General features: G+C 33.8%; 1 pseudogene; it reads left to right on the top strand.

Moving 5' to 3' along the window:
- Nucleotides 1–13,764: 13,764 nt before the first annotated feature.
- On the top strand, nucleotides 13,765–61,259 carry LOC139890143 (uncharacterized; annotated as a pseudogene).
- The last annotated feature ends 10,830 nt before the right edge of the window (nucleotides 61,260–72,089 follow it).

Raw genomic sequence — 72,089 nt, 5'->3', positions numbered from 1 at the left:
GAATATTTGTATGTGATATATTATTATAATCAGTTTTTCATATGGAATTTTAGTAGTTGAATTGTATATTAGCTACTAAGTATGAACTTAACGGGTAGGTAGTACCCGAATTTAAACTTATAAAACGCTAATATGAAGAAAAAGCTTTTATAAATGAGTTCATATGGAATTGTAGTAGTTGAATTGTATATTAGCTACTAAGTATGAACTTAACGGGTAGGTAGTACCCGAATTTAAACTTATAAAACGCTAATATGAAGAAAAAGCTTTTATAAATGAGTTCATATTATGCTACGAGATACTATTGTGTACTCTTAATATTCTGTATGATTAACTTGTTTCATTTGACTATTTTGAAGGAAATGGCACCGATTACTCGACACACCTTGAATATGAGCGAAGAGGAATTTTATGCCTTTCTTGCTTCAAACATAGCCGCAGTACAGGCCGCGCTACATACCAACAATAACTCTGAATCTAGCAATACAGCTAACGGCGCAAGAAATCGTGTAGGATGCTCCTACAAAGAATTCACTGCCTGCAAACCTTCAGAATTTGATGGGACCGAAGGACCAATCGGATTGAAACGGTGGACCGAGAAAGTTGAATCGGTGTTTGCCATAAGTAAGTGTACTGAAGGAGAAAAAGTGAAGTACGCTACGCATACCTTCACAGGTATTGCGTTAACATGGTGGAATACCTATCTAGAGCAAGTGGGACAAGATGCTGCTTACGCGCTACTGTGGTCAGCATTCAAGCACTTGATGAACGAGAAGTACCGTCCCAGAACTGAGGTCAATAAGCTCAAGTCAGAACTTAGAGGGTTACGAACACAGGGATTCGATATTACTTCGTACGAAAGACGATTCACAGAATTGTGCCTATTGTGTCCGAGAGCGTTCGAAGATGAGGAAGAGAAGATCGACGCGTTTGTGAAAGGGTTACCGGAGAGAATCCAAGAAGATATAAGTTCATACGAGCCTGCCTCCATACAAAAGACATGTAGAATGGCTCACAAACTAGTGAATCAGATTGAGGGAAGAATTAAAGAACAGGCGGCTGAAGAGGCCAACGTGAAGCTAGTCAAAAGAAAGTGGGAGGAAAACGGTGATAAGAGTCACCAATACAACAACAACTATCCCAACAATCACAACATCAATCGCAACTACAACAAACGGCACAACAACAACAACTACAACAATCATCCCAACAACAATAACAACCGTAACAACAACAACAATCAGAAGCAGCTATGCCAAAGGTGTGAAAAGTATCACTCGGGGTTCTGCACCAAATTTTGCAACAAGTGTAAAAGAAATGGTCATAGCGCGATGAAGTGTGAGGTCTACGGACCAGGGGTTAACAGAACGAAAGGAACAAATGGTGTCGAAACGAGTAATGGCGGAGCAAGTAGTGTCGGAGCAAGTTATGCCAATGTAGTTTGTTATAAATGTGGAAAACCGGGCCACATTATTAGAAATTACCCGAACCAGGAGAACACGAATGGACAAGGCCGCGGAAGAGTTTTCAATATTAATGCGACAGAGGCACAGGAAGATTCGGAACTTGTTACGGGTACGTTTCTTATTGACAATAAATCTGCTTACATTTTATTTGATTCCGGTACGGATAGAAGCTATATGAGTAGAGATTTTTGTGCTACATTAAGTTGTCTATTGACGCCGTTGGATAGTAAATTTTTACTCGAATTAGCAAACGGTAAATTAATTTCAGCAGATTATATATGCCGGAATCGAGAAATTAAACTGGGTAGAGTTAGGGAGTTTTGATGTAATAGTTGGCATGGACTGGCTGAAGGAGATGAAAGCAGAGATCGTATGTTACAAAAATGCAATTCGCATTGTACGAGAAGAAGGAGAACCCTTAATGGTGTACGGAGAAAAGGGCAACTCGAAGCTACATCTTATTAGTAATTTGAAGGCACAAAAACTAATAAGAAAATGTTGCTATGTTGTTCTAGTACACGTCGAGAAAGTACAAACTAAAGAAAAGAGCATCAATGATGTTCCCGTCGCAAAAGAATTTCCCGATGTATTTCCGAAAGAATTACCGGGACTACCTCCACATCGATCTGTTGAATTTCAAATAGATCTTATACCAGGAGCTGCACCAATAGCTCGTGCTCCTTACAGACTCGCACCCAGTGAGATGAAAGAACTGCAAAGCCAACTGCAAGAACTATTAGAATGTGGTTTCATTCGACCAAGCACGTCACCATGGGGAGCTCCTGTTTTGTTTGTCAAGAAGAAGGATGGTACATTTAGGTTGTGTATTGACTACAGAGAGTTGAATAAACTTACCATCAAAAACCGTTATCCACTGCCTAGAATTGATGACTTATTTGATCAACTACAAGGCTCGTCGGTTTATTCGAAAATCGATTTACGTTCTGGATATCATCAAATGCGAGTAAAGGAGGATGATATTCCAAAAACTGCTTTTAGGACGCGTTATGGTCATTACGAGTTTATGATTATGCCGTTTGGATTGACTAATGCACCAGCTGTGTTCATGGACCTTATGAACCGAGTATGTGGGCCATATCTTGACAAGTTTGTCATTGTTTTCATCGATGACATACTTATTTACTCAAAGAATGATCAAGAGCACGAAGAACATTTGAGAAAAGTGCTAGAAGTATTGAGGAAAGAAAAACTGTACGCTAAGTTTTCAAAGTGTGCATTTTGGTTGGAAGACGTTCAATTCCTCGGTCACATAGTGAACAAAGAAGGTATCCAGGTGGACCCAGCAAAGATCGAAACCGTTGAAAAGTGGGAAACCCCAAAAACTCCGAAGCATATACGTCAATTTTTAGGATTGGATGGTTACTACAGAAGATTCATCCAAGATTTCTCCAAAATAGCAAAACCCTTGACTGCATTAACGCATAAAGGGAAGAAATTTGAATGGAAGGATGAACAAGAGAAGGCGTTTCAGTTATTGAAGAAAAAGCTAACTACGGCACCTATATTGTCATTTCTTGAAGGGAATGATGATTTTGTGATTTATTGTGACGCATCAAAGCAAGGTCTCGGTTGTGTATTAATGCAACGAACGAAGGTGATTGCTTATGCGTCAAGACAATTGAAGATGCACGGGCAAAATTATACGACTCACGATTTGGAATTGGGTGCTGTTGTTTTTGCATTAAAGACTTGGAGGCATTATTTATATGGGGTCAAAAGTATTATATATACCGACCACAAAAGTCTCCAACATATATTTAATCAGAAGCAACTGAATATGAGACAACGCAGGTGGATTGAACTGTTGAATGATTATGATTTTGAGATTCGATACCACCCGGGGAAGGCGAACGTGGTAGCTGACGCTTTGAGTAGAAAGGACAGAGAACCTATACGGGTAAAAGCTATGAATATAATTATTCGTACTAACCTTACTACTCAAATAAAGGAGGCGCAACAGGGGGTTGTAAAAGAAGGAAAATTGAAGAATGAGATACCCAAAGGATCAGAGAAACATCTTAATATTCGGGAAGACGGAACCCGATATAGGGCTGATAGAATTTGGGTACCAAAGTTTGGAGATGTGAGAGAAATGGTACTTAAGGAAGCACATAAAACCAGATATTCAATACATCCCGGAGCGGGGAAGATGTATAAAGATCTCAAGAAACACTTTTGGTGGCCGGGTATGAAAGCCGATATTGCTAAATATGTAGGAGAATATTTGACGTGTTCTAAGGTCAAAGCTGAACATCAGAAACCATCAGGTCTACTACAACAACCTGAAATCTCGGAATGGAAATGGGAAAACATTACCATGGATTTCATTACTAAATTGCCAAGGACTGCAAGTGGTTATGATACTATTTGGGTAATAGTTGATCGTCTCACCAAGTCAGCACACTTCATGCCAATGAGAGAAGATGACAAAATAGAGAAGTTGGCGCGATTGTATTTGAAGGAGGTTGTCTCCAGACATGGAATACCCGTCTCTATTATCTCTGATTGGGATGGTAGATTTGTTTCAAGGTTCTGGCAGACGTTGCAACAAGCATTGGGGACTTGTCAAGACATGAGTACTGCCTATCATCCACAAACTAATGGGCGGAGTGAAAGGACGATACAAACGCTTGAAGACATGCTACAAGCATGTGTTATTGATTTTGGAAACAGTTGGGATTGACACCTACCGTTAGCAGAATTTTCCTACAACAACAGTTATCATTCTAGTTGTAACGACCCTGTCCTTATCCACCTGGACGAAGTCATCTACATTTGGTCCCATTGCGATGACCGACTCCAAGTAATGTCCTTAAATTGAGCAAATGCACAGCGAAAGACTTAATTCGTACATGAGAATAACCATGATTTAAAGTGTCAACCAAAAGGTTGGTGAGTTCATAGGTTTATCATAACAATCATTTCAATATGTTAATAGACCACAAGATTTCATAATCATAAACATAATACACTCGCAAGTGTATGTAAAGCATTCTAAGTGGTTGAGCACTTGGTAACCATACTTAACATTTAATCAACGTCGCATATTCCCTTTATTATGAAATCTCACTACACCGTACCAAGTGTAGTCACCAAAACGAAGTACTGTGCAACCGTTGAATACTGGTCGTCCAGTCTGGTTGGGGTTGTCAGGCCCGATAGATCTATCAACAGGATTCGCGTTTACAATACCCATGTAAATAGTAGTTACCAAGCTACAGGAAAATATGCCAGTGGTACAACTCAACGTAGAATATATTTTTAAGTACTTGTGTCTATTTTGTAAACATTTATAAAAGCAGCGCATGTATTCTCAGCCCAAAAATATATATTGCAAAAGCAATTAAGAAGAGAGCAAATGAAACTCACCATACTGTATTTTGTAGTAAAAATACATATGACATCATTTAACAAGTGTAGGGTTGACCTCGGATTCACGAACCTATATCATTTATATATATTAAAACATGTAATAATATCCAAGCAGTTTTATTTATTAATATTAATATACTTTTTATCTTGAAAATTTATATGTGATAGTAATAACTAGATTAATTAAAACTATTTTATATAATAACACTTTATTTAAAAATTAGTATGTAATATTAATTTAGTTATGATATATGGAATGAATATATATCTTTTTATATAAATAATATTTATTTGCACTAATAATAATAATAATGATGATAATAATAATGATAATAATAATAATAATAATAATAATAATAATAATAATAATAATAATAATAATAATAATAATAATAATAATAATAACATTAATAATAAGTTAATAATAATAATAAATAAATATATAGATAACTACCTCAAAGAATTAGCCTTTTAAAAAAAAATGCCCAAGTCCGGGTTTGAACCCGCGACTTCCCGCTAACCCAATTAACACCTTTAAACCAATGAACCAACGATTTATTTTTATATTAACCCGCATGATTAACTAGTTCATCTTCATCAAACACTCATAACTTCTTCATCATTATCGTGATCTAATATCATCCTCATTATAATATCACAATCATCTCTATTTCTATGATAACATAGGCATCATCGTGGCACCATCCTCATCATCAACATGCCATCATCAACATCATAATCATCATTACATAATCATTCGTATCATCATCTTCTTACTTCCTTCGTTCACATCTTCGTAAAGAGAAAAAAAAATGAACTGCAGTAATATAACTTACGCGTAACATTTTTATCATATGTATCATGCACAACATCGTACTCCTTATAATACTTCGGCCCAACAGCCATTATAATCAAGCCCAACGTTTCAAGTCCCTTAGCCCATTTAAAGCCCGATAGTAATAAAAACATATAGTTAACTCAAGTTGCATTAATTAGCAAATAAACAGAAAACACGGTTGTCTTCTAGCTCCTTTATCTTCGACAGTCCCCACTAACATCAACAAAAGTGGTTCAAACATCTTGTAAATCAACCTATCATCATCACACTTTATCTTTATTTTCTATCAAAACGTCATTCATCAATCCAATTAAGTTTCACGTATCATAATCATAATCATACGTGTAATACATAATCTTCTAAGATCATCATCATTTTATGGTCATCCTAATAATCATATTATCATCATCATTTATCGTAAATCTCATATGATCATATTACCATCATCTTCATCAAAATCACAGGGCAGTATCAATGGAAATGATTAGCAAAGGTGAGTCTGGGTTTTCGGTGGCCCAAGAGGAATAACACGGCGGTCCACTAGTGCAAATGAATTTGTTTGGCCCAACATACAAAATAAAACTCTCGGCCCAACCAACCTTTTCTGTAAAATTCGATTCCCTTTACTAACCAAGTGGGGTTTCGATAGAAAAAAAAATAGAAAAGGCAAGTTGCAGCCGCAACTTTTACAGCTCACACACCATTATCATCTTATCATTATCATAGAATCACGATCATCATTAATCTTCGTTTATTCATCATCATTATCATCATGACAACAGGAACAGTAATATTGCAGATGGGTTTCGGTGTTTTAATGGAGGTGAAGTGGTGGTTTATGATGACGGGACAGAAGCAACAGCAGCAGGTGCAAGTTTTCGATGGTGAAGGTGATTGTTTGCAGCGGTGATAACCAGAAAACAGGAAAAAAAATGCAGCAACTGTAGCATAAACAAGTTGCAGGTGATGGGTTGTTGGTTGGGTTTTTGGGGTCTGTTCGAGTATCATCAAAGGAGCAGAAGTAGCAGTATTAGGGGTGTTGGTGATGAGGTAGGTTTCAGTTGTGGATGGATGTGGTCACGAACAACAACATGATGATGGTGACTCGTGGTGATCTTGTGGTGGTTGATTAGAAGTGGGTGGTGGTGACGGGTTATTGCAGGTGACGGATTAAGGTGGACGAGGGTTTTAAGGTGTTGATGGTGGATGATGGTCTCGGTTTATACAAAAGAGAGTGAGGGAGATAGATGAATATGCACGATATATCTCATTTGTATATATATAAGAGATGAATAAATAGGAAATAAATCATAATTCATTTAGTACCAATTATACACAGTAAGATAGATAATGGGTTGCTTAACATGGTTGGTTATCGTATACATATGTGTCCATCACATATAGAATATGATATATTGATAAAATGGTAAACATAATAGACAAATCGATTCACAAGTATGGAATAATATCAATCAGAGACAAATGAATCGGGTCTCACACATACAGAGAAAAAAAGATTTAGATGTTGGTGATTAATAAAGTAATAACATAAAACAAGAAAGGGACTGTGCATGGATAATATCATATATGTATATGTATATCCATGTGAAAATAAAAAAAATATATCAATGAAGCCCCAGTCTTACTAACAATAACAATTGCATGAGTACTATAAAGTTAAATACAAGTGGGTGTCGGGTTGTTTTCAATCTAATCTCTATATGTAGTATATTATATAATAGGCAAATTGATAACAAAATATCATCAAGTAATTAAACGTGCAATTATTTAAATTAATAAGATATAATTAGCAGCCTAACTTTTGTCTTGTTTTAATCGACATCCAATTTACGGAATAATATCTCATGCTCTATTGCTAATCAGTTTAGGATAAAATCTCCGGATAAATCCCAAAATTTTAATTTAAATATCTTTATTTATTTTTGTCATTATGAGATAAATTTGGTCATTAATTGATTAAATAAAAATTATCTCAACTGTCAGCGTTTGATCCTGGGTAAAATAATAAAAGTGGTAAAATTTAACAAGTAGCTCCTAAATACATCTTTAATAAGCTTATAATTTATATCACTCATTTTCGGATCACCGTTTATATATAAGTTTGAATTTAATTTACTTAATATCAATCGGAACATCAAACGAGTATTACAATCATTTAATATTTATTTTTAATATACCATATATATATATATATATATATATATATATATATATATATATATATATATATATATATATATATATATATATATATATATATATATATATACACACACACATATCTATCAATAATTAAGTGTTCGTGAATCGTCGAAAATGGTCGAAGGTTAAATGAATCCATGTAAACAGTTCGAAATTTTTGAGACTTAACCTAACAGACATTGCTTATCGTATCGGAAACATATAAAGATTAAGTTTAAATTTGGACGGAAATCTCCGGGTCGTCACAGTACCTACCCTTAAAGAAATTTCGTCCCGAAATTTGAATGTGGTCGTCATGGCTAACAATAAAAATGTTTTCATGACGAATATGAGTTGATAAATAGTGTTTTATCATTATAGACAAAACGATTCGATTACTTGAAGCGTACGAATGAAGCTATCACAAAATAGTGAAATGAAGTGATTAGAGGTTCGTCTTAACTTCTGACGTAGTCACGGTTGATTTTCAGAATTCAAGGAATTTAAAGAAATCTTCTAATCAGAATTAAAATGTAATCGCACGATTTATTAGCAAACTATCAGAATTACGGAAGAACCGAAATATCAAGGAAATATTTCCGTGATATGCTTAGAGATTAAGTAGAATGAAAGAGTCATGTAACATGGCACATGATGAGGGTAAGATTTGTGAATCATCATCACGTTACATTAGAAATTTAGCATGACTTACTGTAATATAACCACGTTGGCCTGAAGTCATTATATTATACTAACTCATGCTTCAATTCCCTACATTTCTCCAAAAACATTCATAATTTAAACTTATATTTTACAGAAGTTTCCAATATAATGGAATACAGATAGCACGAAGAGATAGATAATTTCAGACAAGAATATTTATGAAAATATCCTCAGAAATATCGAAGATATTTTATGATGATATTTTGGAATTTCTAAGTTCGAAGGTTGATGAAGAAAAAAAAAATTCTGCAAGATTTTAATATGATTTCGAAACAAGTTATTCTCTAAAGATTTCATCGGATCCAGAATCCCCTGGATTCTTTGAATATAGGGTTTGGTCCTTGTATTTGTCCTTGGTCTCTTTCATGGTTATCTCAATCCGTTTTTCAGTACCAAAATTTTAATCGAGCGTTCCCAACACTTCATTCTTATTGTCAAGCTTTTGACCATTAAGACCATCTATAGCATCCGCTGCTTCGTCAGCATTTTCAAAGTTAACGGATTTGAATCATTGGTTATCAAATTGAGGTGTTTTCAAGAGAATTGTGTTTTTAGATGATTAAACGCTGATGGTAATATGGTGGAATATAAAAGGTTCTCCAATAGCAATAAAAGAGCACGCATATATATCAACGTTATAATAAGGTTGTTTCGAATGAAAAGTCGAAGTTGTCTTGTTGGAGCTGTGACAAAATTGGCTATTTTAAAAAAGAACTGCAAAGTTATTTTGGGTAATAATAACACTAAAGGAATTAGTACGGCTATGTATTAAACGTTTACTCAGGTTTCGAGAGTTTTTCAGGTGCATAACTATATGCATCAATCTTTTCTGCTGTAGACGAAGTGCGGTTGGTTCATCCTATTGATTAAAGTATTTTCAAGAATCATGAAAGGTTTGAACACGGATTGGAATCGTCAAGATTCAAATGAGGTTTAAGATGATGTCAAGTGGCAACTTGAAGAATTATTTAGTTTCATATGTTATAATCAGTATTTTAATTCATTTTAATTGTCCACTGTTATTAGTCCATAGTCGATAGTCCGCAGTAACAGTCCAATAATTCATATATAGTTTAATATTTAATATTCAAATTAATTAATACGTTTCGTGACCCGTATACGTCTCAGACTCGATCACAACTCAAACTATATATATTATTGTAGAATCAACCTCAACCCTGTATAGCTAACTCCCGCATTACTGCATATAGAGTGTCTATGGTTATTCCAAATAATATATATAGATGCGTCGATATGATATGTCAAAACCTTGTATACGTGTCCCGATATTTAAAGTGCGTAAAAATAAATAACAAAAATTAAATGACGATAAATAAAGTGCGTAAAGTAAATAACAGAAATTAAATGATGATAAATAAAATTGCGAGAATGTAAATTGCAATAAATAAATTGCGATAAATAAAATGTAATCAGTTAGCTAGGAACAATTAGCTAGGAACAGTTAGCGTGGATTCTTAACAAAATTTCTCATAGTTAATTTGTTTGTTTCTAATAAATTTTATTTTGTCAAATGTTTTCTTCATTATGCTACTTGTTGGATTCTGATAAATCAAAATCCCAATATGAAATTGGATGAATATGGTTATTCTGCGGTGAATGGATTTATATATCGGTGGATGTAAGTAGGATAGTAAACGACTGTTGAATCAGCTTCGAAGAATGTACAGTGTAACTTATTAATGTGAAATCTAAATATTCCTCGGGTATTACCTACCCGTTAAAATATTTTCATCATTAACAGTTTGTACTAAAGAATTTTTAATTACAATATTTATGAAAATATATATACATATATATATTCTTCAGATATAATCATGGATTTAATGAGTTAATGTGATATTAATCTCATTTGATTTACCGTTAGAACAAGAATATATAATCTCTGAAACATTAGTGATTACATAATCGCCATGTTCCGTGAAGATAAATGATATAGAACGATTCGTAGAACGAAAATTAATCGATGTAGAACAAGGTGTAAAATGAAGATTATGCTCGAGGTACAGAATGAGATGTTGAGGCATGGATTGTTGATGGTACTGATGCTGTTATTGATGGTACTACCGGTGCCGGTGATGTTGCTGAAGCTGGTACATTTTGCACCATATTTTTCCAAGGCTACAACTCGGGCTCGAAGCTCGTTAAATTATTACTCCAGAATGATTGTCGGTAGGAGCGAGCGAATGAATAAAGTTTTAGAGTTTTTGATATCATAATATCATTGCGTGGTATCCTAGAAATGAGTGTGAAAATGGTGTTTCGGACAGGTTCGTCGGTAAGTACTTAAGGTTCTTCACCAAGAGGTGAATTTGGTTGATGGAAAGAATCGCCTTCTTCTTGTCTCCATTGGTTAAGTCAACTACAAACCCATCAGATGAATTGGGGATGGCTGATTGATTGGTTCATTCTGGTGACGCTGCTATCGGAGCTTAGGTGAACATCCATATCAGAATAGCTGTCGGAATCCGAGGAATTCGAACTGGTTAAGGGATTCATCTAGTACGATCAGATGAATGATTTTCGATAAGAAATAGATTATAGGATGTAGATTAGTACCCTGCAATACATAATTTACATATGCATATATAATACTAAAATCCCATAAGTTACGGAGGAATCTACGGAAGCTGTCAGGTAAAGTCTACAGTAGCAGATACGCTAAGATATGAATTTTTGTCTATACACTATTCATGCAGTCAATGCAGTAAAACGTGTCTAGACTAAGAATGATAAGCAGGTAATTTCCGACAAGAAATGATAAGCAAAACTTTTGACATGCAGACACTGTCGAAGTCCAGACCCACTAATGCATCTAAACAACTATCAGTTAGACACACTAATGCAAGAACTGGTTCGCTAAGACCACCGCTCTGATACCACCTGTAACGACCCTGTCCTTATCCACCTGGACGAAGTCATCTACATTTGGTCCCATTGCGATGACCGACTCCAGGTAATGTCCTTAAATTGAGCAAATGCACAGCGGAAGACTTAATTCGTACCTGAGAATAACCATGATTTAAAGTGTCAACCAAAAGGTTGGTGAGTTCATAGGTTTATCATAACAATCATTTCAATATGTTAATAGACCACAAGATTTCATAATCATAAACATAATACACTCGCAAGTGTATGTAAAGCATTCTAAGTGGTTGAGCACTTGGTAACCATACTTAACATTTAATCAACGTCGCATATTCCCTTTATTATGAAATCTCACTACACCGTACCAAGTGTAGTCACCAAAACGAAGTACTGTGCAACCGTTGAATACTGGTCGTCCAGTCCGGTTGGGGTTGTCAGGCCCGATAGATCTATCAACAGGATTCGCGTTTACAATACCCATGTAAATAGTAGTTACCAAGCTACAGGGAAATATGCCAGTGGTACAACTCAATGTAGAATATATTTTTAAGTACTTGTGTCTATTTTGTAAACATTTATAAAAGCAGCGCATGTATTCTCAGCCCAAAAATATATATTGCAAAAGCAATTAAGAAGAGAGCAAATGAAACTCACCATACTGTATTTTGTAGTAAAAATACATATGACATCATTTAACAAGTGTAGGGTTGACCTCGGATTCACGAACCTATATCATTTATATATATATTAAAACATGTAATAATATCCAAGCAGTTTTATTTATTAATATTAATATACTTTTTATCTTGAAAATTTATATGTGATAGTAATAACTAGATTAATTAAAACTATTTTATATAATAACACTTTATTTAAAAATTAGTATGTAATATTAATTTAGTTATGATATATGGAATGAATATATATCTTTTTATATAGATAATATTTATTTGCACTAATAATAATAATAATGATGATAATAATAATGATAATAATAATAATAATAATAATAATAATAATAATAATAATAATAATAATAATAATAATAACAACATTAATAATAAGTTAATAATAATAATAAATAAATATATAGATAACTACCTCAAAGAATTAGCCTTTTAAAAAAAATGCCCAAGTCCGGGTTTGAACCCGCGACTTCCCGCTAACCCAATTAACACCTTTAAACCAATGAACCAACGTTTTATTTTTATATTAACCCGCATGATTAACTAGTTCATCTTCATCAAACACTCATAACTTCTTCATCATTATCGTGATCTAATATCATCCTCATTATAATATCACAATCATCTCTATTTCTATGATAACATAGGCATCATCGTGGCACCATCCTCATCATCAACATGCCATCATCAACATCATAATCATCATTACATAATCATTCGTATCATCATCTTCTTACTTCCTTCATTCACATCTTCGTAAAGAGAAAAAAAAATGAACTGCAGTAATATAACTTACGCGTAACATTTTTATCATATGTATCATGCACAACATCGTACTCCTTATAATACTTCGGCCCAACAGCCATTATAATCAAGCCCAACGTTTCAAGTCCCTTAGCCCATTTAAAGCCCGATAGTAATAAAAACATATAGTTAACTCAAGTTGCATTAATTAGCAATTAAACAGAAAACACGGTTGTCTTCTAGCTCCTTTATCTTCGACAGTCCCCACTAACATCAACAAAAGTGGTTCAAACATCTTGTAAATCAACCTATCATCATCACACTTTATCTTTATTTTCTATCAAAACGTCATTCATCAATCCAATTAAGTTTCACGTATCATAATCATAATCATACGTGTAATACATAATCTTCTAAGATCATCATCATTTTATGGTCATCCTAATAATCATATTATCATCATTATTTATCGTAAATCTCATATGATCATATTACCATCATCTTCATCAAAATCACAGGACAGTATCAATGGAAATGATTAGCAAAGGTGAGTCTGGGTTTTCGATGGCCCAAGAGGAATAACACGGCGGTCCACTAGTGCAAATGAATTTGTTTGGCCCAACATACAAAATAAAACTCTCGGCCCAACCAACCTTTTCTGTAAAATTCGATTCCCTTTACTAACCAAGTGGGGTTTCGATAGAAAAAAAAATATAAAAGGAAAGTTGCAGCCGCAACTTTTACAGCTCACACACCATTATCATCTTATCATTATCATAGAATCACGATCATCATCAATCTTCGTTTATTCATCATCATTATCATCATGACAACAGGAACAGTAATATTGCAGATGGGTTTCGGTGTTTTAATGGAGGTGAAGTGGTGGTTTATGATGATGGGACAGAAGCAACAGCAGCAGGTGCAAGTTTTCGATGGTGAAGGTGATTGTTTGCAGCGGTGATAACCAGAAAACAGGAAAAAAAAAAATGCAGCAACTGTAGCATAAACAAGTTGCAGGTGATGGGTTGTTGATTGGGTTTTTGGGGTCTGTTCGAGTATCATCAAAGGAGCAGAAGTAGCAGTATTAGGGGTGTTGGTGATGAGGTAGGTTTCAGTTGTGGATGGATGTGGTCACGAACAACAACATGATGATGGTGACTCGTGGTGATCTTGTGGTGGTTGATTAGAAGTGGGTGGTGGTAACGGGTTATTGCAGGTGACGGATTAAGGTGGACGAGTTTTTTAAGGTGTTGATGGTGGATGATGGTCTCAGTTTATACAAAAGAGAGTGAGGGAGATAGATGAATATGCACGATATATCTCATTTGTATATATATAAGAGATGAATAAATAGGAAATAAATCATAATTCATTTAGTACCAATTATACACAGTAAGATAGATAATGGGTTGCTTAACATGGTTGGTTATCGTATACATATGTGTCCATCACATATAGAATATGATATATTGATAAAATGGTAAACATAATAGACAAATCGATAGATCACAAGTATGGAATAATATCAATCAGAGACAAATGAATCGGGTCTCACACATACAGAGAAAAAAAGATTTAGATGTTGGTGATTAATAAAGTAATAACATAAAACAAGAAAGGGACTGTGCATGGATAATATCATATATGTATATGTATATCCATGTGAAAATAAAAAAAAATATATCAATGAAGCCCCAGTCTTACTAACAATAACAATTGCATGAGTACTATAAAGTTAAATACAAGTGGGTGTCGGGTTGTTTTCAATCTAATCTCTATATGTAGTATATTATATAATAGGCAAATTGATAACAAAATATCATCAAGTAATTAAACGTGCAATTATTTAAATTAATAAGATATAATTAGCAGCCTAACTTTTGTCTTGTTTTAATCGACATCCAATTTACGGAATAATATCTCATGCTCTATTGCTAATCAGTTTAGGATAAAATCTAAGGATAAATCCCAAAATTTTAATTTAAATATCTTTATTTATTTTTGTCATTATGAGATAAATTTGGTCATTAATTGATTAAATAAAAATTATCTCAACTGTCAGCGTTTGATCCTGGGTAAAATAATAAAAGTGTTAAAATTTAATAAGTAGCTCCTAAATACATCTTTAATAAGCCTATAATTTATATCACTCATTTTCGGATCACCGTTTATATATAAGTTTGAATTTAATTTACTTAATATCAATCGGAACATCAAACGAGTATTACAATCATTTAATATTTATTTTTAATATACCATATATATATTTATATATATATATATATATATATATATATATATATATATATACACACACACACATATCTATCAACAATTAAGTGTTCGTGAATCGTCGGAAATGGTCGAAGGTTAAATGAATCCATGTAAACAGTTCAAAATTTTTGAGACTTAACCTAACAGACATTGCTTATCGTATCGGAAACATATAAAGATTAAGTTTAAATTTGGACGGAAATCTCCGGGTCGTCACACTAGTATTGAGATGGAGCCGTTTGAGGCACTTTATGGTAGAAAGTGCAGGTCTCCGATTTGTTGGAATGAAGTGGGGGATAGACAGATTACGGGTCCGGAGATAATACAAGAAACTATCGAGAAAATCATCCAAATTCAACAACGATTGAAAACTGCCCAGAGTCGACAAAAGAGCTACGCGGACAGTAAAAGAAAAGATATAGAGTTTGAAATTGGAGAAATGGTCATGCTTAAGGTTTCACCTTGGAAAGGCGTTGTTCGATTTGGTAAACGGGGGAAACTAAATCCAAGGTACATTGGACCATTCAAGATTATAGATCGTGTCGGACCAGTAGCTTATCAACTGGAGCTACCTCAACAACTCGCGGTTGTACATAACACTTTCCACATCTCGAATTTGAAGAAATGTTTTGCTAAAGAAGATCTCACTATTCTGTTGGACGAAATCCAAATCAATGAAAAACTTCAATTCATTGAAGAACCCGTCGAAATAATGGATCGTGAGGTTAAGAGACTTAAGCAAAATAAGATACCGATTGTTAAGGTTCGATGGAATGCTCGTAGAGGACCTAAGTTCACCTGGGAGCGTGAAGATCAGATAAAGAAGAAATACCCACATCTATTTCTAGAAGATTCGTCAACACCTTCAATAGCTTAAAATTTCGGGACGAAATTTATTTAACGGGTAGGTACTGTAGTGACCCAAACTTTTCCATGTTTATATATATTAATTGAGATTAATATTTACATGACTAAATGTTTCCAACGTGTTAAGAAATCAAACTTGTTAAGACTTGATTAAATGAAATAAGTTTCATATAGACAATTGATCACCCAAGTTGACCGGCGATTCACGAACGTTACAAATTTGTAAAAACTACATGTTGTGGTATATATAGACATATATATATGGTTGAAGAATGCTTACAACGTGAGATTCCCCGTTACGCCTGCCCGAATATTAAGATGTTTCTCTGATCCTTTGGGTATCTCATTCTTCAACTTTCCTTCTTTTAAAACTCCTTGTTGCGCCTCCTTTATTTGAGTAGTAAGGTTATTGTGAATCATTATATTCATAGCTTTTACTCGAATGGGTTCTCTGTCCTTTCTGCTCAAGGCGTCGGCTACCACATTTGCCTTCCCTGGGTGGTAACGAATCTCAAAGTCATAATCATTCAACAATTCAATCCACCTGCGCTGCCTCATGTTCAGTTGTTTCTGATTAAATATGTGTTGAAGACTTTTGTGGTCGGTATATATAATACTTTTGACCCCATATAAGTAATGCCTTCAAGTCTTTAATGCAAAAACAACCGCGCCTAATTCCAAATCATGCGTCGTATAATTCTGCTCGTGAATCTTCAATTGTCTAGACGCATAAGCAATTACTTTTGTTCGTTGCATTAATACACAACCGAGACCTTGCTTTGAGGCGTCACAATATATCACAAAATCATCATTCCCTTCAGGTAATGACAATATAGGTGCCGTAGTTAACTTTTTCTTTAACAATTGAAACGCTTTCTCTTGTTCATCCTTCCATTCAAATTTCCTCCCTTTATGCGTTAATGCAGTCAAGGGTTTTGCTATTCTGAAAAAATCTTGGATGAACCTTCTGTAGTAACCAGCTAATCCTAAAAATTGGCGTATATGATTCGGAGTTTTCGGGGTTTCCCACTTTTCAACGGTTTCAATCTTTACTGGGTCCACCTGAATACCTTCTTTGTTCACTATATGACCGAGGATTTGAACTTCTTCCAACCAAAATGCACACTTTGAAAACTTAGCGTACAGTTTTTCTCTCCTTAACAACTCTAGCACTTTTCTCAAATGTTCTTCGTGCTCCTGGTCAATCTTTGAGTAAATAAGTATGTCATCGATGAAAACAATGACAAACTTGTCAAGGTATGGTCCACACACTCGGTTCATGAGGTCCATGAACACAGCTGGTGCGTTAGTCAACCCAAACGGCATAACCATAAACTCGTAATGACCGTAACGCGTCCTAAAAGTAGTCTTTGGAATATCATCCTCCTTCACCCACATTTGATGATACCCAGAACGTAAATCAATCTTTGAATAAACCGATGAGCCTTGTAGTTGATCAAATTAGTCGTCGATTCTCGGTAGTGGGTAGCGGTTCTTGATGGTAAGTTTGTTCAACTATCGGTAGTCGATACACAACCTAAATGTACCATCCTTCTTCTTGACAAACAAAATAGGAGCTCCACATGGTGATGTGCTTGGTCGAATGAAACCACGCTCTAAAAGTTCTTGTAACTGACTTTGTAATTCTTTCATTTCATTGGGTGCGAGTCTGTATGGAGCACGAGCTATTGGTGCAGCTCCTGGTACAAGGTCTATTTGAAATTCAACGGATCGATGTGGGGGTAATTGAAATGTCCCGTTCTTATTGATTAAAAATGTTCCATATTAATTGATTTCGTTGCGAGGTTTTGACCTCTATATGAGACATTTTTCAAAGACTGCATTCATTTTTAAAACAAACCATAACCTTTATTTCATAAATAAAGGTTTAAAAAGCTTTACGTCGATTATCAAATAATGATAATCTAAAATATCCCGTTTACACACGACCATTACATAATGGTTTACAATACAAATATGTTACATCGAAATTAGTTTCTTGAATGCAGTTTTTACACAATATCATACAAACATGGACTCCAAATCTTGTCCTTATTTTAGTATGCAACAGCGGAAGCTCTTAGTATTCACCTGAGAATAAACATGCTTTAAACGTCAACAAAAATGTTGGTGAGTTATAGGTTTAACCTATATATATCAAATCGTAACAATAGACCACAAGATTTCATATTTCAATACACATCCCATATATAGAGATAAAAATCATTCATATGGTGAACACCTGGTAACCGACATTAACAAGATGCATATATATAAGAATATCCCCATCATTCCGGGACACCCTTCGGATATGATATAAATTTTGAAGTACTAAAGCATCCGGTACTTTGGATGGGGTTTGTTAGGCCCAATAGATCTATCTTTAGGATTCGCGTCAATTAGGGTGTCTGTTCCCTAATTCTTAGATTACCAGACTTAATAAAAAGGGGCATATTCGATTTTGATAATTCAACCATAGAATGTAGTTTCACGTACTTGTGTCTATTTTGTAAATCATTTATAAAACCTGCATGTATTCTCATCCCAAAAATATTAGATTTTAAAAGTGGGACTATAACTCACTTTCACAGATTTTTTACTTCGTTGGGAAGTAAGACTTGGCCACTGGTTGATTCACGAACCTATAATAATATATACATATATATCAAAGTATGTTTAAAATATATTTACAACACTTTTAATATATTTTGATGTTTTAAGTTTATTAAGTCAGCTGTCCTCGTTAGTAACCTACAACTAGTTGTCCACAGTTAGATGTATATAAATAAATCAATAAATATTATCTTGAATCAATCCACGACCCAGTGTATACGTATCTCAGTATTGATCACAACTCAAACTATATATATTTTGGAATCAACCTCAACCCTGTATAGCTAACTCCAACATTCACATATAGAGTGTCTATGGTTGTTCCGAAATATATATAGATGTGTCGACATGATAGGTCGAAACATTGTATACGTGTCTATGGTATCTCAAGATTACATAATATACAATACAAGTTGATTAAGTTATGGTTGGAATAGATTTGTTACCAATTTTCACGTAGCTAAAATGAGAAAAATTATCCAATCTTGTTTTACCCATAACTTCTTCATTTTAAATCCGTTTTGAGTGAATCAAATTGTTATGGTTTCATATTGAACTCTATTTTATGAATCTAAACAGAAAAGTATAGGTTTATAGTCGGAAAAATAAGTTACAAGTCGTTTCTGTAAAGGTAGTCATTTCAGTCGAAAGAACGACGTCTAGATGACCATTTTAGAAAACATACTTCCACTTTGAGTTTAACCATAATTTTTGGATATGGTTTCATGTTCATAATAAAAATCATTTTCTCAGAATAACAACTTTTAAATCAAAGTTTATCATAGTTTTTAATTAACTAACCCAAAACAGCCCGCGGTGTTACTACGACGGCGTAAATCCGGTTTTACGGTGTTTTTCGTGTTTCCAGGTTTTCAATCATTAAGTTAGCATATCATATAGATATAGAACATGTGTGTAGTTAATTTTAAAAGTCAAGTTAGAAGGATTAACTTTTGTTTGCGAACAAGTTTAGAATTAACTAAACTATGTTCTAGTGATTACGAGTTTAAACCTTCGAATAAGATAGTTTTATATATACGAATCGAATGATGTTATGAACATCATTACTACCTCAAGTTTAGTAGGTAAACCTACTGGAAGTGACAATAAATGATCTAGCTTCAAAGGATCTTGGATGGCTTGAAAGTTCTTGAAGTAGGATCATGACACAAAAACAAGTTCAAGTAAGATTTTTACTCGAATTAAGATAGTTTATAGTTATAGAAATTGAATCAAAGTTTGAATATGAATATTACCTTGAATAAGAAAGATAACCTACTGTATATAACAAAGGTTTCTTGATCTTAGATGATTACTTGGAATGGATTAGAAAGCTTGGAAGTAAATTAGTAAACTTGAAGGGATTTTTGAAGTGTTCTTGAAGTGTTCTTCCTATGATGATTATAGCTTGATTCTTGAAGTGATTTTTGATGAAGATGATGATTAACTACTAGAAAAATACGTTCATAATAGTGTGTGTGTGTTGAGAGAGAATTAGAAAGAGAATTGGAAGTGAAATGGAGTGAATGATGAGTGGTAATTGGTGAGTGGGGTTAAAAGGAGTTCTAGTTAGTTGACTAGCTCATGGTAGAAGTTAAAATTGATTAGTCATACATGACATAATCAAGAGTGGAATCCCATGCTAGTTCCTATTGGTATATACTCATAGTAAGTACGTTTTGAAGCTGTGTATAATACGGGTAAGAATACGACTAGAATTCTTGATGGAAGAAAAGAATGGAAAAGTAACTGTAACCATTTTCGTTAAGTATGAGTGTTTTGATATATGTTTTGAAGTCTTCCAAAAGTATTTTAATACATCTAAATACACTACATGTATATACATTTTAACTGAGTCGTTAAGTCATCGTTAGTCGTTACATGTAAGTGTTGTTTTGAAACCTTTAAGTTAACGATCTCAATTAATGTTGTTAACCCATTGTTTATTATATCTAATGAGATGTTAAATTATTATATTATCATGATATTATGATATATTAATATATCTTAATATGATATATATACATTTAAATGTCGTTACAACGATAATCGTTACATATATGTCTCGTTTCGAAATCCTTAAGTTAGTAGTCTTGTTTATATGTATATAACTCATTGTTAATATACTTATGGAGATACTTACTTATCATAATCTCATGTTAACCATATGTATATCCATATATATATCGTCATGTCGTTTTTACAAGTTTTAATGTTCGTGAATCGCCGGTCAACTTGGGTGGTCAATTGTCTATATGAAACATATTTCAATTAATCAAGTCTTAACAAGTTTGATTGCTTAACATGTTGGAAACATTTAATCATGTAAATATCAATCTCAATTAATATATATAAACATGGAAAAGTTCGGGTCACTACAGTACCTACCCGTTAAATAAATTTCGTCCCGAAATTTTAAGCTGTTGAAGGTGTTGACGAATCTTCTGGAAATAGATGCGGGTATTTCTTCTTCATCTGATCTTCACGCTCCCAGGTGAACTCGGGTCCTCTACGAGCATTCCATCGAACCTTAACAATTGGTATCTTGTTTTGCTTAAGTCTTTTAACCTCACGATCCATTATTTCGACGGGTTCTTCGATGAATTGGAGTTTTTCATTGATTTGGATTTCATCTAACGGAATAGTGAGATCTTCTTTAGCAAAACATTTCTTCAAATTCGAGACGTGGAAAGTGTTATGTACAGCCGCGAGTTGTTGAGGTAACTCAAGTCGGTAAGCTACTGGTCCGACACGATCAATAATCTTGAATGGTCCAATATACCTTGGATTTAATTTCCCTCGTTTACCAAATCGAACAACGCCTTTCCAAGGTGCAACTTTAAGCATGACCATCTCTCCAATTTCAAATTCTATATCTTTTCTTTTAATGTCAGCGTAGCTCTTTTGTCGACTTTGGGCGGTTTTCAACCGTTGTTGAATTTGGATGATCTTCTCGGTAGTTTCTTGTATAATCTCTGGACCCGTAATCTGTCTATCCCCCACTTCACTCCAACAATTCGGAGACCTGCACTTTCTACCATTAAGTGCTTCAAACGGCGCCATCTCAATGCTTGAATGGTAGCTGTTGTTGTAGGAAAATTCTGCTAATGGTAGATGTCGATCCCAACTGTTTCCGAAATCAATAACACATGCTCGTAGCATGTATTCAAGCGTTTGTATCGTCCTTTCGCTCTACCCATCAGTTTGTTCCTAATGCTTGCTGTAATGTCTGCCAGAATCTTGAAATAAATCTGCCATCCCTATCAGAGATAATAGAGATTGGTATTCCATGTCTGGAGACGACTTCCTTCAAATACAGTCGTGCTAACTTTTCCATCTTGTCATCTTCTCTTATTGGCAAGAAATGTGCTGATTTGGTGAGACGATCAACTATTACCCAAATAGTATCAAAACCACTTGCAGTCCTTGGCAATTTAGTGATGAAATCCATGGTAATGTTTTCCCATTTCCATTCCGGGATTTCGGGTTGTTGAAGTAGACCTGATGGTTTCTGATGCTCAGCTTTGACCTTAGAACACGTCAAACATTCTCCTACGTATTTAGCAACATCAGCTTTCATACCCGGCCACCAAAAATATTTCCTGAGATCCTTGTACATCTTCCCCGTTCCAGAATGTATTGAGTATCTGGTTTTATGAGCTTCTCTAAGTACCATTTCTCTCATATCTCCAAATTTTGGTACCCAAATCCTTTCAGCCCTATACCGGGTTCCGTCTTCCCGAATATTAAGATGTTTCTCCGATCCTTTGGGTATTTCATCCTTTAAATTTCCCTCTTTTAAAACTCCTTGTTGCGCCTCCTTTATTTGAGTAGTAAGGTTATTATGAATCATTATATTCATAGATTTTACTCGAATGGGTTCTCTATCCTTCCTGCTCAAGGCATCGGCTACCACATTTGCCTTCCCCGGGTGGTAACGAATCTCAAAGTCGTAATCATTCAATAATTCAATCCACCTACGCTGCCTCATATTCAGTTGTTTTTGATTAAATATGTGTTGAAGACTTTTGTGGTCGGTATATATAATACTTTTGACCCCATATAAGTAGTGCCTCCAAGTCTTTAATGCAAAAACAACCGCGCCTAATTCCAAATCATGCGTCGTATAATTTTGTTCTTGAATCTTCAATTGTCTAGACGCATAAGCAATCACCTTCGTTCGTTGCATTAATACACAACTGAGACCTTGCTTTGATGCGTCACAATAAATCACAAAATCATCATTCCCTTCAGGCAATGACAATATAGGTGCCGTAGTTAGCTTTTTCTTCAATAACTGAAACGCTTTCTCTTGTTCATCATTCCATTCAAATTTCTTTCCTTTATGCGTTAATGCAGTCAAGGGTTTTGCTATTCTGGAAAAGTCTTGGATGAACCTTCTGTAGTAACCAGCTAGTCCTAAAAACTGGCGTATGTGTTTCGGAGTTTTCGGGGTTTCCCACTTTTCAACAGTTTCTATCTTTGCCGGATCCACCTTAATACCTTCTTTGTTCACTATGTGACCGAGGAATTGGACTTCTTCCAACCAAAATGCACACTTTGAAAACTTAGCGTACAATTCTTCCTTCCTCAATACTTCTAACACCTTTCTCAATTGTTCACCGTGTTCCTGGTCATTCTTTGAGTAAATAAGTATGTCATCAATGAAAACAATGACAAACTTGTCAAGGTATGGTCCACACACTCGGTTCATAAGGTCCATGAACACAGCTGGTGCATTAGTTAAACCAAACGGCATGACCATAAACTCGTAATGACCATAACGTGTTCTGAAAGCAGTCTTTGGAATATCATCTTCTTTCACCCGCATTTGATGATACCCGGAACGTAAGTCAATCTTTGAATAAACAGACGAGCCTTGTAGTTGATCAAATAAGTCGTCGATTCTCGGTAGTGGGTAGCGGTTCTTGATGGTAAGTTTGTTCAACTCTCGGTAGTCGATACACAACCTGAATGTATCATCTTTCTTCTTGACAAACAAAACAGGAGCTCCCCACGGTGATGTACTTGGTCGAATGAAACCACGCTCTAAAAGTTCTTGTAATTGGCTTTGCAGTTCTTTCATCTCGCTGGGTGCGAGTCTGTAAGGAGCATGAGCTATTGGTGCAGCTCCTGGTACAAGATCTATTTGAAATTCAACGGATCGCTGTGGGGGTAATCCCGGTAATTCTTTCGGAAATACATCGGGAAATTCTTTTGCAATGGGAACATCATTGATGCTCTTTTCTTCAGTTTGTACTTTCTCGACGTGTGCTAGAACAGCGTAGCAACCTTTTCTTATTAGTTTTTGTGCCTTCAAATTACTAATAATATGTAGCTTCGTGTTGCCCTTTTCTCCGTACACCATTAAGGGTTTTCCTTTTTCTCGTATAATGCGAATTGCATTTTTGTAACAAACGATCTCTGCTTTCACTTCTTTCAACCAGTCCATACCGATTATCACATCAAAACTCCCTAACTCTACTGGTATCAAATCAATCTTAAATGTTTCGCTAACCAGTTTAATTTCTCGATTCCGACATATATTATCTGCTGAAATTAATATACCATTTGCTAATTCGAGTAAAAATTTACTATCCAAAGGCGTCAATGGACAACTTAATTTAGCACAAAAATCTCTACTCATATAGCTTCTATCAGTACCCGAATCAAATAAAACGTAAGCAGATTTATTGTCAATAAGAAACGTACCCGTAACAAGCTCCGGGTCTTCCTGTGCCTCTGCCGCATTAATATTGAAAACTCTTCCGCGGCCTTGTCCATTCGTGTTCTCCTGGTTCGGGCAATTTCTAATAATGTGGCCCGGTTTTCCACATTTATAACAAACTACATTGGCATAACTTGCTCCGACACTACTTGCTCCGCCATTACTCGTTCCGACACCATTTGTTCCTTTCGTTCTATTAACCCCTGGTCCGTAGACCTCACACTTCGCCACGCTCTGACCATTTCTTTTACACTTGTTGCAAAATTTGGTGCAGAACCCCGAGTGATACTTTTCACACCTTTGGCATAGCTGCTTCTGATTGTTGTTGTTGTTGCGGTTATTATTGTTGTTGGGATGATTGTTGTAGTTGTTGTTGTTGTTGTTGTTGTTGTTGTTGTTGGGCCGTTTGTTGTAGTTGCGATTGATGTTGCGATTGTTGGGATAATTGTTGCGATTATTGTTGTAATTGCTGTTGTTGTTGTATTGGTGATTCTTATCACCGTTTTCCTCCCACTTTCTTTTGACTTGCTTCACATTGGCCTCTTCAGCAGTCTGTTCTTTAATTCTTTCTTCAATCTGGTTCACTAGTTTGTGAGCCATTCTACATGCCTGTTGTATGGAGGCGGGCTCGTGTGAACTTATATCTTCTTGGATTCTTTCCGGTAATCCTTTCACAAACGCGTCGATCTTGTCTTCCTCATCTTCGAATGCTCCCGGACACAATAGGCACAAATCTGTGAATCGTCTTTCGTACGTGGTAATATCAAATCCTTTGGTTAGTAACCCTCTAAGTTCTGTCTTGAGCTTATTGACCTCGGTTCTGGGACGGTACTTCTCGTTCATCAAGTGCTTGAATGCTGACCACGGTAGTGCGTACGCATCATCTTGTCCCACTTGCTCTAGATAGGTATTCCACCATGTTAACGCAGAACCTGTGAAGGTATGCGTAGCGTACTTTACTTTGTCCTCTTCAGTACACTTACTTATGGCAAACACCGATTCGACCATCTCGGTCCACCGTTTCAATCCGATCGGTCCTTCGGTTCCATCAAATTCCAAAGGTTTGCAGGCAGTGAATTCTTTGTAGGTGCATCCTACACGATTTCATGTACTGCCAGATCCAAGGTTATTGTTGGTATGTAACGCAGCCTGTACTGCGGCTATGTTTGAAGCTAGAAAAGTACGGAATTCCTCTTCATTCATATTCACGGTGTGTCGAGTAGTCGGTGCCATTTCCTTCAAAATAGTCAAATGGAACAAGTTAATCATACAGAATATTAAGAGTAGTTAATAGTATTTCGTAGCATAATATGAACTCATTTATAAAAGCTTTTTCTTCATATTAGCGTTTTATAAGTTAAAATTCGGGTAGTACCTACTCGTTAAGTTCATACTTAGTAGCTAATATACAATTCAACTACTACAATTCTATATGAAAAACTGATTGTAAGAATATTTCGCGTTCAAACTTTTATACAATATTTTACAAACTTACAATACCGCTTATTTTACATAAAGCATGAAATATAGCACACAATAACTTTGATACAAGATAGTTGTGAAGATAATTCTAGCTAGTACACAAGTCGTTCAGCAAAGGCAATAAAGACACGTAATTCATACGTCCAGAAACAAGTCATGCATTCTGGTTTTACTGGGACTACTTCCCATCCTTGGTCTTGTGGAACATAACCGTTATGGCCGTTGATAAGACAGCGTGTTGTAACGTCGTCAAAGGGACGAGGGATACGTAATGACCAACAGTCTCGTAATAACCTAAAAACCTCATTTCTTACCCCAATTACCGACTCCGTCACTTGTGGGAACGTTTTGTTTAATAGTTGTAGCCCGATGTTCTTGTTCTCACTTTGGTGAGAAGCGAACATTACTAACCCATAAGTATAACATGCTTCTTTATGTTGCATGTTAGCCGCTTTTTCTAAATCACGAAGTCCTATATTCGGATATACTGAGTCAAAATAATTTCTTAACCCGTTGCGTAAAATAGCATTTGGGTTCCCCGCAATATATGCGTCAAAGTAAACACATCGTAACTTATGGATTTCCCAATGTGATATCCCCCATCTTTCAAACGAAAGCCTTTTATAAACCAAGGCATTCTTGGAACGTTTTTCGAATGTCTTACAAACTGATCTCGCCTTAAATAGTTGTGCCGATGAATTCTGACCGACTCTAGACAAGATTTCATCAATCATGTCTCCGGGTAGGTCTCTTAAAATATTGGGTTGTCTATCCATTTTGTGTTTTTATACTGTAAAATAGACAAGAGTTAGATTCATAAAAAAAATACTTATTAATACAAGCAATTTTTACATATATCATAAAGCATAAGCACACTATATTACATATATTACACCACACGAATACAACTATCTTATTCCGACTCGCTCGTTTCTTCTTGTTCGGTTTTGGTTCGTTTTGCCAAGTTTCTAGGGATATATGATGTTCCCCTAATACGAGCCGTCGTTGTCCACATTGGTTTAGAAAAACTTGGTGGTTTAGAGGTTCCCGAGTCATTGTTACAACTTAAGGACTTCGGGGGTTGACGATACATATAAAGTTCATCGGGGTTGGAATTAGATTTCTCTATTTTTATGCCCTTTCCCTTATTATTTTCTTTTGCCTTTTTAAATTCAGTTGGGGTAATTTCTATAACATCATCGAAATTCTCGTCGGAATCCGATTCATCGGAGAATTGGTAATCCTCCCAATATTTTGCTTCCTTGGCGGAAACACCATTGACCATAATTAACCTTGGTCGGTTGGTTGAGGATTCTCTTTTACTTAACCGTTTTATTATTTCCCCCACCGGTTCTATTTCTTCTTCCGGTTCCGATTCTTCATCCGGTTCCGATTCTTCTTCCGGTTCCGACTCTTCTTCCGGTTCCTCTTCGGGAACTTGTGAATCAGTCCACGAATCATTCCAATTTACATTTGACTCTTCATTATTATTAGGTGAGTCAATGGGACTTGTTCTAGAGGTAGACATCTATCACATAATATCAAACACGTTAAGAGATTAATATATCACATAATATTTATATGTTAAAAATATATAGTTTCCAACAAAAATGTTAAGCAATCATTTTTAAAGAAAACACGGTCGAAGTCCAGACTCACTAATGCATCCTAACAAACTCGATAAGATACACTAATGCAAATTTTCTGGTTCTCTAAGACCAACGCTCTGATACCAACTGAAATGTCCCGTTCTTATTGATTAAAAACGTTCCATATTAATTGATTTCGTTGTGAGGTTTTGACCTCTATATGAGACGTTTTTCAAAGACTGCATTCATTTTTAAAACAAACCATAACCTTTATTTCATAAATAAAGGTTTAAAAAGCTTTACGTCGATTATCAAATAATGATAATCTAAAATATCCTGTTTACACACGACCATTACATAATGGTTTACAATACAAATATGTTACATCGAAATCAGTTTCTTGAATGCAGTTTTTACACAATATCATACAAACATGGACTCCAAATCTTGTCCTTATTTTAGTATGCAACAGCGGAAGCTCTTAGTATTCACCTGAGAATAAACATGCTTTAAACGTCAACAAAAATGTTGGTGAGTTATAGGTTTAACCTATATATATCAAATCGTAACAATAGACCACAAGATTTCATATTTCAATACACATCCCATATATAGAGATAAAAATCATTCATATGGTGAACACCTGGTAACCGACATTAACAAGATGCATATATATAAGAATATCCCCATCATTCCGGGACACCCTTCGGATATGATATAAATTTCGAAGTACTAAAGCATCCGGTACTTTGGATGGGGTTTGTTAGGCCCAATAGATCTATCTTTAGGATTCGCTTCAATTAGGGTGTCTGTTCCCTAATTCTTAGATTACCAGACTTAATAAAAAGGGGCATATTCGATTTCGATAATTCAACCATAGAATGTAGTTTCACGTACTTATGTCTATTTTGTAAATCATTTATAAAACCTGCATGTATTCTCATCCCAAAAATATTAGATTTTAAAAGTGGGACTATAACTCACTTTCACAGATTTTTTACTTCGTTGAGAAGTAAGACTTGGCCACTGGTTGATTCACGAACCTATAATAATATATACATATATATCAAAGTATGTTTAAAATATATTTACAACACTTTTAATATATTTTGATGTTTTAAGTTTATTAAGTCAGCTGTCCTCGTTAGTAACCTACAACTAGTTGTCCACAGTTAGATGTACAGAAATAAATCGATAAATATTATCTTGAATCAATCCACGACCCAGTGTATACGTATCTCAGTATTGATCACAACTCAAACTATATATATTTTGGAATCAACCTCAACCCTGTATAGCTAACTCCAACATTCACATATAGAGTGTCTATAGTTGTTTCGAAATATATATAGATGTGTCGACATGATAGGTCGAAACATTGTATACGTGTCTATGGTATATCAAGATTACATAATATACAATACAAGTTGATTAAGTTATGGTTGGAATAGATTTGTTACCAATTTTCACGTAGCTAAAATGAGAAAAATTATCCAATCTTGTTTTACCCATAACTTCTTCATTTTAAATCCGTTTTGAGTGAATCAAATTGCTATGGTTTCATATTGAACTCTATTTTATGAATCTAAACAGAAAAGTATAGGTTTATAGTCGGAAAAATAAGTTACAAGTCATTTTTGTAAAGGTAGTCATTTCAGTCGAAAGAACGACGTCTAGATGACCATTTTAGAAAACATACTTCCACTTTGAGTTTAACCATAATTTTTGGATATGGTTTCATGTTCATAATAAAAATCCTTTTCTCAGAATAACAACTTTTAAATCAAAGTTTATCATAGTTTTTAATTAACTAACCCAAAACAGCCCGCGGTGTTACTACGACGGCGTAAATCCGGTTTTACGGTGTTTTTCGGGTTTCCAGGCTTTAAATCATTAAGTTAGCATATCATATAGATATAGAACATGTGTGTAGTTAATTTTAAAAGTCAAGTTAGAAGGATTAACTTTTGTTTGCGAACAAGTTTAGAATTAACTAAACTATGTTCTAGTGATTACGAGTTTAAACCTTCGAATAAGATAGTTTTATATATACGAATCGAATGATGTTATGAACATCATTACTACCTCAAGTTTAGTAGGTAAACCTACTGGAAGTGACAAGAAATGATCTAGCTTCAAAGGATCTTGGATGGCTTGAAAATTCTTGAAGTAGGATCATGACACAAAAACAAGTTCAAGTAAGATTTTTACTCGAATTAAGATAGTTTATAGTTATAGAAATTGAATCAAAGTTTGAATATGAATATTACCTTGAATAAGAAAGATAACCTACTGTATATAACAAAGGTTTCTTGATCTTAGATGATTACTTGGAATGGATTAGAAAGCTTGGAAGTAAATTAGTAAACTTGAAGGGATTTTTGAAGTGTTCTTGAAGTGTTCTTCCTATGATGATTATAGCTTGATTCTTGAAGTAATTTTTGATGAAGATGATGATTAACTACTGGAAAAATACGTTCATAATAGTGTATGTGTGTGTTGAGAGAGAATTAGAAAGAGAATTGGAAGTGAAATGGAGTGAATGATGAGTGGTAATTGGTGAGTGGTGAGTGGGGTTAAAAGGAGTTCTAGTTAGTTGACTAGCTCATGGTAGAAGTTAAAATTGATTAGTCATACATGACATAATCAAGAGTGGAATTCCATGCTACCTATTGGTATATACTCATAGTAAGTACGTTTTGAAGCTGTATATAATACGGGTAAGAATACGACTAGAATTCTTGATGGAAGAAAAGAATGGAAAAGTAACTGTAACCATTTTCGTTAAGTATGAGTGTTTTGATATATGTCTTGAAGTCTTCCAAAAGTATTTTAATACATCTAAATACACTACATGTATATACATTTTAACTGAGTCGTTAAGTCATCGTTAGTCGTTACATGTAAGTGTTGTTTTGAAACCTTTAAGTTAACGATCTCAATTAATGTTGTTAACCCATTGTTTATTATATCTAATGAGATGTTAAATTATTATATTATCATGATATTATGACATATTAATATATCTTAATATGATATATATACATTTAAATGTCGTTACAACGATAATCGTTACATATATGTCTCGTTTCGAAATCCTTAAGTTAGTAGTCTTGTTTATATGTATATAACTCATTGTTAATATACTTACGGAGATACTTACTTATCATAATCTCATGTTAACCATATGTATATCCATATATATATCTTCATGTCATTTTTACAAGTTTTAATGTTCGTGAATCGCCGGTCAACTTGGGTGGTCAATTGTCTATATGAAACATATTTCAATTAATCAAGTCTTAACAAGTTTGATTGCTTAACATGTTGGAAACATTTAATCATGTAAATATCAATCTCAGTTAATAAATATAAACATGGAAAAGTTCGGGTCACTACAGTAATCCCGGTAATTCTTTCAGAAATACATCGTAAAATTCTTTTGCGACGGAAACGTCACTGATGTTCTTTTCTTCAGGTTTAACTTCCTCGATGTATGCTAGAATGACGTAACAACCTTTTCTTATTAGTTTTTATGCCTTCATACTACTAATAAGATTTAATTTCACGTTATTCTTTTCTCCGTACACCATTAAGGGTTTTCCTTTTTTTCGTACAATGCGAATTGCATTTTTGTAACATACGATCTCTGATCTCACCTTTTTCAACTAGTCCGTGCCAATTATCACATCAAAACTTCCTAACTCTACTGGTATCAAATCAAACTTAAATGTTTCACTAACCAGCTTAATTTCTCGATTCCGACATATATTATCTGCTGTAATTAATTTACCATTTGCTAAATCGAGTAAAAATTTATTATCCAAAGGCGTCAGTGGACAATTTAATTTAGCACAAAAATCTCTACTCATATAGCTTCTATCCGCACCCGAATCAAATAAAACATAAGCAGATGTATTGTCAATAAGAAACATACCCGTAACAAGCTCCGGGTCTTCCTGCGCTTCTACCGCATTAATATTGAAAACTCTTCCGCTGCCTTGCCCATTAGTATTCCCTTGGTTTGGGCAATTTCTAATAATGTGGCCCGGTTTTCCACATTTATAACAAACTACGTCGGCATTATTTGTTCCGACCATATTTGTTTCTTTATTTTTGTTGTTCTTTGGTCTGTAAACCTCACATTTTGCCGCGCCATGACCACTTCTCTTACACTTGGTCCAAACTGTTGTGCAAAACGCATTCGGATGGTACTCTGCACACCTGAAGCATGGTTGTTTCTGTTGTTTGTTGTTATTGAGGTTGTTGTTGGGATTGTTATTGTTGTTGAAACGGTTTTTGTAGTTATTGTTGTTGTTGGGACATTTGTTGTAGTTATTGTTAGGATTGCGGTTATTGTTGTGATTGTTGTTGCGGTTGTGGTTGTAATTGTGATTGTTGTTGTACTGGTGACTCTTGTCACCATTTTCCTCCCACTTCCTCTTAAGTTGTTTCGTGTTGGCTTCTTCGGCCGCCTGTTCTTTAATTCTCCCCTCAATCTGATTTATGAATTTATGAGCCATTCGACTTGCCTTCTGTATGGAAGCGGGCTCTTGTGAACTCACATCTTCTTGAATCCTTACTGGTAACCCTTTTACAAACGCGTCGATCTTCTCTTCTTCATCTTCGAAAGCTTCCGGACACAATAGGCACAACTCTGTAAATCGTCGTTCATATGTGGTAATGTCGAATCCTTGTGTTCGTAACTCTCTAAGTTCTACCTTGAGCTTATTGACTTCGTTTCTAGGACCGTACTGCTCGTTCATCAATTGCTTGAATGCCGACCACGGTAGTGCGTAAGCAGCATTTTGTCCTACCTGTTCAAGATAGGTGTTCCACCACGTTAACGCAGTACCTGTGAAGGTATGCGTAGCGTACTTAACTTTTTCCTCTTCAGTACACTTACTTATGGCAAACACCGATTCGACCTTCTCGGTCCACCGTTTCAATCCAATTGGTCCTTCGGTTCCATCAAATTCCAAAGGTTTGCAGGCAGTGAATTCTTTGTAGGAGCATCCTACACGATTTCTTGTGGAATTAGATCCACTGCTAGATCTAGAGTTATTGTTATTTTGCATCGCAGCCTGTACTGCAGCTATGTTTGCTGTAAGGAAAACACGGAAGTCTTCTTCGCTCATGTTCAAATTCTGACGAGTCGTCGGTGCCATTTTCTTCAAAAATAGCCCAAAAGAATTAAGTTAATCATATAGAATTTTAAGAGTAGTCAATAGTATTTCGTAGCATAGTATGAACTCATTTATAAAAGCTTTTTCTTCATATTAGCGTTTTATAGTTTTAATTCGGGTAGTACCTACCCGTTAAGTTCATACTTAGTAGCTAATATACAATTCCACTACTACAATTCTATATGAAAAAACTGATTATAATAAAATTTCACGTTCAAATTTTATACAATATTTTACAAACTTACAATACCGCTATTATACATATAGGATGAAATATAGTACATAATAACTTTGCTACTCGGCAGCTATGAAGGCAATTCTAGTTAATACGCAAGTTGTTCAGCAAAAGAAATAAATACACGTAATTCATAAGTCCAGAAACAAGTCATGCATTCTGGTTTTACTAAGACGACTTCCCATCCTTGGTCTTGTGGAAAGTAATCGTTATGACCATTGGCTAGGGAGCATGTTGTAATGTCGTCAAAAGGACGAGGGTTTCATAATGTCCAACAGACCCGTAATAATCTAAAAACCTTGTTTCTCACCCCAACTACTGAATCCGTCACTTGTGGGAAGATTTTATTTAAAAGTTGTAATCCGATATTCTTTTTCTCACTTTGGTAAGAAGCGAACATCACTAACCAGTAAATATAACATGCTTCTTTATGTTGCATGTTAGAAGCTCTTTCTAACTCACGAAATCCTATGTTGGGATATGTTGAGTCAAAATAGGTTCTTAACCCGTAGCGTAAAATTGCATTTGGGTTCCCTGCATTTAACGCTTTAAAAAAAACACGGTGTAACTTACGGTCTCCCCAATGTGATATACCCCACCTATCAAAGGAAAGCCTTTTATAAACTAAGGCATTTCTGGAAAGTCTTTCAAATGTTTGACAAGTTAATTTCGCCATAACTAAATGTGCTGATGAATTCTGACCGACTCTAGACAAGATTTCCTCAATTATATCCTCTGGTAGGACTTCTAAAATATTCGGTTGTCTACCCTTAACGTCCATTTTGTTTTAATACTGTAAAATAGATAAGGATTAGATTCGTAAAAGATAATTAACAAACAATACAAACAATTTTTACATAGAACATAAAAGTACAAGCACACTACAATACATATTATACACAACATGATTACAACCCTCTAATCCGAATCACTGGTTTCATCTTCTTCGGACTTGGTTCGTTTTCCTAATTTTCTAGGGATATATGGTGTTCCTCTAATACGAGCCGTTGTTTTCCACAATGGTTTAGAAAAACCTGGTGGTTTAGAGGTTCTCGGGTTATTGTTACATTTTAGGAAATACGGACGTTGCCGATACATATAAAGTTCATCCGGGTTGGAATCAGGTTTCTCTATTTTTATACCTTTTCCCTTATTATTTTCTTTTGCTTTATTAAATTGGGTCGAGGTAATTTCTATAACATCATCGGAATCCTCATCGGGATCCGAATCATCGGAAAATTGGTAATCTTCCCAATATTTTGCTTCCTTGGCGGAAACACCATTGACCATTTTTGACTTTGGTCCGTTGGTTGAGGATTTTCTTTTATTTAATCGATTTACTGTAGGTATCAATATTTCTTTCTCCAGAACCTCTTCTTCTTCCGGTTCTTCCTCTTCCGGTTCTTCCTTTTCCGGTTCCTCTTCTTCCGGTTCCTCCTCTTCCGATTCCTCCTCTTCCAGTTCCTCTTCGGGAATTTGTGAATCTTCCCAAAGTATATTCGACTCTTCATTATTATTAGGTGAGTCGATGGGATTTGTACTAGAGGTAGACATCTATCACACAATATCAAACACGTTAAGAGATTAATATATCACATAATATTTACATGTTAATAATATATAGTTTCCAACAAAAAATGTTAAGCAATCGTTTTTGAAGAAAAACACGGTCGAAGTCTAGACTCACTAATGCATCCTAACAAACTTGGTAAGATACACTAATGCAAAAATTCTGGTTCTCTAAGACCAACGCTCGGATACCAACTGAAATGTCCAGTTCATATTGATTATAAACGTTCCATATTAATCGATTTCGTTGCGAGGTTTTGACCTCTATATGAGACGTTTTTCAAAGACTGCATTCGTTTTTAAAACAAACCATAACCTTTATTTTATCGACAAGGTTAAAAAGTCACCACCTGGATTATCCAAAAATAATAATCTAAAATATCACACTTACACACTACCAATACATATTGGTTTACAATATTAATATGTTACAACAAAGTAAATCTCGAATGCAGTTTTAAACAATATTATACAAGCATGCTGACACCAAATCTTGTCCATATTTTAGCATGCAACAGAGGAAGCTCTAAATAATCACTGAGAATAAACATGCTTTAAATATCAACAAAAATGTTGGTGAGTTATAGGTTTAACCTATATATTTATCAAATTGTAATAATAGACCACAAGATTTCATATTTCAATATACATCCTATACATAGAGATAAAAATCATTCATATGGTGAACACCTGGTAACCGACCTTAACAAGATGCATATAGAATATCCCCTATCATTCCGGGACTCCCTTCGGACATGATGAATTCGAAGTACTAAATCATCCGGTACTTTGGATGGGGCTCGTTAGGCCCAATAGATCTATCTTTAGGATTCGCGTCAATTGGGTGTCTGTTCCCAAATTCTTAGATTACCAGACTAAAAAGGGGCATATTGAAATGTCCCGTTCTTATTGATTAAAAACGTTCCATATTAATTGATTTCGTTGCGAGGTTTTGACCTCTATATGAGACGTTTTTCAAAGACTGCATTCATTTTAAAACAAACCATAACCTTTATTTCATCAATAAAGGTTTAAAAAGCTTTACGTAGATTATCAAATAATGATAATCTAAAATATCCTGTTTACACACGACCATTACATAATGGTTTACAATACAAATATGTTACAACAAAATAAGTTTCTTGAATGCAGTTTTTTACACAATATCATATAAGCATGGACTCCAAATCTCGTCCTTATTTAAGTATGCGACAGCGGAAGCTCTTAATAATTACCTGAGAATAAACATGCTTAAAACGTCAACAAAAATGTTGGTGAGTTATAGGTTTAACCTATATATATCAAATCATAATAATAGACCACAAGATTTCATATTTCAATACACATCCCATACATAGAGATAAAAATCATTCATATGGTGAACACCTGGTAACCGACATTAACAAGATGCATATATAAAAATATCCCCATCATTCCGGGACACCCTTCGGATATGATATAAATTTCGAAGTACTAAAGCATCCGGTACTTTGGATGGGGTTTGTTAGGCCCAATAGATCTATCTTTAGGATTCGCGTCAATTAGGGTGTCTGTTCCCTAATTCTTAGATTACCAGACTTAATAAAAAGGGGCATATTCGATTTCGATAATTCAACCATGGAATGTAGTTTCACGTACTTGTGTCTATTTTGTAAATCATTTATAAAACCTGCATGTATTCTCATCCCAAAAATATTAGATTTTAAAAGTGGGACTATAACTCACTTTCACAGATTTTTACTTCGTCAGGAAGTAAGACTTGGCCACTGGTTGATTCACGAACCTATAACAATATATACATATATATCAAAGTATGTTCAAAATATATTTACAACACTTTTAATATATTTTGATGTTTTAAGTTTATTAAGTCAGCTGTCCTCGTTAGTAACCTACAACTAGTTGTCCACAGTTAGATGTACATAAATAAATCGATAAATATTATCTTGAATCAATCCACGACCCAGTGTATACGTATCTCGGTATTGATCACAACTCAAACTATATATATTTTGGAATCAACCTCAACCCTGTATAGCTAACTCCAACATTCACATATAGAGTGTCTATGGTTATTCCGAAATATATATAGATGTGTCGACATGATAGGTCGAAATATTGTATACGTGTCTATGGTATCTCAAGATTACATAATATACAATACAAGTTGATTAAGTTATCGTTGGAATAGATTTGTTACCAATTTTCACGTAGCTAAAATGAGAAAAATTATCCAATCTTGTTTTACCCATAACTTCTTCATTTTAAATCCGTTTTGAGTGAATCAAATTGCTATGGTTTCATATTGAACTCTATTTTATGAATCTAAACAGAAAAAGTATAGGTTTATAGTCGGAAAAATAAGTTACAAGTCGTTTTTGTAAAGGTAGTCATTTCAGTCGAAAGAACGACGTCTAGATGACCATTTTAGAAAACATACTTCCACTTTGAGTTTAACCATAATTTTTGGACATAGTTTCATGTTCATAATAAAAATCATTTTCTCAGAATAACAACTTTTAAATCAAAGTTTATCATAGTTTTTAATTAACTAACCCAAAACAGCCCGCGGTGTTACTACGACGGCGTAAATCCGGTTTTACGGTGTTTTTCGTGTTTCCAGGTTTTAAATCATTAAGTTAGCATATCATATAGATATAGAACATGTGTTTATTTGATTTTAAAAGTCAATTTAGAAGGATTAACTTTTGTTTGCGAACAAGTTTAGAATTAACTAAACTATGTTCTAGTGATTACAAGTTTAAACCTTCGAATAAGATAGCTTTATATGTATGAATCGAATGATGTTATGAACATCATTACTACCTTAAGTTCCTTGGATAAACCTACTGGAAAATAAAAAAATGGATCTAGCTTCAACGGATCCTTGGATGGCTCGAAGTTCTTGAAGCAGAATCATGACACGAAAACAAGTTCAAGTAAGATCATCACTTGAAATAAGATTGTTATAGTTATAGAAATTGAACCAAAGTTTGAATATGATTATTACCTTGTATTAGAATGATAACCTACTGTAAGAAACAAAGATTTCTTGAGGTTGGATGATCACCTTACAAGATTGGAAGTGAGCTAGCAAACTTGAAAGTATTCTTGATTTTATGTAACTAGAACTTGTAGAATATATGAAGAACACTTAGAACTTGAAGATAGAACTTGAGAGAGATCAATTAGATGAAGAAAATTGAAGAATGAAAGTGTTTGTAGGTGTTTTTGTTCGTTGGTGTATGGATTAGATATAAAGGATATGTAATTTTGTTTTCATGTAAATAAGTCATGAATGATTACTCATATTTTTGTAATTTTATGAGATATTTCATGCTAGTTGCCAAATGATGGTTCCCACATGTGTTAGGTGACTCACATGGGCTGCTAAGAGCTGATCATTGGAGTGTATATACCAATAGTACATACATCTAAAAGCTGTGTATTGTACGAGTACGAATACGGGTGCATACGAGTAGAATTGTTGATGAAACTGAACGAGGATGTAATTGTAAGCATTTTTGTTAAGTAGAAGTATTTTGATAAGTGTATTGAAGTCTTTCAAAAGTGTATAAATACATATTAAAACACTACATGTATATACATTTTAACTGAGTCGTTACATGTAAGTGTTGTTTTGAAACCTTTAGGTTAACGATCTTGTTAAATGTTGTTAACCCAATGTTTATAATATCAAATGAGATTTTAAATTATTATATTATCATGATATTATCATGTATGAATATCTCTTAATATGATATATATACATTAAATGTCTTTACAACGATAATCGTTACATATATGTCTCGTTTAAAAATCATTAAGTTAGTAGTCTTGTTTTTACATATGTAGTTCATTGTTAATATACTTAATGATATGTTTACTTATCATTGTATCATGTTAACTATATATATATCCATATATATGTCATCATATAGTTTTTACAAGTTTTAACGTTCGTGAATCACCGATCAACTTGGGTGGTCAATTGTCTATATGAAACATATTTCAATTAATCAAGTCTTAACAAGTTTGATTGCTTAACATGTTGGAAACATTTAATCATGTAAATATCAATCTCAATTAATATATATAAACATGGAAAAGTTCGGGTCACTACAGTACCTACCCGTTAAATAAATTTCGTCCCGAAATTTTAAGCTGTTGAAGGTGTTGACGAATCTTCTGGAAATAGATGCGGGTATTTCTTCTTCATCTGATCTTCATGCTCCCAGGTGAACTCGGGTCCTCTACGAGCATTCCATCGAACCTTAACAATTGGTATCTTGTTTTGCTTAAGTCTTTTAACCTCACGATCCATTATTTCGACGGGTTCTTCGATGAATTGAAGTTTTTCGTTGATTTGGATTTCATCTAACGGAATAGTGAGATCTTCTTTAGCAAAAAATTTCTTCAAATTCGAGACGTGGAAAGTGTTATGTACAGCCGCGAGTTGTTGAGGTAACTCAAGTCGGTAAGCTACTGGTCCGACACGATCAATAATCTTGAATGGTCCAATATACCTTGGATTTAATTTCCCTCGTTTACCAAATCGAACAACACCTTTCCAAGGTGCAACTTTAAGCATGACCATCTCTCCAATTTCAAATTCTATATCTTTTCTTTTAATGTCAGCGTAGCTCTTTTGTCGACTTTGGGCGGTTTTCAACCGTTGTTGAATTTGGATGATCTTCTCGGTAGTTTCTTGTATAATCTCCGGACCCGTAATCTGTCTATCCCCCACTTCACTCCAACAAATCAGAGACCTGCACTTTCTATCATAAAGTGCTTCAAACGGCGCCATCTCAATGCTTGAATGGTAGCTGTTGTTGTAGGAAAATTCTGCTAACGGTAGATGTCGATCCCAACTGTTTCCGAAATCAATAACACATGCTCGTAGCATGTCTTCAAGCGTTTGTATCATCCTTTCACTCTGCCCATCAGTTTGTGGATGATAGGCAGTACTCATGTCTAGACGAGTTCCTAATGCTTGCTGTAATGTCTGCCAGAATCTTGAAATAAATCTGCCATCCCTATCAGAGATAATACAGATTGGTATTCCATGTCTGGAGACGACTTCCTTCAAATACAGTCGTGCTAACTTCTCCATCTTGTCATCTTCTCTTATTGGCAGGAAGTGTGCTGATTTGGTGAGACGATCAACTATTACCCAAATAGTATCAAAACCACTTGCAGTCCTTGGTAATTTAGTGATGAAATCCATGGTAATGTTTTCCCATTTCCATTCCGAGATTTCGGGTTGTTGAAGTAGACCTGATGGTTTCTGATGCTCAGCTTTGACCTTAGAACACGTCAAACATTCTCCTACGTATTTAGCAACATCGGCTTTCATACCCGGCCACCAAAAATGTTTCTTGAGATCCTTGTACATCTTCCCCGTTCCAGGATGTATTGAGTATCTGGTTTTATGAGTTTCTCTAAGTACCATTTCTCTCATATCTCCAAATTTTGGTACCCAAATCCTTTCAGCCCTATACCGGGTTCCGTCTTCCCGAATATTAAGATGTTTCTCCGATCCTTTGGGTATTTCATCCTTTAAATTTCCCTCTTTTAAAACTCCTTGTTGCGCCTCCTTTATTTGAGTAGTAAGGTTATTATGAATCATTATATTCATAGATTTTACTCGAATGGGTTCTCTGTCCTTCCTGCTCAAGGCATCGGCTACCACATTTGCCTTCCCCGGGTGGTAACGAATCTCAAAGTCGTAATCATTCAATAATTCAATCCACCTACGCTGCCTCATATTCAGTTGTTTCTGATTAAATATATGTTGAAGACTTTTGTGGTCGGTATATATAATACTTTTGAGAGACTTTTGTTCAATCCACCTACGCTCCCATATAAGTAGTGCCTCCAAGTCTTTAATGCAAAAACAACCACGCCTAATTCCAAATCATGCGTCGTATAATTTTGTTCGTGAATCTTCAATTGTCTAGATGCATAAGCAATCGCCTTCGTTCGTTGCATTAATACACAATCGAGACCTTGCTTTGATGCGTCACAATAAATCACAAAATCATCATTCCCTTCAGGCAATGACAATATAGGTGCCGTAGTTAGCTTTTTCTTTAATAATTGAAACGCTTTCTCTTGTTCATCATTCCATTCAAATTTCTTCCCTTTATGCGTTAATGCAGTCAAGGGTTTTGCTATTCTGGAAAAGTCTTGGATGAACCTTCTGTAGTAACCAGCTAGTCCTAAAAATTGGCGTATGTGTTTCGGAGTTTTTGGGGTTTCCCACTTTTCAACAGTTTCTATCTTTGCCGGATCCACCTTAATACCTTCTTTGTTCACTATGTGACCGAGGAATTGAACTTCTTCCAACCAAAATGCACACTTTGAAAACTTAGCGTACAATTCTTCCTTCCTCAATACTTATAACACCTTTCTCAAATGTTCACAGTGTTCTTGGTCATTCTTTGAGTAAATAAGTATGTCATCAATGAAAACAATGACAAACTTGTCAAGGTATGGTCCACACACTCGGTTCATAAGGTCCATGAACACAGCTGGTGCATTAGTTAAACCAAACGGCATGACCATAAACTCGTAATGACCGTAACGTGTTCTGAAAGCAGTCTTTGGAATATCATCTTCTTTCACCCGCATTTGATGATACCCGGAACGTAAGTCAATCTTTGAATAAACAGACGAGCCTTGTAGTTGATCAAATAAGTCGTCGATTCTCGGTAGTGGGTAGCGGTTCTTGATGGTAAGTTTGTTCAACTCTCGGTAGTCGATACACAACCTGAATGTACCATCTTTCTTCTTGACAAACAAAACAGGAGCTCCCCACGGTGATGTGCTTGGTCGAATGAAACCACGCTCTAAAAGTTCTTGTAATTGGCTTTGCAGTTCTTTCATCTCGCTGGGTGCGAGTCTGTAAGGAGCACGAGCTATTGGTGCAGCTCCTGGTACAAGATCTATTTGAAATTCAACGGATCGATGTGGGGGTAATCCCGGTAATTCTTTCGGAAATACATCGGGAAATTCTTTTGCAATGGGAACATCATTGATGCTCTTTTCTTCAGTTTGTACTTTCTCGACGTGTGCTAGAACAGCATAGCAACCTTTTCTTATTAGTTTTTGTGCCTTCAAATTACTAATAAGATGTAGCTTCGTGTTGCCCTTTTCTCCGTACACCATTAAGGGTTTTCCTTTTTCTCGTATAATGCGAATTGCATTTTTGTAACAAACGATCTCTACTTTCACTTCTTTCAACCAGTCCATACCGATTATCACATCAAAACTCCCTAACTCTACTGGTATCAAATCAATCTTAAATGTTTCGCTAACCAGTTTAATTTCTCGATTCCGACATATATTATCTGCTGAAATTAATTTACCATTTGCTAATTCGAGTAAAAATTTACTATCCAAAGGCGTCAATGGACAACTTAATTTAGCACAAAAATCTCTACTCATATAGCTTCTATCCGCACCCGAATCAAATAAAACGTAAGCAGATTTATTGTCAATAAGAAACGTACCCGTAACAAGCTCCGGGTCTTCCTGTGCCTCTGCCGCATTAATATTGAAAACTCTTCCGCGGCCTTGTCCATTCGTGTTCTCCTGGTTCGGGCAATTTCTAATGATGTGGCCCGGTTTTCCACATTTATAACAAACTACATTGGCATAACTTGCTCCGACACTACTTACTCCGCCATTACTCATTCCGACAGCATTTGTTCCTTTCGTTCTATTAACCCCTGGTCCGTAGACCTCACACTTCGCAGCGCTATGACCATTTCTTTTACACTTGTTGCAAAATTTGGTGCAGAACCCCGAGTGATACTTTTCACACCTTTGGCATAGTTGCTTCTGATTGCTATTGTTGTTGCGGTTATTATTGTTGTTGGGATGATTGTTGTAGTTGCTGCTGCTATTGTTGTTGTTGTTGTTGTTGGGCCGTTTGTTGTAGTTGCGATTGATGTTGCGATTGCTGGGATAATTGTTGCGATTATTGTTGTAATTGCTGTTGTTGTTGTATTGGTGATTCTTATCACCGTTTTCCTCCCACTTTCTTTTGACTTGCTTCACATTGGTCTCTTCAGCAGTCTGTTCTTTAATTATTTCTTCAATCTGGTTCACTAGTTTGTGAGCCATTCTACATGCCTGTTGTATGGAGGCGGGCTCGTGTGAACTTATATCTTCTTGGATTCTTTCCGGTAATCCTTTCACAAACGCGTCGATCTTCTCTTCTTCATCTTCGAATGCTCCCGGACACAATAGGCACAATTCTGTGAATCGTCTTTCGTACGTGGTAATATCAAATCCTTGGGTTCGTAACCCTCTAAGTTCTGTCTTGAGCTTATTGACCTCGGTTCTGGGACGGTATTTCTCGTTCATCAAGTGCTTGAATGCTGACCACGGTAGTGCGTACGCATCGTCTTGTCCCACTTGCTCTAGATAGGTATTCCACCATGTTAACGCAGAACCTGTGAAGGTATGCGTAGCGTACTTCACTTTGTCCTCTTCAGTACACTTACTTATGGCAAACACCGATTCGACCTTCTCGGTCCACCGTTTCAATCCGATCGGTCCTTCGGTTCCATCAAATTCCAAAGGTTTGCAGGCAGTGAATTCTTTGTAGGTGCATCCTACACGATTTCCTGTACTGCTAGATCCAAGGTTATTGTTGGTATGTAGCGCAGCCTGTACTGCGGCTATGTTTGAAGCTAGAAAAGTACGGAATTCCTCTTCATTCATATTCACGGTGTGTCGAGTAGTCGGTGCCATTTCCTTTAAAATAGTTAAATGGAACAAGTTAATCATACAGAATATTAAGAGTAGTTAATAGTATTTCGTAGCATAATATGAACTTATTTATAAAAGCTTTTTCTTCATATTAGCGTTTATAAGTTTAAATTCGGGTAGTACCTACCCGTTAAGTTCATACTTAGTAGCTAATATACAATTCAACTACTACAATTCTATATGAAAAACTGATTATAATAATATTTCGCGTTCAAACTTTTACACAATATTTTACAAACTTACAATACCGCTTATTTTACATATAGCATGAAATATATCACACAATAAATTTGATACAAGATGGTTGTGAAGATAATTCTAGCTAGTATACAAGTCGTTCAGCAAAGGCAATAAAGACACGTAATTCATACGTCCAGAAACAAGTCATGCATTCTAGTTTTACTAGGATTACTTCCCATCCTTGGTCTTGTGGAACATAACCATTATGGCCGTTGATAAGACATCGTGTTGTAACGTCGTCAAAGGGACGAGGGTTACGTAATGTCCAACAGTCCCGTAACAATCTAAAAACCTCATTTCTTACCCCAATTACCGACTCCGTCACTTGTGGGAACGTTTTGTTTAATAGTTGTAGCCCGATGTTCTTGTTCTCACTTTGGTGAGAAGCGAACATTACTAATCCGTAAGCATAACATGCTTCTTTATGTTGCATGTTAGCCGCTTTTTCTAAATCATGAAGTCCAATATTCGGATATATTGAGTCAAAATAATTTCTTAACCCATTGCGTAAAATAGCATTTGGGTTCCCCGCAATATATGCGTCAAAGTAAACACATCGTAACTTATGGATTTCCCAATGTGATATCCCCCATCTTTCGAACGAAAGCCTTTTATAAACCAAGGCATTCTTGGAACGTTCTTCGAATGTCTTACAAACTGATCTCGCCTTAAATAGTTGTGCCGAAGAATTCTGACCGACTCTAGACAAGATTTCATCAATCATGTCTCCGGGTAGGTCTCTTAAAATATTGGGTTGTCTATCCATTTTGTGTTTTTATACTGTAAAATAGACAAGAGTTAGATTCATAAAAAAAAAATACTTATTAATACAAGAAATTTTTACATATATCATAAAGCATAAGCACACTATATTACATATATTACACCACACGAATACAACTATCTTATTCCGACTCGCTTGTTTCTTCTTCTTCGGTTTTGGTTCGTTTTGCCAAGTTTCTAGGGATATATGATGTTCCCCTAATACGAGCCGTAATTTTCCACATTGGTTTAGAAAAACCTAGTGGTTTAGAGGTTCCCGGGTTATTGTTACAACTTAAGGACTTCGGGGTTGACGATACATATAAAGTTCATCGGGGTTGGAATTAGATTTCTTTATTTTTATGCCCTTTCCCTTATTATTTTCTTTTGCCTTTTTAAATTCAGTTGGGGTAATTTCTATAACATTATCGGAATTCTCGTCGGAATCCGATTCATCGGAGAATTGGTAATCCTCCCAATATTTTGCTTCCTTGGCGGAAACACCATTGACCATAATTAACCTTGGTCGGTTGGTTGAGGATTTTCTTTTACTTAACCGTTTTATTATTTTCCCCACCGGTTCTATTTCTTCATCCGGTTCCGATTCTTCTTCCGGTTCCGATTCTTCTTCCGGTTCCGACTCTTCTTCCGGTTCCTCTTCGGGAACTTGTGAATCAGTCCACGAATCATTCCAATTTACATTTGACTCTTCATTATTATTAGGTGAGTCAATGGGACTTGTTCTAGAGGTAGACATCTATCACATAATATCAAACGCGTTAAGAGATTAATATATCACATAATATTCACATGTTAAAAATATATAGTTTCCAACAAAATTTGTTAAGCAATCATTTTTCAAGTAAACACGGTCGAAGTCCAGACTCACTAATGCATCCTAACAAACTCGATAAGACACACTAATGCAAAATTCTGGTTCTCTAAGACCAACGCTCTGATACCAACTGAAATGTCCCGTTCTTATTGATTAAAAACGTTCCATATTAATTGATTTTGTTGCGAGGTTTTGACCTCTATATGAGACGTTTTTCAAAGACTGCATTCATTTTTAAACAAACCATAACCTTTATTTCATCAATAAAGGTTTAAAAAGCTTTACGTAGATTATCAAATAATGATAATCTAAAATATCCTGTTTACACACGACCATTACATAATGGTTTACAATACAAATATGTTACAACAAAATAAGTTTCTTGAATGCAGTTTTTTACACAATATCATACAAGCATGGACTCCAAATCTCGTCCTTATTTAAGTATGCGACAGCGGAAGCTCTTAATAATTACCTGAGAATAAACATGCTTAAAACGTCAACAAAAATGTTGGTGAGTTATAGGTTTAACCTATATATATCAAATCATAATAATAGACCACAAGATTTCATATTTCAATACACATCCCATACATAGAGATAAAAATCATTCATATGGTGAACACCTGGTAACCGACATTAACAAGATGCATATATAAGAATATCCCCATCATTCCGGGACACCCTTCGGATATGATATAAATTTCGAAGTACTAAAGCATCCGGTACTTTGGATGGGGTTTGTTAGGCCCAATAGATCTATCTTTAGGATTCGCGTCAATTAGGGTGTCTGTTCTCTAATTCTTAGATTACCGGACTTAATAAAAAGGGGCATATTCGATTTCGATAATTCAACCATGGAATGTAGTTTCACGTACTTGTGTCTATTTTGTAAATCATTTATAAAACCTGCATGTATTCTCATCCCAAAAATATTAGATTTTAAAAGTGGGACTATAACTCACTTTCACAGATTTTTACTTCGTCGGGAAGTAAGACTTGGCCACTGGTTGATTCACGAACCTATAACAATATATAGATATATATCAAAGTATGTTTAAAATATATTTACAACACTTTTAATATATTTTGATGTTTTAAGTTTATTAAGTCAGCTGTCCTCGTTAGTAACCTACAACTAGTTGTCCACAGTTAGATGTACATAAATAAATCGATAAATATTATCTTGAATCAATCCACAACCCAGTGTATACGTATCTCAGTATTGATCACAACTCAAACTATATATATTTTGGAATCAACCTCAACCCTGTATAACTAACTCCAACATTCACATATAGAGTGTCTATGGTTGTTCCGAAATATATATAGATGTGTCGACATGATAGGTCGAAACATTGTATACGTGTCTATGGTATCTCAAGATTACATAATATACAATACAAGTTGATTAAGTTATGGTTGGAATAGATTTGTTACCAATTTTCACGTAGCTAAAATGAGAAAAATTATCCAATCTTGTTTTACCCATAACTTCTTCATTTTAAATCCGTTTTGAGTGAATCAAATTGCTATGGTTTCATATTGAAATCTATTTTATGAATATAAACAGAAAAAGTATAGGTTTATAGTCGGAAAAATAAGTTACAAGTAGTTTTTGTAAAGGTAGTCATTTCAGTCGAAAGAACGACGTCTAGATGACCATTTTAGAAAACATACTTCCACTTTGAGTTTAACCATAATTTTTGGATATAGTTTCATGTTCATAATAAAAATTATTTTCTCATAATAACAACTTTTAAATCAAAGTTTATCATAGTTTTTAATTAACTAACCCAAAACAGCCCGCGGTGTTACTACGACGGCGTAAATCCGGTTTTACGGTGTTTTTCGTGTTTCCAGGTTTTAAATCATTAAGTTAGCATATCATATAGATATAGAACATGTGTTTAGTTGATTTTAAAAGTCAATTTAGAAGGATTAACTTTTGTTTGCGAACAAGTTTAGAATTAACTAAACTATGTTCTAGTGATTACAAGTTTAAACCTTCGAATAAGATAGCTTTATATGTATGAATCGAATGATGTTATGAACATCATTACTACCTTAAGTTCCTTGGATAAACCTACTGGAAAAGAAAAAAATGGATCTAGCTTCAACGGATCCTTGGATGGCTCGAAGTTCTTGAAGCAGAATCATGACACGAAAACAAGTTCAAGTAAGATCATCACTTGAAATAAGATTGTTATAGTTATAGAAATTGAACCAAAGTTTGAATATGATTATTACCTTGTATTAGAATGATAACCTACTGTAAGAAACAAAGATTTCTTGAGGTTGGATGATCACCTTACAAGATTGGAAGTGAGCTAGCAAACTTGAAAGTATTCTTGATTTTATGTAACTAGAACTTGTAGAATATATGAAGAACACTTAGAACTTGAAGATAGAACTTGAGAGAGATCAATTAGATGAAGAAAATTGAAGAATGAAAGTGTTTGTAGGTGTTTTTGGTCGTTGGTGTATGGATTAGATATAAAGGATATGTAATTTTGTTTTCATGTAAATAAGTCATGAATGATTACTCATATTTTTGTAATTTTATGAGATATTTCATGCTAGTTGCCAAATGATGGTTCCCACATGTGTTAGGTGACTCACATGGGCTGCTAAGAGCTGATCATTGGAGTGTATATACCAATAGTACATACATCTAAAAGCTGTGTATTGTACGAGTACGAATACGGGTGCATACGAGTAGAATTATTGATGAAACTGAACGAGGATGTAATTGTAAGCATTTTTGTTAAGTAGAAGTATTTTGATAAGTGTATTGAAGTTTTTCAAAAGTGTATAAATACATATTAAAACACTACATGTATATACATTTTAACTGAGTCGTTAAGTCATCGTTAGTCGTTACATGTAAGTGTTGTTTTGAAACCTTTAGGTTAACGATCTTGTTAAATGTTGTTAACCCAATGTTTATAATATCAAATGAGATTTTAAATTATTATATTATCATGATATTATCATGTATGAATATCTCTTAATATGATATATATACATTAAATGTCTTTACAACGATAATCGTTACATATATGTCTCGTTTAAAAATCATTAAGTTAGTAGTCTTGTTTTTACATATGTAGTTCATTGTTAATATACTTAATGATATGTTTACTTATCATAGTATCATGTTAACTATATATATATCCATATATATGTCATCATATAGTTTTTACAAGTTTTAACGTTCGTGAATCACCGGTCAACTTGGGTGGTCAATTGTCTATATGAAACATATTTCAATTAATCAAGTCTTAACAAGTTGATTGCTTAACATGTTGGAAACATTTAATCATGTAAATATCAATCTCAATTAATATATATAAACATGGAAAAGTTCGGGTCACTACACATATTTGGTTTAATAATCCAGCCATAGAATGTAGTTTCATTTACTTGTTTCTATTTTGTAAAACATTTATAAAACTGCATGTATTCTCATCCCAAAATATTAGATTTTAAAAGTGGGACTATAACTCACTTTCACAGATTTTTACTTCGTCGGGAAGTAAGACTTGGCCACTGGTCGATTCACGAACCTATAACAAATATGTACATATATATCAAAGTATGTTCAAAATATATTTACAACATTTTTAATACGTTTTAATGTTTTAAGTTTATTAAGTCAGCTGTCCTCGTTAGTAACCTACAACTAGTTGTCCACAGTTAGATGTACAGAAAATAAAGTAATATATATTATCTCGAATCAATCCACGACCTCGTGTATAAAGGCCTCAGGCTAGATCACAACTCAAAGTATATATAATATTTTGGAATCAACCTCAACCCTGTATAGCTAACTCCAACATTACTGCATATAGAGTCTCTATGGTTGTTCCGAAATATATATATAGATGGGTCGATATGATATGTCAAAACATTGTATTCGTGTCTATGGTATCCCAAGATTATATAATATATTAGAATACATGTATAATACAATATAAGTTAGCTAGGATATGATTAATATAGATTTGTTACCAATTTTCACGTAGCTACAACAAGAAAAATTATCCAATCTTGTTTTACCCATAACTTCTTCGTTTTAAATCCGTTTTGAGTGATTTAAGTTGCTATGGTTTCATATTGAACTTAATTTTATGAATCTAAACAGAAAAAGTATAAGTTTATAGTTGGAAATACAGATTACAAGTCATTTTTGTAAAGGTAGTCATTTCAGTCGAAAGAACGACGTCTAGATGGCCATTTTGGAAAACATACTTCCAGTTTGAGTTTAACCATGATTTTTGGATATAGTTTCATGTTCATAAGAAAAATCATTTTCTCAGAAGAACAACTTTTAAATCAAAGTTTATCATAGTTTTTAATTAACTAATCCAAAACAGCCCGCGGTGTTACTAGGACGGCGTATATCCGGTTTTACGGTGTTTTTCGTGTTTTTCGGTTTTAAATCATTAAGTTAGCATATCATATAGATATAGAACATGTGTTTAGTTGATTTTAAAAGTCAAGTTAGAAGGATTAACTTTTGTTTGCGAACATGTTTAGAATTAACTAAACTATGTTCTAGTGATTACAAGCTTAAACCTTCGAATAAGGTAGTTTTATATATATGAATCAAATGATGTTATGAACATTATTACTACCTTAGGTTTTGTGGATAAACCTACTGGAAATGAGAAAAATAGATCTAGCTTCAAAGGATCCTTGGATGGCTTGAAAGTTCTTGAAGTAGTATCATGACACGAAAACAAGTTCAAGTAAGATTTCCACTCGAAATAAGATTGTTAGAGTTATAGAAATTGAATCAAAGTTTGAATATGAGTATTACCTTGTATTAGAAAGATATCTTACTGTAAATAAGAAAGACTTCTTGAGATTGGATGATCACTCAAAGTGAATTTGCAAGATTGAAAGTAAGCTAGCAAACTTGTAAGTGTTCTTGATGTGTTCTTGAGTTGTTGTTTTGTAAGTTGGTTTATGTATGGATTTATGAACTAGATTGATGTAGATTTTGATGAAGGTGATGAAGAACACTTAGAACATGAAGAGAGAGTTTGAGAGAGAGTAATTTGATGCATAAAAATTGAATGAGAATGTGTTTGTGAGGTTGATCATTCACGTGAACTTAGGCCTTCCATATAGGCTCCATTAGTTTGTTGTTTTGTTAGATATTTCATGCTAGATGTTAAATGATAGTTTCCACATGTGTTAGGTGACTCACAAGGGCTGCTAAGAGCTGATCATTGGAGTGTATATACCAATAGTAAATACATTTAGAAGCTGGGTATTGTACGAGTACGAATACGAGTGCATACGAGTAGAATTGTTGATGAAAATGAATGAGGATGTAATTGTAAGCATTTTTGTTAAGTAGAAGTACTTTGATAAGTGTCTTAAAATCTTTCAAAAGTGTATGAATACATATTAAAACACTACATGTATATGCATTTTAACTGAGTCGTTAAGTCATCGTTAGTCGTTACATTTAAGTGTTGTTTTGAAACCTTTAGGTTAACGATCTTGTTAAAAGTTGTTAACCCATTGTATATTATATCAAAAGAGATGTTAAATTATTACATTATCATGATATTATTACATATTAGTATATCTTAGTATGATATATATACAGTTAAATATTGTTACAACAATAATTGTTACATATATGACTCGTTTCGAAATCCTTAAGTTAGTAGTCTTGTTTTTACATATGTAGTTCATTGTTAATATACTTAATGATATGTTTACTTATTAATTATCATATTTAAACATAGTGTAACAATATCATAGTATGATTCATATGTATTTAGTAAGACGTTGTTATAACGATAATCGTTATATATATCGTTTCGAGTTTCTTAATTTAATAGTCTCATTTTTATGTATATAACTCATTGTTAAAATACTTAATGAGGTACATACTTATCATAATATCATGTTAACTGTATATATATATATATATATATATATATATATATATGTATATATATATATATATATGTATATATATATATATATATGTATATATGTATATATATATATATATATGTATATATATATATATATATATATATATGTCATCATATAGTTTTTACAAGTGTTAACGTTCGTGAATCACCGGTCAACTTGGGTGGTCAATTGTCTATATGAAACCTATATCAATTAATCAAGTCATAACAAGTTTGATTGCTTAACATGTTGGAAACACTTAATCATGTAAATATCAATTTCATTTAATATATATAAACATAAAAAAGTTCGGGTCACTACATTAATAGTCGAGTATTGTGTTGAATACTTTGTATGAAAATGGCTTGTTTTCTGTGGGATCTTCAGATGTACTTATTTTTATTGGTATATTATATATCTCTCTGAGAGATTCTCTACATCTTCACCTCCCCATAACTCGCAAGCGCGAAATTTGATATTGTTGTTGTTGTAAATTATTAAATTGTAATTTATATACCTGATTAATTGTGTATTACCCAAAAAGTATTAGTAACTGATTCTTTTTGGCTTAAAGCTGATTAATTAAAAAGCGATTAAAAGAATGACTTATGACATGTTTGGCACGAAGTTTTTTTAAAGGTTTTATCTTCTATTTTTATGAAAAAACTCGTTTTAAGTCCAAAGTTTCGTTTAGGTAAAGGAGTTTAAAGTTTTTTTAAGGAAGAAAAAAGTTAAAAGCTAATTGAAAACTCATAGTTTTTTGTCATTTTAGTTTTTATTTCAACAGTTTCAGTTATCATGTCAAATTTTAAACTACAAATAAAAAGTCAACTTGGGAAAAGTGGTAGGATAAAAACTGAACAACAAAAGTACAATATTCTCCTCCACGTGATTTCATTTATAAAAAAAAAAACTAGTCCAAAAGAAGGACCGTAAAAATTGTAGTAGTGTACAAAGCAACTAACATGATATGTTCAGTAAACGGCTGATCCTCATATAACAAGTTTTAATCAATGTCCAACTAATTCTTATAAATTTTCAATTTTACCCTTATCAATTTTACTCTTTAGACAAACGCATGTATCACTGAAGTTAGGCCACTTGTAGTGGTCGCCACCCACACCCGCTCACTGCCGCCAACACCAATTAGTGGGAGGGTCCGTTTGTGATTGCTTTAACAAGACTTGTGGGCCCGAATTGAATTTGCAATGTTATTTATATTTATATTATGTATATAAATAATAATAAAAAATGTGTAAAGTGATGTGGTGAAGTTTATGATTGTGAGTGTTTAGTGAAAAAAATGTGAAAGAAATGTTAAATGGTTTGTGTTGATGTGAGGATGATGTGAAGAGATAAGTTCGGTGAAAGAACAACCATTGCATGTGGCCTTATAAATGTCCACTTTTGTTCTCGATAATACACATTCATTGTGTTTATAAAGTACCCAGATTCATGCTAAACTATTTCTGTTTTATGGTGGTTGCGCGGAGGGAGGACCAACCAACTTCTCGTCGCAAATTTGTCGGCGGAAGTTCAGCTTTAGGCCAGAAAGTGGTTACGTCGGCGGACGTCGATCGGAGATGGTCGTCTACGTCAACGCACGGAAATTGGTTGGAACCGGTGTTACGGTATTAACGGCAAATGGCCCATAAATTTTCCGGTGAGCTTAACTCTTTCTCTATAAAAAATTGGGGGACTTAATAATTTCACGTGTAACTCCTTCTAACCTGTTGATAATTGAAGCAAACAATTCTCAAAAACTAAAACCCATTCTTGACATGTTTATATTTTTTCATCTCGTGAATCATCATCATTCTAAAGAAAATATACCAATTAACTCCTTTTTTAAATTAAATGCATTAATCTTTTTCACACACTTCGTTCACACGCTCTCATTCTGTTCTAGGGTTACAGCACACTTCTCTAATTAGATTCATCATCTTGATGCAATCAACTCTTCTTTTATATTTTTGTATTCAGATTAATTTTTCAATCAAATCAATTGAAATAATCAATCGAGTGTTATTCTGAGTGTTGATCAGAGATTCTACCTTGTTTTATAAAATCTTTTCACCTCTTCTCTAACTTCATCCCAAAATCATAAAACCCTAACCCTAATTTTCAACATTACACCTTAAAAAGAGGTCGCCTATATACAATTTGAATAGATTTGCTGTTGATTTGAACATATATGGTGAAGATTGCAATTTTCACTCAGAAATTAGCACAACATGAAGGGCTAATTTGCAAATTCAATGTTTTTTTTTTTTTTTTTTTTTTTTTAATGAAATCAGGTTCGCACTTTTCATTCAAAATTACTTTTCGTTTATCTAGGTTACATTTTCTCCGTGTTTTCTCTAAGGTTTGATTTTACTAGTAATCAGTTGCACTTTTCACTTATCTTTCATTGAATTATGGAAAGTCTTGATCACTTTGGCGATGATAAACTAAGATCTATATATGTCTCCATTCGAATGTGTGTGAGATCGCCTTGATTAGAATCACTAAATCACGAAATTGGTTTTTGATTCTTAATTTGTCGAAACAGTGCAACGGGCGCAATATTAATCACTTATGGGATATATCCTATTACATGGTCGATGATAGCGTCCGGTTTAGGTCAGTTGTGACTAGGGATGGCAATGGATCGGATATGGATCGGGTGAGGCCGTATCCGTATCCATATCCATATCCATTTATTTTTTTTACTTTTCATCCATCCATATCCATATCCGTCGGGTGAAGCGGGTTAATGGATAATTATCCATATCCTTTTAAATTTATTTTATTTTTAACAATTATAAGCGGTGATTCACTATATACGATCAAAAGTAATATTTTTAATAGTTTATGCGACCGAAAGTCACATTTTACTAATCTATATAACAAATATTCAATATATAACCTATTAAACGTGTAAAGATATCGACATGTAAGTTGCTTACTTTTAGTTACATGGAATCACATTTGAACCACCAAAGTACGATAAATACATTTGATTATTTAAACAAAACAAAATATAAGAAGAAAGTTATATTTTTAGAGAAAATATAAAGAAAGATGAATATGAATATAATTAATGAAATATCACTACATAAATGATACTAATTTGAGTGATAAATTTATATATTTAGTTATTTCTGGTGAAAGCGGGTTCATCCATGGATGAAATTTTTTCATCCACATCCATATCCATATCCATTTAGATCGTCCATATCCACGAATAATCGGGTGGATCGGATGGATATCCACTGGATCGGGTATCCATTGCCATCCCTAGTTGTGACCTTTCAAACCCCTGATGGAACACACAAGATTTTTTGATTGTACAAATATCCTTTGGCGATTACGACGGTGAAGATCAAAATTTATTCTTAAGTGCGTCTGGTGGGTTTTTTCAGTGTCAAGAAAGCACAACTCTTTGCTTGTTAACCTCTTACTTACTCAATTGTGTGGTCTCTCGAGTGTCTGATCCGATCAGTCTCATGATGAAGAGAATTAGAATTCTGATCTTCCCACTAAGAAAGGTCTCATCACGACACCTCGGGTTAATGCCCTTTCAGATAAACCCATCAAGGTATATGTTATTGTCCATATATCATTTGGGAACTGTAATGGATTGTCCTTTCTATTCAGGCGCCAATTTTTGACATCGATCCACCCTATACTATTAGTAAAGATCAACTGAAGGTGATTTCTTATCCCGAAAGTTTTTTAGATTCCAATATAATCTAGGTACAAAGGCTCTAGGCTTTCGTCGTCTATCATTTATGCAATTTCGGGACTAGACTTTGTAACTCATTGCACGCGTATTTTGTCTCCGGCCTGAGGAAATGAGTGTTCCGAGGGCAATGGTGGTATGGATGAACTAATACCATGCTCTATACATCATTTTGGGATGAGGAGACAATCTTTGTTACCAAACCATGCATCGACTTAACGACTTGCAATGCCTCAAGCTTTACCCATGGTTAATGGGTTCCACATTGAGGTGAACAGAAGTTCGTATGCAAGGAAATTGAGCATTATGTGTGAGAGCATACACCCTGTGGGGAGTTCTTTTAACATTGTCTCAATTTATCTTACGCGTTTCTGTCCAGCTGTGAAGATATCACTTTTCATATCAGGGATCTAACTTGGTATGAATTCATCTCATGTGTTCCAACTCATCTTCTTTCGTCGTTACTGCCCATTATATTTTTCTCTAGCCATCATTTTGAGGAGAGTGAGGGCGTTCTGAGCTACTTTCGCACTACACACCGACACGTTTTTTTGAGGACGGAATACATGATATTCTCATTTGATACACACATCGGTAAGTGGTTTTCGAGAAGGTGAACAGTTGACTATGCATTCGTTGCTTCCTTAACATTTTCGACACATCTGCACCTCATTCCATAAGGTAAAGTATGCTTTCGGTTCATTGGTCTCTTTATTATTTATAAACAAAAAGCATACATTACCTTATGAAATAAGGTGAAGACGCGTTGAAAACTTCGGAAAGCCACCAATGCATTAAAGTAAACTATTGACTTTATTGAGAACCAGGTTCTGCTGGTCGTATCATACGAGAATATCACGTATCATATCCTTTAACAGCGAGCTGTGTATAGTGATGGAGAAGCTCAATACGTATCACTCTCATCAATGTGATGGTTTGAGAAGAGGATGATGAGCATTGGTGACGGAAGATGATGAGAGGGAATACGTGGGATGAATTCGTACCAAGTTAGGTCTTCATTGATACAATAGAGTGATGATATCCTCAAAGATAGGCAGGAACTCTTAAGATAAATTAAAAAATAGGTTAAAGGACTTCTCATGGGTGCGCATGCTCACACACTGCAAGATAATGCTCACTTTTATTCGATAACTTCCTGTTCACCTCAATGCTAAACCCATGAACCATAGGTAAAGCTCAGAGAATTGGCCCTTCAAATAAAATTAGCGAATGGTTTCGTAACAAAAATTGTATCCTCATCCCGATATCATAAATAGTGCAACGGGTATTGATCATCCATAACACCGTTGCCCTCGGATTGCTCATCTCCCCGGGCCAGTGTCTATGAGTATGATGCAATGAGTATGATGCAGGTGAAATAAGTTCCAAAGTTTAACCTCAGAAGTGTACACAATCTACTTGCAATTTTGATGATGCATTTGTAATTGGAAAAGGTGGTTTTGGGATGGTATACAAAGGTACGATTGACTGCGGATCACATATTGAAGTTGCCATTAAGAAGTTATCGTCTCTTTATTAGGTTATTGTGAAGAAGAAATGATCCTTGTATATGAATATATACCGAATGAAAGTTTAGAGGATCATTTACACAAAATAAATGTTAATGGAAAAATTTATTCTCAATTGACATGGGTGCAGAGGGTTAATATTTGCATAGGTGCGGCAAGTGGTTTGGAGTATCTTCACACGGGTACAGGTGTCGAATACGGAGTCATACATCGCGATGTAAAGAGCTCAAACGTTTTATTGGATGGGAATTTATCAGCTAAAATTTCTGATGTTGGGTTGTCGAGATTTTGTCCGGCTTATAAGTTAGGATTATCTACAACAAATGTGTATACAGATCAGATAAAAGGGACTTTTGGGTATATGGATGCCGAATATTTCACGACTCGTAGACTCACAAGAAAGTCTGACGTGTATGCATTTGGTGTGGTGTTATTAGAAGCGTTGTGTGGTAGGCCCGCTTTGGATTTTACGTTGGATGAACAGCAACATAGTCTAGCTGGGTGGGCCAAACAATGTATTAAAGAAGGTAAAACTGATCGAATTATTGATCCGTGTTTGAGGGAGCAAGTCGAAGGTAACTGTTTGAAGGAATTTGGACAAATTGCATATGAATGTGTACGTAATTCTTCGAATGATCGGCCCACGATGACTAATGTGCTGGCTAGGCTTGAGTTCGTGTTAGCGTGGACTTTGCGGAGTCAACAGAGCGCCCAAAGTGCTAGTTATCGGAAACAAATTGGAAGAACCGTGTTTATTGAGAAGCCATGGTCAATGGTCTTGACCAAATTTCCAAATTAGTACGATTATTCTCAGTTGTCACTGTTGTAAAAAACCAAATTACTCCCGATTAATCCAACATTAATCCTTTTAAGAACAAACCCATCCGATTTTTCAAAATCTGATTAAATAATTAGTTAACGTCGGTTGATGGATCAAAATCGGATGTGTTGGTCAAAGTCAATTGGTCAACGCTGTAATAATGAATTTAAACTTTAATTTTAGAGTTTTTTAACAAATGAAAGATTATGTTTTAGACAATTATGTTAAAGTTTATGTTTATGGTTTTCTTCTATATTTACACATATAATTTTGAAATATTTTATTTAAATGTATAAATAGTCCAATCCGATTATCCCGAGTTGCCGATTACTCACTCCAAAGTCCCGACCCGAGTACTCCCGAGTAGCAAGTTATGCAACCTTGGTGTCGTTGAATACATCTTTCTTTGATGTTTTTTTTTAAAAAAAAATTTAGTTATTGTTTAATCAGGGCGTATGAGTGTTGATACAATGAAACCTTGGCAAAGATTTGGCAAGAAAAGTCAAGGGTTTGCGATGACCGCAAACAGAGGTGGCGTTGCAGCTGCTTCTCGACAGGTGGTGCCACTGCCGCCTAAGGGACCCGCGAAAGTACCAATTTTGAAGATGTTTACATATTCTGAGCGACGGACCGCCACTGAGTTTCAGACAGGAACGGTTTCTTGGAGAGGGTGGTTATGGGAAGGTTTTTAAAGGGTCGTTGGACAGTGTTACGTTCTCCCCAGAGAAAGCTGGTGAGGGACTTGCTGTGGCGATTAAAAAATCCAGTCCTAACAGGACTCAAGGTCTCAACGAGTGGCAGGTTTGTTAGTTAAAACTTGTTTTATATGTGTATAGAGATTGTCATTACACTAAACTTTAACGTATTATATTTATATTTTATGTTTAGGGTGCGTTTGTTTGTATGTAAATTGAATGGTTCATGACTGAATGTTGGACCGTTCAATATTCATTGCATTTGTTTTTGACATGTGAATGATAAATGATGCTTAAACCGTTCAAAAATCTATATTGAACCATTTGGAGTTGTATTATCATTACAGCATACAATTGATAATGTTTTGTGTGTTTTCTTGAAAAACAGGCAGAAGTGAAATTTTTGGGAACATTTAGCCATCCGAATGTCGTTAAACTCTTTGGGTATTGCTGGGAAAATAAGGAGTTTCTGCTTGTTTATGAATTATGTAATACAAAGGAAGTTTAGATATGCATCTCTTCAGGGGTAAGTATTTTAATCAAACTAACCGAAAAACGTGTTTTACAAATTTATTAGTTGAAACTTTGATTTACAGAAGGTGCAATGCCACTTTCTTGGGACAAAAGGATTAAAATAGCCATGGGAGCAGCTCAAGGTCTTGCTTTCTTGCACACTACAGAAAATAATGTCATTTGCAGGGATGTAAAATCTTCAAATATTTGTTTGGATAAGGCAAGTAAAAAACTAATGAAATCTACGTTGTTTTGGGCTGAATACTTAAGTAAAAATTGTTACCTTATCACAGTTTACATATCGACCTTTCAGGATTTTAATTCGAAGCTCACAGATTTTGGGCTTGCTAAGTTAGGTCCGGTTGATGGAGCGTCTCATGTCTCAACAGGCATCGCAGGCACATATGGTTATATGGCTCCTGAGTATGTGGCTACCGGTTAGTTCTCTTATATTTTTGCTTTTTATTTATGTGTTGTTTGTTTTTAAATTTATAGATCTTATTATGTCTTTTGTATAAGCGTCATCAGACATTTTTACGATAGACTGTTTGTTTCTTTGAATACATAAAATAAATAATATCTTATTGTGTCTGCAAACTCGCAAACTTAGAACTGTGATTCTTGAGGCTGCAGACAATATTAAGTTATTTTGCAAACATAAAAACAAACCGTCTTCACTCTTTACTCTTCACTATTTAGCATACAAATATTTTGACCACTTCTTTTCTATAGCATGGTCCGTAGATCTTCAAACAAAACATCTTAAAAGTAAAAAGCACCTTAGTACTAGCACTTCTAGAAAACAGATATCTCATTTTGGCAGAATCTATAATATTGCTTTTTACATGATGTTTCTTTGTAACTACAGGTCGGTTATATGTTAAGAGTGATGTTTATGCTTTTGGAGTGGTGATGCTTGAGATTATAACAGGGTTACGAGCATCGGATTATATCCAAAACGGCATGAAACGAAACTTGGTGGAGTGGGCTAAAGCTTTCTTAGCCGACACAAAGAAACTACAAATAATCATTGACCCACGATTAGACCAAGCGTACCCTACAAAAGGTGGTATCAAATTTGCTGAGCTCATCCTAAGTTGTCTTGAATTAGAACCTAAGAACCGGCCTCCTATGAAGGAAGTTGTCTTGAGTGACATCCCAGTTCAGGTAACATGTTCCCCGTAGCATGATATTGTCCGCTTTGCCCGTAGGCGCACGGATTTTTCTTGGCGACCAAACACGACGAGCACTTTCCCAGGAGGTCACCCATCCTGGTAATGCTCTCGCCTGAGCACGCTTAACTGCAAAGTTTTCATGGGATCTGCTGCGCTTGTGGTCCCAAAACGCGTCATGCTAGGAAAGGTCTCCACACCCTTATAAGGCATGCTTCGTTCCCCTCTCCAACCGATGTGGGACGGATGTAACACGGATGTTACATGTTGGCTTTGCAAGCTATAAACACAATAAAAATGAAACCGAACGAATCAAGGATAATAGTGAAGGATAAAACAATGAGCGTGCGTAATCAAAATAGATCTAATAATTGTTATCATCAAAGCCATTGTTGGTCTCCCGTTCGGTCAAAGCAAGGTAGAGGAGTTTGGTCAACCGGCACTCGGTTATTAGGTTTGCAAAAGTGTGTCGGTTTAAAGCAAGTAAATGATACCTGGACTGAAACAATGGCCAACAAAAGTGAAACGAAAATGAGATATAGAGAGAAAAATGGCGGTTCTGTTTTTGTTTCTGGTTGGTCTATGTATCCTTATATTGAGAAGACGTAATACAACAAAGTAACAAGTAGTGCTATTTTTTCTTGTATTTAGAGGCACTAAAGATATGAAAAGTTTAGGTTCTGATTTGACAAAATTTCATTCCTCGTCCCTGAACTTTACATCGATTTTGACTCCCTGTCCTTTTTCTTTTTTTTTGTGCATTCCTCGTCCCTAAACTATCAAAAGAGTACATCCCTCGTCCCCCGTCTACTTTCAGTCAATTTCAGCCGTTAAGTCAAGCATGTGCAAAACATGTGAGGGTAATTTGGTCTTTTTATTTTATTTCTTTTCTTTATTATTTAACTTATTTTTTCAACCTCATCCTCATCATCTCATGTTCATCATTCCCAAATTAAAAAACCCTAGTTTGACATTGATTAATTCAGTAGATTTATAGAATGAATCCCATGAAACGCATTATGTTTTCTACTAATTTTCTACTTACAAACTTAAAAAATAAAAAAGTTACTTAATATTAATAAGAGCAGATGTTATTTGATAAATATGGTAGTTACCAGCGAATCAATCATACAAAAGTTGTGCAAGTCTCAAAGCTTAATCCATTCCCTATCATTAATATTAATATTCATAGAATAATACACATAAGTACCAGTAACATCTAATAGCAGCGATTAAGCTTTATATGAAGAAATTAACATCCAAACAGCAACAAATATCTGATTCAATCGATGTACAGTAGCGTCTTCTTCATGAAGAACCTCGAAATTAAAATCGAGATCTGAGATGTGTTAGCTTATGATACCTTGATGAAAAGTGTTTCAAATCCATCCCAAAACACTCGAAATTATCAACATGATCTGAATCGACATATATCATCCGAATTTGAGCAATGAAATTTCTGTTGACTTTTGAATACAAACTTTGACCTCGAAATTCGAACTCGATAATTCGAATTAGGATCTGTAAATTTTCGAACACGATCACTTGATGAATTGAAACAGATCTGCACTTTTACATTTGCTCAAATCATCACGAATTAATCCGGAGCTCAAATCGGTTATCGTTTCGGTTAATGAAGAACTCGAACAAGTTGATGAAGAATATGTTGATGTTGTATAGAATCAATGATGTACGAACATTAGGATTCTGATTTAGATCAAATTGTAATAAGAATCATCACTGAATGATTAATGTAATTTTCCTCCATGAACTCGTTCGTACAGTAACTTGAATATTAATATGATTTGTTGAAATTCAGATATGAAAATGAATCTGATGCTTTTTTTTTTTTTTTTAATATTGTAATCTGATTTTGAATAATCTATAATGAAGATCGGAAAGTGTAATCCTGTAATGAATTGTGTTTGTGTTATTGATTTAATAAAGGGTGTTGGTTAATTGATTTGGTTTCTTGATTGGAAATTAGGGTTTATATTTTTTTAGGGATGAATTGGGGAGAAGTTAAGTAGATAAGGAAGGGGTAAAGGGAACAAAGAGGAAGAAAGACTAAATTACCCTCACATGTTTTGCACATGCTTGACTTAACGGCTGAAATTGATAGAAAGTAGACGGGGGACGAGGGATGTACTCTTTTGATAGTTTAGGGACGAGGAATGCACAAAAAAAAGAAAAAGGACAGAGAGTCAAAATCGATGTACAGTTCAGGAACGAGGAATGAAATTTTGTCTTCTAATTTTGTAATCTTCATGCATATACATATATATATATATATATATATATATATATATATATATATATATATATATATATATATATATATATATATATATATATATATATATATATAATTAATATTAATTAATTTTAATATAATAATAACTTAAAATAATTTTTTTCTAACTTTTTTCGTTTTTAGTAACATTGAAAATGGAAATTTTCGCTACTATATGTTACAGTTATTGATTGCTAATTGGAGGCCACTGCTTCAACATTTGGGTCATCTTTATCTGCCTTAGTCAAAAGTTTTTATCATTGTAGAAGATAACCGGAGACGGGTCGGTTTTGATGGGTCTGGGGAAGCGAGTTTTGAATCCGAACCACTGTTAACTGATTCCATCACTAGCTGGATCTTCCTTAACGAGTGTCTTGCTTTCTTGATCTTCCACGGTTGACGTGGTATTCGCAACTTCTTAGGTCAACGGCCTATGACAATTATGAAAGTGGCCCCAGATTAGATACTAGAGATCTTGAAACGTAAGTACTTGATTCACATAATAATCATAAAGCATAACTCAAAGTCTTCTTGAAAATTATGCATTTTGTCCTTCGCTTCTAACCCCTTTTTTTAACATAACTATAATGCTGAATTTTTTAAAACCCTCTGTTCTCACATTAATTTTATTTTTTGTAGAATTATAATACCAAACGCTCAAATATCTGACCACAAGATTACTGCAACTTCAAACAACAATATCACATCCCAAAAACTAGTGTCAACTCTCTAAGATACCATTATGATTTACAGGGAACCAAATTTTAGAATGATCTTGAAAAAATAAATGAAACTAAATAAATATTAATCTTAGAAGGAAGGATACTTCAAGAGCTTCACAAACACTTTGAGTCTCTGAAGCATGTTGAGTAATCATCACAACACCAAATGCAATTCTTAATATCCTGATCAAATACCAGAAACCAAATATATCCTATTTTATTCCATTTGAATATACTAAATTGTATCTTTCAGTTGTCCTGTTTAGTTACTGTATAACTGATATATCTACTTAGGTATGTCTTATCAAATTATATCATAACTTTAATTTTCATTACTAGATGTTGGATGAATCTAATACGGAGTATGTATATACTAACCGTCACTAATGACGGACTTAACAAGAGGGTACCAAAAGTGGGCCCTGCCGAGTATTTCTTGTAAGTGTCTACTCTTGAAAGATTAAGGTAGCAAGATTTTGTGTTGCTACGAATTTTACAATAAATAATACAAGTGTAGAATAGATATAGCTAGGTTGGTTATGCATTCCAACTCTTGATTACAACCTCTATTTATTTATGGGTTACAAAACTTAGTACACAGACTTCTCTTAACCTCTAAGTAATCTTAAGATGTAAGTATCACAAATTTATAATTCCTTAACAAGTAAGGATAGTAAAATATCTAGGCCTTCTTAATAGGTAGGAATACTTCAAGTTATAAGTTATTAAGTTATTAAACATTTGAAAACTTTTGGTTATGAAAATACATATCCATGTTTGTTTATAAATTTGTATAGTTGGAGGTCAGTGCTTCAAAATTTGGGTCAACTCCTGTCAATTCATACTAGCAAATTCTTGACTTACCACCTATATTAATATTAATTTATTTATGTGGGTACCAAAGCTGACTAATGCATACAATCGTTGACTTAATATGTTCATGAAAGGCTTTTCATAGTAATTTAATGAATATAGGGTTGCTCAGTATAATATAGCAAAATTCAGACCAAACTGAATAGGACTATTTATTTAGAATTCAGGTTTACAGCCGGCCAAATTCGTACCGGAGTAACAAAAGAAAAATCCTTATGTCAACGGTAGAAAGGACTGATGAAGGTATAAAAGGTTTTGAAGATGATTTAAAGATATTTAAATTTGATGAGTTACGACGAGCCACAAGGAATTTTCGGCCATCAGCAATACTTGGAGTTTCTATTGGAGAGTCGGTCTATAAAGGGTGGGTGGATAGTTCTGTTAGACATAATATAATATTTCATCATGTAATTCATTAGATAAAGATTAAGACATGAAGATGTAAGACTTACTTGAATGGAAAGATAATGAAGCCATAAGAGCAAACTAGGATGTTTGATCTTCTACTTGATCCTCTCCTTTAGTGATGACTTAGAGTAATCGTAATGTGTTGTTTTTTTGTGTACATAGAGGTGAAGAATGAGCCTCTATTTATAGGAGAGGTCAAGGAGGGATCAACTCCAAATATTAAAGAGTATGCAACTTAATATCTCCCATCAAGATTAATTAAGTGCATTCATTATGATATTTAAGTATGATCATAAAAGACAACATGTCATAAGTCTTGTAATCTCACCATATCAATAAGATAGTGACTTGTTATTAATAATCATATCTTGTGATCTCACCATATCAATAAGATGGTGACTTGTTATTAATAGGTTAGGACACATTAATGTAGGAGTAATAAATAAGTCTAACATTCTCCCACTTGGCCGTATACCTATTAATGTTTTGTATAAATTTGGCCAATTAATTGATTTAATAATTAATCGTCATCAAGTAGAATTACTAACGCAAATCAATATAGTCACATGTATCATTTTTCGATACATGACCCCTATCAATTATACATTTAGTCATTCACATAATTCATAATTCTCATAATCCATAATGAATTCGAATGGTGATTAGAACATAAGTGGTAACCAACATAAACCATTCATAATAATGATCCATTAATAATCGTTTGTTAATAATATCTCATAATGTGCACAATATAGAGAATAATAAACTTAAACATGATGTGGATAAAACATAATAAAAAAGAACCTAATCCTTAAATAAGGTTATTACATAATCCCATGCCGGCAACATGCTCTAGAAAGAACTTGGGAGGTAAACCTTTAGTTAGTGGATCAGCCAACATGTCATTAGTGCGTACGTACTCAATGGCAATGCTCTTTTCTTAAACTCTTTCTCGAACGTACAAGTACTTAGTGTCGAGATACAAACCAACTCCACTAAAACTAGTGCTATTTGAGAAACTAACAGCAGCACTATTGTCACAGTATAGTCTAATGGGTCGTGTTATGGAGTCAACCACCTTAAGTCCGGAAATTAAGTTCTTGAGCCAAATAGCATGACTAGTAGCGTGATAACATGCAACATACTCAACCATCATGGTAGAAGTGGTGGTTAATTCTTGCTTATGACTCTTCTATGAAATAGGACCCCCTGAAAAGCATAAAGATGTACCCTGAAGTGGATTTCTTATCGTCCTTACGTTTGGCAAAATCGGAGTCCGAGTAACCCATAACTTCAAGGTTATCCATTCTTCGATAAGTCAACATTAAATCCTTAGTTCCTTGAAGATATCACAAAACTTTTTTGGCTGCTTTTCAATGATCCATTCCTGGATTGGATTGATAACGTCCAAGCATGCCCGTTATGTAAGCGATATCAGGACGCATACAAACTTGAGCGTAAACAAGACTTCCAACAACCGAAGCATATGGTATAAGTCTCATCTCTTCGCATTCCAACTCATTTTTAGGACATTGAAATGAGCCAAAACGATCACCCTTAACAACAGGGGCAACTGATGGTGAGCAATTATGCATTTTGTATTTCTTAAGGACTTTTTCAATATATGCCCTTTGTGACAAACCCAAAATGCCACGAGACCTATCTCGGTGGATTTCAATGCCAATCACGTAAGAGGCTTCCTTGAGATCCTTCATGTCAAAATTGCTTGAAAGGAATCTTTTGGTCTCATACAACATATCTTTATCATTACATGTCAAAAGAATATCATCAACGTATAATACTAGGATAGCAAATTTGCTCCCACCGATCTTAAGGTATATACATTGATCCACTGCGTTTTTCTTGAACTGAAACTTATCAATAACTTCATGAAATTTCAGATACCATTGTCGAGAAGCTTGCTTTAACCCATATATGGATTTTTTCAATTTACAAACCATGTGTTCCTTGCCTTGAACCTTAAAACCTTCGGGTTGTGTCATATAGACTTCTTCATGCAAGTTACCATTTAGGAATGCAGTTTTAACATCCATTTGATGCAATTCCAAATCATAATGAACTACTAAAGCCATAACGATCCTTAATGATTCTTTTCTCGAAGCAGGAGAAAAAGTTTCATTATAATCTATTCCTTCCTTTTGAGTGTAGCCTTTAGCAACCAGTCGTGCTTTATATCGTTCAATGTTGCCTTTTTGGTCTAGTTTTGTCTTCTAGACCCGCTTACACCCAACAGGTTTTGCACCATTGCGTAATTTTGTAAGTTCCCAGACATCATTTATTTCCATCGACTTCAACTCGTCATGCATGTCTTCAAGCCATTGAGTTGATTGATTGCTCGTAATGGCTTCTTTATAGGAAGTATGATCTTCAACTTTGCTTAAGTCATAGTCAATCTCATTTAGGTAGACTACGAAATCATCATAGTTGACAGATCTTCTAGCTCTCGTAGATCTTCGTAATGGTTGTTGAGTATCGGGTTCATGATTTTCTTCATCATCATGTGTTTGTTCATTGATGATGGGAGTGTCATGTGGTAACTCATTATGTTGTGATTCATTACCAACAGGGACACCATCCTCATTTTGTGTTAATGATGGTGTAGTTACCATGTTCAGTGGTAATTGAATATAAGAATTATGAGTGTTTACACTCTCTTCAAGTTCAATATTTCTTTCCCCACTCCCACTATTTTCACCATTCTCAATGAACTCAACATTTCTTGATTCGACAATTCTTGTAGTATGATTAGGGCAATAGAACCGATAACCTTTACTACGTTCAGGGTATCCGATAAAATAACAACTAATGGTTTTGGAGTCAAGTTTCTTTATTTGAGGATTGAAAATTTTAACCTCGGCTGGACAACCCCATACCCGAAGATAGTTCAAGTTAGGTGTCCTTCATGTCGAAAGTTCAAACGGTGTTTGTAACGACCCGTCAAAATCGCTATTGACGTGGCACGTTAATCATTGATTCCACAGTGAGGTTTTGACCTCTATATGATACGTTTTGATAAAATATTGCATTCATTAAAATAAGTGACTTTCTAAACATAGAAAGTTATAAACATGTGTGTGAGTGCTTAAGTATAAGCAAATCCCCAAAATACATAAGTTTTTATCATACAGTTTGACATCACAGTCAAATTATTTATTACACAACGCAGTTTTATTTCGAATGCAATAAACTTTATACAGAGCATGAGAGACTCCATGCAGGCAACAAGCACATCACAGCGGAAGCAGTCTAAGAACCTGAGAATAAAACATGCTAAAAAGGTCAACACGAATGTTGGTGAGTTATAGGTTTAATTGCTCGAGTCATAAGTATATAAAGATAGACCACAAGATTTCATCAAAAGTTTATCAATAGATTCTACGTAACAGAGCACTCTGGTAACTAAACTTAACGCTATAATGATAACTACCCTATTCGTTTTAATACACGCAAACCAACTTGTCATAAACTCAAATAACATACGTCCGTTAAAAGGCTAGCGCTCTAGCTCGGACGGGGATGTCAAGCCCTATGGATCCATATACAATTATTCGCGCCCACCAGTCTGTGACGACCCGGAAATTTCCGACCAAATTTAAACTTAATCTTTGAATAATTTCGACACGATAAGCAAAGTCTGTAAGGTTGAGTCTCAAAATAATTGAATTGTTTCATGTATACATTTGACCTTTGACTATGCCCGATGATTCACGAACAAATTATGTAATATATATATATATATATATATATATATATATATATATATATATATATATATATATATATAAATATAAGAGTATATCTAATATTTGAGTAATCAAATACATAATAATCAATTGGAATTAAAAATGTAAAATAATAAATAAAATAAATAAGTTACTATTAAAAAGAATATATATAATATATATATATATATATATATATATATATATATATATATATATATATATATATATATATATATATATATATATATATATATATATATATATATATATATATAATTGTTGTCAGTAGTTATTATATTGTAAATAAATATTCAATAAATGTTATCATATAATAATACATAATTAATAAATAGTAATATTTATATATTAAATATAATTACAAATTTAATGATAGTTGTTATATTATTCATATTAGGATTATTAGTATTACTAGTATTAGCATTACTAAAAATTCTATAAAACAACTTATTATTATTATTATTAATATCCTTATTAGTAAACTTATTGAAATTATCATTTATTTTCCTATCATCATATTATTATTATTATCATTATTTTCAAATGTATTATTATTATCTTATAAATAAAATTATCATTATTATTATTAATATAATTATTACTAATTATTATTATTATTATTATTATTATTATTATTATTATTATTATTATTATTATTATTATTATTATTATTATTATTATTATTATTATTATTAATATAATTATATTATTTAAAATTTTAAAAAATAATAATAATAAAAATAAAATAATCATATAAAACAGAAATTATACAATTCAGTTATGGATCACTATCTGATTTCTTTCAATTTGTCTAAATGATCGTACTAATTGATTCCAAATCGATACAAACCAAAAACCTGTCGATTTCACCTTTATATTCTTTTTATTTTATTTTCTGTCTGAGTGGTTAAAACTGTCGAACAAGTTGATCATAACAAAACAATGTGGATTATTTATAGGTATTACAAACTATTAAACTTCTCAGATACAACCTACAATCTACAAAAATACGATTTTCAAAACAGAAATTATAAGAAGAACAGGTACTGCCCTGTTTTCAACTTTTTTTTCAAATTAAACGATTTTGTAACCAATTTCAATTTGTGTTAATGCTATTCTGTTAGGAAATTTCTAAACAAACTTTCTGTAAAACCTCAATCTTCAATTTTACATAATGAGTTCAAATTTGAAGGTCAAACTTTCAATTTCAAAAGTCAAACGGATTGTTCTTGATCAAATTCGTGTTCATTATTATGTTTCTGTTTCAATTGAGGTTGGAGAAAGATTCTAAACAGGTTTTAAAATGTATTTCATTCAGGAACCTTGATCTAAAACACCCTAAAATTCGATTTTTGTGTTTGAGTTCATCGAGTTATTTCACGAACTGTTTTGCTTGCTGTATATTTTTTTTAGTTGATCTCTATTAATACAACTCGTTCACAATAGGTCATTTTATTTAAATCACAAGTCTAAAAAATAAATGGGAAACTCAATGTTAATTTGGATTGTTGGTTTCTTATCGATTAAAAGAAGAAAAAGATGATGAACACTAGAAAGGGGTTAAATAAAATGGGGTTTGAATTATAATCAGAAAAGTGAAGTAGCTCAGCGGGTTAGAGGGTAATTTTGGGAACGAGAGGTCTCGGGTTCGATCCCGGTTCGAGGTATTTTTTTTAAAAGTTTCTTTGGAAGGTAGTTTTCTTTACAAAAATTATTATTTTATTATTATTGTTATTATTATTATTGTTAAAATTATTATCATTTTTATTATCATTATTTTGATTATTATTATTATTATTATTATTATTATTATTATTATTATTATTATTATTATTTTTATTATTATTATTATTATTATTATTATTATTATTATTATTATTATTATTATTATTATTATTATTATTATTATTATTATTGGATTGTAACTATTAGTATTATTAATTAACACTCACTATTATTATTATTATTATTATTATTATTATTATTAAAATTTTATTTATTTATTTATTTATTTATTTATTTATTTATTTATTTATTATTATTATTATTATTATTATTATTATTATTATTATTATTATTATTATTATTATTATTATTATTATTATTATTATTAGTGTTATAATCATTAAGTATTATTATTTATCATGTATTATTAGTATTATGATTATAGTAGATAAGTTATTATTAATGATATTATTACTAATGCTATTATCATTACTAAGAATTAATATTTAGTATTATTATCATTAAGATTATTAGTAATAATTAAAGTAAGTATTATTATTAATATTAATACAAGTGTTATTATTAACATTATCATTATGAGTATCATTATTAATGAATTACTACTAAAATTATTATCATCAGTAATAAATTAGTTAATTTTATAGTTACTATTAATATCAGTATTATTATTATCATTAATACTAAAAGTATCATTATTTTTTTATCTATCATTTTATTAAAAACTAGTATTATTATTAAGAATATTATTAGTAGCATCACTATTACTAACATTATAAATATTAATAAAATTATCTTTTTATAAAAACTTTCATTTTTGTATTAATATTATTATTAAACCTAATGGTATTGATAATGCTAAAAACGAACACATATTTCATAGCATTATTCCTCAAGAAAGACAAGCTTTTAGTTGCAATTGTTCTATTTAAAAGTGATATTCGTTTAAATATTAAAAGGTGAAGACAAAAGACAGATTCGACGAATTGAAGACGCAAACGACCAAAAAGCTCAAAAGTACAAAATACAATCAAAGAGGTTCCAATTATTGATAACAAACGTCTCGAAATTACAAGAGTACAAGATTCAAAACGCAAAGTACAAGATATTAAATTGTACGCAAGGACGTTCGAAAATCCGGAATCGGGACCAGAGTCAACTCTCAACGCTCGACGCAACGGACTAAAAATTACAAGTTTACTATGTATGTAAATATAATATAATATATAATTAATTATATTAATTATATATATATTATATTTATAAAATAAATCGTCGGCAAACAAAGAGCCAAATGTGGGTGAGCTGTGAAAACGATCTCCGCGACTCGCGGAGTTTGAAGAAGGAATGGGCCGCGAGTCGTGGAGCCCCAAAAACTGAAACTCCCTATAAAGCCCAACGAATTCTGATCAATTTTTCATCCAATATCCATCAATCTCTCTATCTATATACGTAATATTTATATTTATAATTTATATTTTAATTTTAATTTTAATTTTAATCCTAATAATTAGGGTATGTTAGAGAATGTTGTAAGGGTATAAGTCGAAATTCTGTCCGTGTAACGCTACGCTATTTTTAATCATTGTAAGTTATGTTCAACCTTTTTACATTAATGTCTCGTAGCTAAGTTATTATTATGCTTATTTAAATCCGAAGTAATCATGATGTTGGGCTAATTACTAAAATTGGGTAATTGGGCTTTGTACCATAATTGGGGTTTGGATAAAAGAACGACACTTGTGGAAATTAGACTATGGGCTATTAATGGGTTTTATATTAACTAAACAATACCTTGTTAATTTAATATACAAACTTATAATTCGACGTATTTATATATAACCACATACGCTTGACTGGGTACGGTGGGCGGGATATCTATAAATACCAATAATTATTCATTTTACCGGACACGGAACTGGATTAATAGTTAAATAGACTTGTTGAAACAGGGGTGAATTACATTCAAGGGTAATTGGTGTAATTGTTAACAAAGTAGTAAAACCTTGGTTTACACGCAGTCGATAACCTGGTGTATTCATTAAACAAAGTATTAAAACCTTGTTACAATTCGAATCCCCAATTAGTTGGAATATTTGACTTCGGGAATAAGAATAATTTGACGAGGACACTCGCACTTTATATTTATGACTGATGGACTGTTATGGACAAAAACCAGACGGACATATTAAATAATCCAGGACAAAGGACAATTAACCCATGGGCATAAAACTAAAATCAAAACGTCAAACATTATGATTACGGAAGTTTAAATAAGCATAATTCTTTTATTTCATATTTAATTTCCTTTATTTTATATTTAATTGCACTTCTAATTATCGCATTTTATTTTATTATTATTGTATTTAATTGCACTTTTAATTATCGTACTTTCTATTATCGCAAGTTTATTTTATCGCACTTTCATTTATCGCAATTTCATTATTGTTATTTACTTTACGCTTTAAATTAAGTCTTGTATTTATTTATTATTTTACATTTGGTTTTAACTGCGACTAAAGTTTTAAAATCGACAAACCGGTCATTAAACGGTAAAAACCCCCTTTATAATAATAATATTACTTATATATATATATATTTGTATTTTTATAAAAGTAAACTAATATAGCGTTAAGCTTTGTTTAAAAAGATTCCCCGTGGAACGAATCGGACTTACTAAAAACTACACTACTGTACGATTAGGTACACTGCCTATAAGTGTTGTAGCAAGGTTTAAGTATATCCATTCAATAAATAAATAAATATCTTGTGTAAAATTGTATCGTAT

Source organism: Rutidosis leptorrhynchoides, chromosome 2 (assembly GCF_046630445.1).
Source record: "Rutidosis leptorrhynchoides isolate AG116_Rl617_1_P2 chromosome 2, CSIRO_AGI_Rlap_v1, whole genome shotgun sequence".
Taxonomy (NCBI): Eukaryota; Viridiplantae; Streptophyta; class Magnoliopsida; order Asterales; family Asteraceae; genus Rutidosis; species Rutidosis leptorrhynchoides.
Note: the sequence above shows the minus strand (reverse complement) of the source record. Positions and strands in the feature narration are given on the sequence as shown.